The 72089-nt window shown below is 42.0% G+C and overlaps 2 protein-coding genes across 2 annotated transcripts; one reads left to right on the top strand and one right to left on the bottom strand.

Annotated features, from left to right (window-relative positions):
• Positions 1–17999: 17999 nt before the first annotated feature.
• Positions 18000–18515, bottom strand: LOC130484141 (choline kinase alpha-like). The gene has a single exon (XM_056857046.1). It carries the CDS (start codon positions 18513–18515, stop codon positions 18000–18002), a length of 516 nt encoding a protein of 171 aa, XP_056713024.1.
• Positions 18516–19791: 1276 nt separating this feature from the next.
• On the top strand, positions 19792–70241 carry SEPTIN7 (septin 7; the record flags this gene model as incomplete). Its single annotated transcript, XM_056857044.1, has 14 exons — positions 19792–19812; positions 21317–21419; positions 35727–35833; positions 41030–41130; positions 42245–42379; positions 45021–45138; positions 46925–47017; positions 48765–48861; positions 49515–49566; positions 50898–51023; positions 62205–62225; positions 65848–65983; positions 67581–67720; positions 69216–70241. Coding segments are annotated over 14 exons (1290 nt in total), but the record flags the coding sequence as incomplete, so codon positions are not given.
• Positions 70242–72089: the final 1848 nt, after the last annotated feature.

Genomic DNA, 72089 nt, shown 5'->3' with positions numbered 1-72089 from the left:
TCGTGCAAATTTGGAAAAGTATTGAGAACTTGAATATGGTGGAAATCAGGATTTTATTGATGGGAAAAATTATCTCACACAAGCAGCCATGCCAATTAGTAGATTACTAACATTAAACTGCAAATATTCCAAACACCTGGCATGCATTGTGCAATATGTATCATTCGAAGTGAGGAAAAGTGGCTAAAGTAGTAGAACAAGAGAAACAGAGCTGATTACTTATTTGCATAGGTTCCATATAACTGATCAGAAGCCAAAGCAGAGTGCCTGGGCACTTGGGCAGTCAGTAAACCATGAGGATAACTCCAGTGGTAGGGGGTATAAGACCCATGTGAACTTGCAGCAGACAGAAGCTCAAACTCAAGTGGCTTGGAGCAGATCAGAAGCACCAAACAAGCAAATTCAGGTTCTAAATCTTGGATGATTTACAAGTGAGGACCCAGAAGGAACTCACAGAGAAGGGGAAATCCCATTCCACCCTTACTGGTTGCCTCTTCTTTCTGTCCTCCATGTTTGTTCTCCCGTTTGCTCCTCCGGGGAATCTTGCTTTTCTTCCCTTGCTTTCTCTTCCTTTCCATTTCCTTGCCTGTATGCCCGCACCACTGCCAGCTGCCTCCTTCCCTGCTGCCTGTCACTTCCCTGACTCTCCTGGCCTCCTCCTCCGTCTCTCGCTACCTTACTCACCTACTCGCTCCACGCCTGCCTGCCTCGCTTGCTTGGTTGGCTGCCCCCTCCTTCCTTCCTTGCGGTGTTTGTTATTCAGTTGCCTGCCTACTCCATGCTACCACCAGTTCCTCCCTTCCCCCTCTCCAAGCTTGCCTCCCACCCCTAGTTGCTGCTCCCAGCCAACTGATTTGTTATGGCTTGGAGTAGAAAGTGGGGCAGCTTTTCCTGCTACTTTTCTTTTTATTCAGGCACCTTTTTCTAGTGTTTTCTAACCCTTCTGCAGTGGTTATGGGGGGTTGCTAGGCATCTTGCAAAATGGTGGTTACGATCTCACAACATTATGTCATGAGATTGTTTAAGTTGCTCCTGTGCAAGTGCAACGATGCTTCTTTGGTTCATGGCTCTTTAAAAAAATCCCCGATTTTCATTTAAAAGCTTTGGGATTTTTCTGTAACTGTGTTGCTTTGGTAGAAAAATCCCCCTTCTCTGTATGTGGCCCTGTTGTATTGATTTTTTGTTTTGCATTCTAGTCCTATGTTGAGAATAAGATATACCGTATAACTGTTCCATAATAACTAGATGGAATGGCAGGAAATGTTTCTGGGAAGGCATGAAATTGATCTCGGGTCCAGGGGAGATAGCCTTGCTGTCTCACTTCTCCCTCTGGTGCGGTTGAGAGGAATTGCTGCTGAGGGAAGTAGGTTTGTATAGGAAGAGCCAGGTGACCATCATGTCTTTCCCTTCCCTTTGGAGGCAGCCATTCCATTTGTGATCATGGTGTTCTGTGCTTTAGAGTTACTCTGTCTGGAATCTTGCTAGGAGACTTATTTTCTAACTAACTGCTTGATTTGCTCATTTCTTTAATAGAAGCCACCTTAAAGAAACATGTCAGATTAGTGATGTTAATCTTCTGATATTAAAGCCACAATAGGTGGTGGAAGTAGTGTACAAGAGCATTTCTGAATCTGCAGATAAGCAGAATCTTTCAGTCCCTAACCTTTACTTGCTTTGCGTTCCTGAGTACCTAGATCATTTACCTTTGACAATGTCTCCTTAATTGTCAAATTGCTGAAATTTATTTGGGTCCCATATTGTGTGAATATTTATGGACCTCACCAAACATGAACATTTACTTTGCATTTAGTAGGAAATACTGTGTGGTCCAGGAATTACTAGTTCTTCTGAACTAGTGCTGTGGTTTTGGGAATCTTGTTTGGTGTGCTTGTGCATGCTAGCCCACCACTACCTTGACCCTTGCTGCTAAGTTTGATTGCAGGGACCACATATGAACGGAACCCACGTAAAAATATAAAGTTGGGATCCAAGATCCAAGTTTCCTGAATGCATAGGATAAAACATTTCTGTAGATAAATGGGAAATGCAGAATCATGAAATGTATTGCTTGTGCATGCATGGATGTGCATTTGTTTAAACAGAGGGAAAATATGTATGTTTTGAAATAGGTAACATGTTGCTGTCTCAAGTAATTATGCAATTTGCTAGGAAATATCTAGAGTACAAATGGGAAACCTAATTGAACAATTGCAATATTTCAACAGAGGTGCATATATGAAAGCAGTTTATGCACTGATAGTTTCTTCCAGCATAGTAGGTATTCTTCAGTATAGTATCAGTTGTGTGAACTAACTTAACTACAGAATGATACTTACTCTGACCTATGTGTGTGAGTGTTACATGTGATATAGTATTAAGCATGGTGTTTGAGCAGTGATGTAGGTTTTCCAGAAAATCTTCTGGTGTCCAAGAATGTGTTCTGATTTAACAGATATATTTAACTTAGATATAACAAACAATTTTGAAAGTAAACCGCATTGGTTTAATTTCCCAGTAGCACCAAATAATTGGATTGAAATGCTTGATCAGTGGGATAAGTGTGTTTAATTTCGAAGGAGCGATATATAGAAATTGTTTTATTGAAATAATGCTTCTAAAAGTTTAAAGATGGTATAGCATGTACTTTCCTTGTATTGTCTTACTTTAAGAAAAGTCCTAAAGCTACTGAAAACTGGCATACTAATTCCAGCGTATCCAAAGAACTCTGCATCACATGCCATGGGTGTGGTTTTCCGCTCTTCTGTTCTAACAGAATTTAAGTGTTTCTGCTCTGCTTTCCCTTGCAGCAGCTACTCTGAGCACCTTACAAAGAAACACAAAATCAGTTTATTTAGTGAAAATATTTATATCCTGCCTTATTTCCTAACACTAAAGCAACAAGCTGCAAGGACACAAAGAGGTCCTTAAAAATGCAGCCTGAACACTTTACTCTCCACTAAATGCCCTCTGAAAAAGGATGGTACATCCCTTCTGGAAAGTGTCCAGTGAAAATGCCTTCCACGCCCATTCTGGCAGGCCATTCCAGAGGACTGGACCCATGACCGAGAAAGCCTGTGACCTAGCTGTTGAAGTACAGTCACAAGAGAGGGCACCACAAGGGGAAGGCTGTCTGAGGAACATAACTGGCACTTGGGAGTATACCAAGATATGCAGTTCAATAACTATAGGGCCTTAGGCCATGAATATAATTTGGACAAGCAAACACAAATATACAGCTCCAATGTCCTGGGTTGGTCCTGATTCCACCATTCTGGCTCTCTCAAGCCCACGGGCTGTGGGCTAAAGGCCAAGAGCCTTGTTGCTCTTGTGAAATCTTACGCCTTCTGGCAGCACCTTGGTCCAAGTATGTGTAAAAAGGATGGAGACAGAAAGATCCACCCAGATCTCGCATAGCTGGCAGAGATGGTCCCAAGATTCCCTACCTCTACTGTCTTCCACAGAGGTAACTAGGACACCTCACAGCCAAAGCTACAATTCTTGTAAAAATTAGTCATGTGAATTTATGAGTTGACTTTTTATTATAGTATTATATGTATTGCATTTTAGTTCTCTCTCCCCATTTACCATACAAAACATGCATGTGTTCTCTCAAAAATCAGTCACCTGAAAAACATTAATTACAACTTGGAAACTGCCAAACTTGTCTGATATAATATTGGCAATGGCATCCTTTCATTGTTGTTAATTTGATAAAACAATGAATCTTTAGAAATGGAAAATTTACCAACCCCCATCTCTCCTGAGTCTGTAGGTATTGTCTGTTGCATTCATATTGCACTGCAGTAGTTACTATAGATCCTTCCTTCCTTCCTTCCTTCCTTCCTTCCTTCCTTCCTTCCTTCCTTCCTTCCTTCCTTCCTTCCTTCCTTCCTTCCTTCCTTCCTTCCTTCCTTCCTTCCTTCCTTCCTTCCTTCCTTCCTTCCTTCCTTCCTTCCTTCCTTCCTTCCTTCCTTCCTTCCTTCCTTCCTTCCTGTGTAAAAGAGGCTGTCCTGAAGAAGAAAAGAGTATTGTACCACTGTAATCAATATAAACCTTTCGGTTAAGGGATGTGGTTACACCCTAGCAGAGAAGGCACATGTGGAAAGACTGGAACATTAACTAAACCTGTGTCAAGGGCTAATCACCAGGGCTAAGTATTGAGATAGTTAAGCAGTAAATATTTTACATCACTTTAAGTGAGGTTAATATGAATGTAACCTTGCGACTCTGTTACTAGAGCTGTATTGACTGCAACACATTTCCTTGGTGCAAAATTTATGTAGAGCTTGTAAGTTCAAAAGTGTACAACTTACTCTTTCTTGGGCTCTTCGGTACTTTCAATTCCAAACAAAATCTAAATTTTATTTGTTGAACCCATAGCACTTGATTCATGGGCTATTAGCTGTTTTGTATTCATGTTATTCTTGCAAGCAGTGTTCTGAAAATCACTAGCATCCTGTAAAGTTTTATTCAACGATGTGGAAGTTCTCAAACCATTATAAGCAAGTGCCCAGAAGAAGTAAATTGTTAAAAGGGAAATGTTGTTTACTTCAGAACTGGAAGTATTTTGAAGGATGGCTATTTCTGACAAGTGAAATTAGCTTTGAATGTTTATATCTGACAGCAGCTTAATAATTATAGCAGTGGTGCCTTTTCAGGTTGCTAAGCAACTTCAGCCTTATTATGGCACTTACTCGTCTTGCTGCCAAAGCATCTGCTGCGTGTGAAGTTGAGGAAAGAATGAAATTAGAAGATTTGGCCATTCTTCCTTCTAAAAGAGTCAGTAAAGTTTTCTGATGTGCCTAGCACTGTTTCCTGTTCCACTCCTGGTCTGAGCTGCTTACTTCCTGTTCTTGCATAGACTTTATTTGATTTGCATTCTGTGTAGAATGGAAGCATAGTGGCAGTCATGATTGTAGAGCTGGTCTTCTGAAACCAGCCTTCATAAAATCTATGAAATTCCTGTTTCTGGGAGACACCTGTGCAAAAGCTGGAAGAGTTAAACTAGCTTTCATAGACCTGGGAGACCCCAAGCACTGTGGGCATGTACAATGCTTACCTTTAAAAACCGAATTGGCTTAATTTAATCTCTTCAGTTTTCATACCTACATTGGCTTTGTTAGAAATAATGGTGGGAAGCGCTATAAAAGTCTTGCTAGACTCCGCCTGACCATGGGGTGTGTGTGAAAACTATAAGATATCCCCCTCTTCTCCGAACACCTTCATTGTTTCCCCCATGAGGTTCATCTGGGGGTGTAAAAACCAGGGAGCAAAGGCAGGGCATTGCTTCCTAGATTTGATCTAGTCAGCCTCACAGCTTGTTCATTAGCTGACTGGTGGTCAGTTTTGAGCTGGGCCACCCTTCTCCCATGGCATTGCCACTGAAATTTTGGCTTTTGGGGAGCCTTTTGTTCCTTTATGGATTTGTGGGTGTTTGTGAGGTGGGTTGTTGGGGATGGGTGGTAGAGGGTGTAGTCTCTTGTGCATGATTTTTATTGTCATTTATAGACCACTGTGTTGTGGTCATATGTTGCATTTCTTATGGGTATTGTGTTGGTCCATGGGTTAAGAAGGCACAGAGAAGAGAAGATCCAGAAAAATTCAGGACCCACCCTTTTTTTGAGTCTCCCTCCCCCCCTCCAGTTTTTCCAAAGGGAAAAATTGGGGAAGGGGGAGCACTGAACTTAACTGCTGCAAAATATTCTGGGAGTGCATTTTCTAAGAGAAGGTTTTGTTCACTCAAAATTTATTGTATGAAAAGGTTTTCATTTACAAAAAGACAATTTACAGCATTAGATAACAATAATAATGAGCGCTACTGTGGTGTAGTGGTTACAGCAGGGGTGTCAAACTCATTTGTTACTAGGGCTGGATATGACATAAATGTCATTTCGTCGGGCCAGGTCATGTGTAGCATAAAATTTGATGCTAGGGACCAGAGATGCAAACTTTATAGAAGTCACAGGCAAAGCCAATTAAGTATATTATTTTTCATTCATTCATTCATAGACCTTTATTGGCATAAAAATTATTACAATTGTTACAAAAAGGGATCATAAAACATAAAATCAGTAAAATAAATAAAAAAAAAACAATATAATCAAATATCAGCTTGTAAGTTTTTGCACTTTCATCACATCCACTAGAAAATTGGCAACACCCTCAGTAATCTCCGGTACTGAATCATTCAATAAAAATTGACATTTTAATTTATTAGACAGGTGATGTTTTGAATAAAACCAAGTTTTTAACCATTTCCCATGGGATGTTTTCTATATTGAACAGTCAAACAGTATGTGTTCAATTGTATCCAGGGAGTTGGAACCACAATAAAAGTATATTATTTTTAACTTAGGTTACAAACATGCTTAAATAACGCTCTTATAGTATTTACTTTTATTTAACAGTCTTTGAGAATTGACACCTCGGGACTGGGGTGGGGGGATGGCTGTCCCGGCTGGCGAGCCCGCAGCAGACTTGCCAGCCCAGATCGGGACTGGGGGTGGCTAGGACACCTCTGAGTTAGAGTGTTGGAGTAGGTCTTGGAGAGCCAGGTCTGAATCTCCACCCTGCCATGGAAGCTTTCTGGGTGACCTTTGGCTAATCACGAACTGTCAGCCTAAATGACCACACACTGTTGATGTGAAGATAAATAGGAGAAGGGGAGAAATGATGTGGGTCGCTTTGGGTCCCCATTGGGGAGAAAAGTGGGGTATAAATTAAGTAGATAAGTCTGTATACTGCAGACATATATGTTTTCAATTATGTTTGTGGTTTAATCGTGAATAATTTTGGCAACAAATACACTATAATCTATTTAATTATAATAACTTAAGAGTTCAGTTTTTTTCAGCATTAGAAAGTTTTATATCAAGAAATGCTGGGAGTCCTACCAATTATGACTGTATAGCAGTGTAACTGTCCAAATAATACATTTTGTTTTGTTTGCTATATAATTTGTTTTCTACCTTCAACTTTCACTTTTTCCTATGTTTCTGATAGCAAAAATTGAGATTTGTGTGCTTAAGGGTACAGACAGCTCTTTGTAGCTCTTTGTCAAGTTCTTTGTATATTTGCAGTTTTACTTGTAGAAAATAAAGGCATTTATATTTTCATAAGTATGCTAAAGAGTTGATTTTTATCCGCTAAATTATAAATTATGCTTTTAATCTTATTAGAGCAGTAGAATAAGTCTAGGTTTGATAGAAAATTTAAGTATTGTACATTTTTCAATCTCCCCCATGCAAAAATCCCCCCTTCTTTTGGCATGGCTTCAAAATTTCCATGAAGTTTACATCTGTAGGAGATCTCTAGGGAGTGTTGGACCTGGAATAGAAGTGGGGAGAAACACTGGTGTTTGACACTTGTCCAGTCCCCATCCCATTCTTAGTGGTGTAGGTGGGTAGACGCTCTGGATCCTCTGATCTATTTTGATGTTTGTGAAGACCCCCTATACTACATTTTTTTTTTCTTGAAGAAGCAGTAACCTGCCTTGTTTGACTGAAACCTGGCTGGATGAGGCTGATATTATTCTGTCTGAACAGACACCAGTCAGGTATGCAGTCCTTCATCAGTCCTCAAATATGGGAAAGGGAGCCAGCTATAGAGAGAGCCAGCGTGGTGTAGTGGTTAAGAGCAGTGGACTCTAATCTGGAGAACCAGGTTCTATTCTTCAGTCCTCCACATGAAACCTGCTGGGTGATCTTGGGCCAGTCACAGTTCTCTCAGAACTCTCTCAGCCCCACCTACCTCACAAGGTTCCTGTTGTAGGGAGAGGAAGGGATTGTGATTGTAAGCTGCTTTGAGACTCCCAAAGGTAGAGAAAAGTGAGATATAAAAGCCAGCTCTCCTCTTCCTCTCTTTTTTGCAGATTCCTGGTACTGTTTTGATAGCATGCCCTGACCTGGATGGCCCAGACTAGCCTGATCTCGTCAGATCTCAGAAGCTAAGCAGGGTTGGCCCTGGTTAGTATTTGGATGGGAGACCACCAAGGAATACCAGGGTTGCTGTGCAGAGGAAGGCACTGGCAAACCACCTCTGTTAGTCTCTTGCCATGAAAACCCCAAAAAGGGGTCGCCGTAAGTCGGCTGCGACTTGATGGCACTTTACACACACACACACCTACTGTTAGTTGCCAGGGACAGGATTAGGTCTCATTCCTAGCTTGGTAGTGGGCAACTTGGCCAAGTGGTCAGAGGTGGTTGGTTCCATGACTAATTTAGGGGAACTTCAGCGTTCATGCCTTGGCTGACTGAGCTCAGGATTTCATGGCAGAAGTGGGGCTGACCTTTTTTACAGGGTGTTTGTAAGGACAGAATAGACATATATGCTGTTCTGAGCTCCTTGAGGGGAAAGAGGCACTAAGGGTATGAGTATATAGAAATGATGCTCAGAGAATTATGGGCCCAGCACATGAGAGAGGGCAATATTGTTTTCTGTACTAAGTAGGGATCTGGTGAGGGGCTAGATCTAAGGCCCTTGTTATTATAGAATCATTATCCGCTTAAGGCATGGTTAGTCACTCTGTAAGAAGGTAAGGCAATTAGGATGGTCTGCTCACAGAGACTGTTGGACATAATTGTTTTCTGTAGTATTATGGGGGATTATGAACCATAATGGTGATTTGTGGAGGTCCAGGGAAATTGGTAAGTTAAAGGATAGACGGACATCTTAAGTATCTCTGGCTAAACGCTCATGCTCTGTTATGATTTGACACATAGTATCCATTTAAATACTCATGAGGTGTCATTGTGAATGACTTACCTTGGCTACTATTGCATCTGCTGAATGCCATCCGGTGTGGTTGTTTATTTAGAGCTTAACAAAACCTAGCTTCAACTCCCATGTTGAAGCTGGGCAATTAGCTGCTATAGTATTGTTTGATTTTTCGCAGATACACTCTCTCTGATCTGACCTTGACATCAGGTTGAATGCAGGCTGTGTGTTAGAGGAGCTGGAAGCACTATTTGGTCAGTTTTCTGTGGTTAGCTCTGGATCTGTGTCCTTAATCAGTGTAGACAGGTCCTTGGAGTTGGGAATCCCTCCTCCTCTTTGCTAATAAAACCATGCTGGGAGAAATTAAGGATACCCCTTGCCAGGACTAATTTATTCTTCGCTGCAGGACTTTTTTTTTTGAAAGCCTTTGCAGGAATCACTTATTAAATCATTGCTGAAAAAAACCATCTGGATAAAGAGGATATTGCCAATTATAGGCCAGCTTCTAATTTGCCCTTCTGAGGTAAGTGATCATGCTGCTATGTGTGGTCATGGAGACACAATGCACACTAGACATTTCTGAGTGAATGTAGCCCATTTTCCAGTTTGGTTCATACCCGTAGAATAATCTGAATGTAAGGAAGGAATGCTCCTGCTGCTGCCTCTCACTCCTACATTAACAGAGCTGTTGATTTGGGTTACACTCTTGGTTTAAAGAAATGCCCCAATCTGGGCAGTAACACACAAATGGAAGACAGGGATCTTTGACAGAGTGCCAGGGTTTCTGTTCAGTTTTGAAAGGGATGCTGAGCATTTGGATAGGGCAGAAACGGAAGCAATCTTTATTGCTGGGGAATAATACAAGTAGTTGGGCTGGAGAACAGGAAGCTCAAGTAGTCTAAGTAATATTAATCATCAACATACCAAACAGTAGAAGAAGAAGAGTTGGTTTTTATATGCTGACTTTCTCAACCACTTAAGAATCAAACCGGCTTACACTTGCCTTGTCTTCTCCTCCCTACAACAGACACCCTGTGAAGTAGGTGGGGCTGAGAGAGTGTGACTAGCCTAAGGTCACCCAGCTGGCTTCATGTGTAGGAGTGGGGAAACAAATCCAGTTCACCAGATTAGCCTCCGCCACTCATGTGGAGGGGTGGGAAATCAAACCTGGTTCTCCAGATCAGACTCCACCATTCCAAACCACGGCTCTTAACCACTACACCACGCTGTCTTAGTACAGTGACAACTAAAAGGAGCTGACTATCCCAAGCACCTATACACTATGCTGTGCACTTCCCTCAAGTGGGAGGGGAGACAAAACATGAAAGGGATAGTAAGAAGGTAAAGCGTGACCCGTGCTGTGTAATCCACCCATGCAGGTCAGTTAAAGTATCCTAGTCTTTGCATCAAGACAGTACATACCGGTAATCCAAAGGAAAAGGTCACATGATGTAGTAGCATATATAGGAACTTCATCAGTTGTACAAGCACAGGTGGTATGGTGCCAATCAGAAGTATACCTCGGGGACAGTTTCTGACCTCACATACCGAGCAAGAGGCTTGAGTAAAAAAGGAAAAAGATTCTCTTTTTCCACTGTAGGAAAGGGTAGTTTAGGGTCCTAGGAAATATTTACAGACAAGGTGTGAGGGTACTTTGGGTTGGGTAACATAGTTAGGCGCTTGCTTCCGAAGTAAAAGAACAACTCGTTTTTCTTCAGATCCATACGACTGTATTTTTTAATGTTTAACACCACTAACTTGATAACAATAGAAAAATACAGAGCTGGGTACAGGAGAAATGTCGTCTTTGTTCTTATTCTATATTCCAATTTACAATCTTCTTAGGCCTTTTCTGCCAGCATTCTCATGGGAAGGGGAATCTCCTCTTCCTTGGACTTTAATGTAGCAGCTAGCTCCCTTTGTGGACTCTGCCTTAAGACTGGCTGTAGTCAGGCTTCTGGGGCCTAGCTCTCTCCACAGCTATTCTGCCCCCTCTGGTCTACAGCTTCCTCAGCTTTCAGGCTCCTTCCACCTCCTGAGGGAATTCTCTGCAGCAGATATTTGGATTTCAGCTCTGTCCGTTTTCTGAAGTCCTTCAGAGTTCTTCCTCTGTCTCTTGCTGATTAAGCTAGTTCTAATGTTGAAATGTCTAATGTTTGATTGGCTCCCATGGAAGGTTGCTAAAGGGACCAATAAGGTTGTTATGTTCTCCTTGCTGTTTGATTGGCTCTTCTCTTACCAGGCTAAGGACCAATACAACAGCTCTGTTTCCTCTCCTTTTTTCTCTAATTGGTTAGCTTTACAAACTCTGAATTTGTATGACTGCTCAGCGTTCTAATACACATAAATCCTTAAATCCATTCTGATCCATATACTTTTCTGTTAGCAATCATATATATACATGGTTTTTTTTAATTTCTTCACACAAGGGGTTAATTTTTCACCTGAGGTGATTTTGAGAGCAGTCGTGCTTTAATGAGTGACATGTTGCTTTGGTGGGCTGTTAATTAGATAATTGGGATGGTTAGACATACCGTGAGGAATACATTTGCTAGTTTAGTTATTTCATTGGCAAAATGCTGGTTTGGTAGAATCCTTTGAAGGACTGAAGGCACTGACAGGCCTTGATTAATTATCCGATTGCCTGATATTGGGTGCGGCTTCTCTTATCTCTAGAACACCTGTTTTCCTCAGTAAGGGTGATGAGATTAAGGTGTGGTTCCACTCACCCTACTGGCTCTCCTGCTTTGTTGCAGAAACAGTAAGAAGATAGGGAGAGGAGATACTGGTTCCATGTCAAAAAGGAAGGGGGTGAGAGAATTTCAGGTAGCCGGCTCAAGGTTGACTCAGCCTTCCAAGGTCGGTAAAACGAGTACTCAGCTTGCTGGGGGTAAAGTGTAGATGACTGGGGAAGGCAATGGCAAACCACCCCATAAACATAGTCTGCGTAGTAAACGGCGGGATGTGACATCACCCCATGGGTCAGTAATGACCTGGTGCTTGCACAGGGGACTACCTTTACCCACCACCTGCTGGAGTCTTACCAGCAAGCCATCATTTGGATTCATCTGTGTCTTCTGTCGGGATCGAACTCAGGTCGTGAGCAGAACTTTGATTGCAGTACTTCAGCTTACCACTGCACCACGGGACTCTTAGGTGGTGGGTAGAATTGTAAAATTTTCAAAAATTTTGAAGCGATTGATTTTTTTTCCTTGTTTTTTTTTGGGGGGGGAATGGGAAAATATTTTACAGACTTGTCAATGTAAAATGCATAATTTATAATTTACTGTATAAAACCCCAGTATTTGGCACACTTATGGAATTTAAAAATAAAAATGCCTCAGTTTCTATAATTAAAAAATGCACATATACCCAATGTTTGATGGAAATCTGCAAATTGCTGTACCTTGTGCTGCATCTGAGAGGTAGGAATGGTTGATATTGAAAAACAAATGTTGTGGTAAACAAAAGAAAGTATATTTGGATTGAAACAGTCACAGGACTTCCAGCATAAAATTTGGACATCAAGTTAAACTTTATTAGACACCTCATACTATGTTACTAGTTGTCAGCATCATTCACATTTAAACAGTAAAGATTTGTCAGTTCTTGTAGGTTATCCGGGCTGTGTGACCGTGGTCTTGGTATTTTCTTTTCTGACATTTCGCCAGCAGCTGTGGCAGGCTTCTTCAGAGGAGTAACACTGAAGGACTGTCCTTCAGTGTTACTCCTCTGAAGATGCCTGCCACAGCTGCTGGCGAAATGTCAGAAAAGAAAATACCAAGACCACGGTCACAAAGCCCTGATAAACTACAAGAACTGATGAACTCTGACCATGAAAGCCTTTGACAGTAAAGATTTGTTTTCTGCCTTTCTACCCAAAGAGGGTCACCAAGGCAGTATGTGTAGAGTATACACAGGAATTCTCATTATCTAAAGTAGATTTGTACATAAAAAGGTTCATGTTAAACATTTTGATTCAGTAAAACTGTGTCTGTAAGCATTTTGCTCATTCTATAAGAGAAAATGTTTCATAGATGTTTCTAGTTCCGCCCACCCACCCAATGCACCCCACAGGGGGAAAAAATTATTTGGAGAGAAAAGCAAACTTTTTTCCTGAAATTTTTTTTCACCCCCTGCCCCAGCGGTTTCTATCTCTAGTGGTGGTAGAGCAACTTCAGATTTCTTGGATGCTACATCTTTCAGTGACTGAATAGCATTGCTCTTGTAGACAGTTGTGTTGACTAAGTAGCATTCAAATTCCATGTGGGACACTGTGTCATCAGCTTGGAATTTTTCTTGTGGGATGCTGCAGGGTTTCCATTCTTTCACCAGTGCTTACTATCTGCCATGTCATTAAATGAGATTATCTGGGTTTTAGCGGTTGACATTCATTGATATGTTGACAACAACCAGCTAGGTGAGAGAATCTCATACAATGTTGAGCACGCCCAACAGTCTGTTGGAACATCAGGTTTTGCTGATCAGCGTCACACCTGGATTTAAGCTTTAGCTTGTTCTCCCTCAGCCATGACATCACAGCACTGGTTTAGGATGGAAAAATTGAAAGCAGCATTGAATGAAAAGTTGAAAACAAGTAGTTTAACACACATCAGAATTTCTCAGCTGGTTTTAACTAGGAATGAAAGTTTATGGGCCCTGACCTGGATGGTAAAGGGTAACCTGATCTCATTAGATGTTGGAAGCTCAGCAGAGTCAGCCCTGGTTTGTACGTGGATGGTTGACCACCAAGTAGGGTTGTCAGGTCCCTCCTGGCAACTGGCAGGAGGGGATACATACCAGCAGCAGGCCAGTGTCACAGCCACATGGTGACATCCTTTCCAGTTTACATCGGAAGAGATGTTATCACATCACCAGTGACTTTGGAACATAACGTTGCTGTGATGCTGGCCTAGACCTTCCCCTGCTGCTTGTACGTCCCCCTGCTGACCAGCTGGTCACAGTGGGGAGGCTGGACCTGGGGGCAGGGAATTCCTCGCCACAGCGGGGGCTTGGCAACCCTGCCAGCAAGGAAGTCCAGGGTGCTACACACAGGCAGGCAATGGCAAACAACCTCTGTCGGTCTCTTGCCTTGAAAACCCTACTGGGTCGTCATAAGTCAGCTGCAAGTTGATGCCACTTTCCACCCGCCAAAGGTTTATGGAACCAAACCATATAAATCAGCAAGTAGTTGGAGGCTCATAATGAAAAACTGGGTCAGTACCACAGTCTCTCCTCTTCCTGTCTCCCCTGGAGGAATTGTTGCATTGTCACAGGCTCCATTGCACCTCCTTTTATAAAACTTCCTGGTTTGACTACTTGAGAACCAGGCAACATTGCCTGGGGAGGACCAGGTCTGATACAAGGGCTGCCAGTTTCTGATTCATAATCTAAATATGATTGTAAAAACTCTATGCTGTTGTTGAAAACTTCTGTCATCTTGAAGTGGTTGTGGACAGGCAGGAAAATTGTAGATGTCTGGTTAGCAGCGCTTCCAGAAATTTGAAATAGTTTTCTAGTCCCTAGGAGCATTGGTAAATGGGCTTCCTATACAAGAGAGTGTGGCTAGTTTGATTGAAGTCCATATAGCCACTAAGTGCATTTAAATATGGTTTGACATAATTCATCTAGTGACTTTATGGGCCCAAGAGTGGGCAGTTGGCTTGATGCCAAGGCCTTCTATGGGAAAACAAATTGTAGCTTATCTTTATTTAAATAGATGTGGCATATCCTTTCACCATCCAAATGATGTCTCATTCTGGGAGGGATAGAATGGGGTAACGAATTTCAAATATAGCTGAGGCCACCCCATGCTGCGGCATGGTACAAGTCTGTCTAATTGTGGGCAGGGCTTGCTGTTGAAAATATTCTGTGCTTCACAGCATGGCTCCCACCCATATTACATGGTATAATCCTGTTGCTATGTGTTGCTAGGCGTCTGTAGCTCAGTCTTGATAGTGAATTTCTTCTTTTTGCTGAATTTCATACTCATAGTTGCTTCTTACAAGTATTGAGGTGTTTCCTGAAAGAGCATAATTTTTCAAACCACCTCTGAACACCTCTTGCCTTGAAAACCCTTCGGGGTTGCCATAAGTCGGCTGTGACTTGACAGCACTTTCCACCACCACCAGTTATGCTGGAACATGATGAATGTATTAAAGTACTGAATAGGCAGTTGCGTGGGTTTTGGCACATGCCCTAATGCAAGAAGGTGCTCTGAGCTGTTGTATAAGTGGTCATTAGGTGAGATTTAATCTAAGATCTAGTAATTAGAGTTTAACATATTGGCCTGGTTCAGAGTGATGTTTGTGATCTTCCAGTCATGGATTAGATACATGGGAATATGTTTTGGATTTACACATACTTTTTCATTATGCATTTTAATACCCCTCCTTCCCAGTTTGAGAAAAGCTGAGATTGCTGCCATACCAGGGCTTGGCCACAGGGCTTCCAAATGTCAGGTTTCCCCATATTTGTGGCCATTTCCCCTCCACTCTCCCATGCCACCAGGGCCTTTTCAGTTTTTTAAAAATTGGCAATTGAATATTGTTATAACAATCCACAGGTTCCCAGCTTTCAGTTAAAAAAATTATCTGGGTCCTTCAGTTGTGGATATATGTCTTTCCTCCTCATATATCTGTAGCAAAAGGAGCTAAATACTTACTTTAAGGGGGTTACTGCACTTTGTATTCCCAGCAATGTATTAAGAGTTTAAAAAAGTTAAAAAAAACATTGTTTTAAAAGGTTTTTGGATACCACAGCTTATAAATGGTTGGAAGACGTGTTCACAGCTAAAGGGGCCAAACAAAGTGCGAACAGTATTTTTATAACGTTTTCAAACTCTTAATACATTGCTGGGAATACATAGAAAGTGCGAACTGTATTTTTTATAACATTTTCAAACTCGTAATACATCGCTGGGAATACAAGTGTGGTAACCCCTAAAGAAAAAAAAGCTGGGAATTCAGAGAGGATGATTCACAGATCCTTTATCATTGTAATTATATTCATTTTGCAGATTAAAGTGGTGTTTTTTTTTAAGCTTCTGGTGACTTCTGTGTGGTTGGAATTGGGAAAATCTGAACTTTCCCTCCTGCATGGCAACTATCTAGACTTTGCTGTGATCTTCTCCAAAACTTGCCTGTAAAGCAGGTTTGGGAAATGTTTGAGAAAAGCTGGGGAAACCCTGGAAGGTTCACAAATGCAGTACCATACTTTGGGGAAGCAGGAAAAAACTTCCCAGCAGCATCAAACCCAAGGCAAATACCATGCATGGAAGCAGCTATAGTTTGTGCAAGACATAGTTTGCTTGATTAAGATGTCACAGAGAAAGTGTGTGTGGGTTTTCTCTGTGACATCTTAATCAAGCAAACTGTCTTGCACAAACTATAGCTGCTTGTTGTAATAAAGGAGGGAGCATGAAAGTGAAGGGGGAGTATACAAACCTATGGCATGTTCCTACTCCTTCAAACCATGGTTTGGAACATTGGGAATGTGACTTCTGAACTGGGCTGTAGTAGCATTTTTCTGCAGCTTTTTTCAGTTTATCATGCTTATCGAACTGAAGGAACCTAGGAGGTAGGTCAGTTGATTGGCTCTTCAGAAAACTCTCTTTTGTGTGTGGGTTTTTAAATACTTTGAGTGAAGCTTGGCTTATCTATAGCAAACAGGCATGCAAGTTGGGAAGCAAGCCTGCTCCTTCCTTTCACCCTCAATTTGGAGAGCGGGGCCAAGGGTGGGTCCTCTTTCCCCTCCATGGGGATAGGGCCCTTTTCCAGGACCATTTTTTGCTTCCTAATACGCTCTTGTATTCCTAATCATAATATCAAGCATGCAGAAGTAGTTCCAATTACTAGAATGCCCACACTGAGAAACAAGTATTCCAGGTGTTCACACACCCTCTGCAATACTTATGGTTCAAAAAGGGGGAGGTTGGGGACTAGAGAGATGGCACAAAAGAGGAAAGTGCAAACACATGCCTATCAGTGCAGGTCTGCAGGTCCCAGATCAGAGTCTTGCGCATGGGTCACACCATGTGTAGGCAGCTAATGTAAAAGGAGTCTTGGTGACTATAAAACCTGAATGGGTATGAAGCCCGCAAGAGGGGTGCTTGCTGGGGTCAATAGCAGAGACCCAAATAATAATCCTGTTAAAGATCCAGAGAAGCAAGGAGGAAAAAGCAGTGAGATCTTAAACGTGCCAGGAATGGGCAGAATTTTTGTAGCTGCATATGCTGCATGTGAAATCTATTAAAGTTAACGCTTACTGTACATCAGGACTTTTCTGGGTGCAGAGGGTTCTCAGACCCTGGAAATTTGTTCAAACAAGGAAAGTCTTAAGGTGGGAAAGCATGCTAGGAGCAGTCTTGACTATCAACTGTCCAGTCTCAAGTCGTGAGGGAGGGGAACCTTTTGGCTAAAGATGGAGCTATTTGTGAACACTAATCACTGTGCTTTTGACACAGTTGTGATTGTGGAAGGGTCCTGATTAATGATCTAACCACTTAGGGGCCATGCTCTTCTGAGGCTTGCTAGGTTATTTCAGTGATCTGAATTGAGGTGGGTGTATCGCTAACCCCATCTCATCTCATGGCCTGATACTGCATTTTCTGGGAGAGATACAGATGAGCTCATCTGATCAGGAAGCTAAGATGGAGATGAGAAAGAGCTGCCAACACATGTGGGGTTTCCTCCTCTTGCAAGGAAACCAAAGGTCAGAAGCCTCTGCTTTGAAAGAAAATCAAAGTAGATCCCAAATGCAGCTTCTTGTATCCAGTGGTTCCCAACCTTTTTCGAGTCGCGACCCCCTTTTACAATTGCCAAGTAACCTGCGACCCCCGCCACATTTGCATAAAGCCATAAAATGACATTTTCAATAGGATAAAGAAAACACATTAAAAATAGATTTTTCAGAATATAATTCCAACATAACGTAATATTTAATTAACTAATCAAGGCCCATAGGGCCCACTTTCCATAGGGCAAACTCACACCCTGGCCGCAGTGGCGGACTGGCCAGGGTGTTCGCTTGCCTGATGGCAAGTGGGCCCCTTAAACATTAGATAATAAGTTAAAAATGTTAATGGCCTTTTAGTAGCTTGAAAACATAATAGAAGCTCCAATACTATTACAGCATGCATCTAAAATTTTAATTGTACCTTTTTTCCTCTTTTGTATTTTTTGAAATTTTTATTTTTCATAAAAACCAAATGACAGCCTTATAGTTGTGGGTGGGGCCCCTTTGTCTCCTGGCAACCAATATTTTTAGACCCACTCCGCTACTGGCTACGACATCAGGTGCCTGTTCTGGACTAGCACGAGATGGCGGGGGGGGGGGGATGACTCCACGGCGAGGGAAGCGCTCAGAAACCTGTACATGCTCAGAAACCTGCAGCGGTCAGCGCTTCCCCTAGCAGACCACGGCTTCACCACCTCGAGCGGCCCACCCCACCCACCCGGTGCTGACCTGATGGGCGTGATGCGCAGCTGGTCCTCCCGCAGCCCCCGCCACGCCCCCAGCAGGAACTCCTTGCACCACAGATACGCCTTGCGGCGGGTGCGGGGGTCGGTCTGGTTCTCGAGCGGCAGGGAGGGAGGGGTGGGCGGCAGCAGCAGAGCAAGGGGCTGCTGGCCCCGGAGCCCCAGCTCCTTGGCTTCCACCTCGGCGAGGGAGGGAGGCAGCGATGGCGTGGAGGAGGGCGACTGGGCGAGGGCGGGCTCGACAGGGCCCGGCCTGCAGCCCAGCAGGATCCCCAGCGGGGAAGGGTCGGCCTCGCCGCCGTTACAGAACTTGGTCTTCATGGCGGAGGAGCGGGTGAGAAGCAGGAGGAGACAACGGCGGTTGAGGGGAGAGCTGCGCGCACCACCGGAGCTCCGCAGAGGGTCTGAGGCGTGCGTGGCACCTTCGGGGCTCTTATACTATAACGTGGCGACGACCCCCCAGAAAACACACCCCAAGGGGGTCGCGACCCACAGGTTGGGAACCACTGCATTAGAAGCAAATCCTTGTTATCTTGTCCTCAGGGTTAAATGAGTAGATAGGCAAGGCAAACCACAGGTGGGTTAGAAGAAAAAGATGAGTTGGTTTTTATATGCCTAAGCTGCAGTACTGCAGTCAAAAGCTCTGCTCACGACCTGAGTTTGATCCCGACGGAAGTTGGTTTCAGGTAGCCGGCTCAAGGTTGACTCAGCCTTCCATCCTTCCGAGGTCGGTAAAATGATGTGACATCACCCCATGGGTCAGGAATGACCCGGTGCTTGCACAGGGGACCTTTACCTTTACCTTTTTAAAGAAAGAATCTAAACTGGCTTACAATCACCTTCCCTTCCCCTCCCCACAACAGACGCCTTGTGAGGTAGGTGGGGCTGAGGGAGTTCAGAGAACTGTGACTAGCCCAAGTTCACCCAGCTGACTTCATGTGTAGGAGTGGGGAAACCAACCCGGTTCACCATCTTAGCAGCCGCCACTCGTGTGGAGGAGTGGGGAATCAAACCCGGTTTTCCAGATTAGAGTCCATCACTCTTAACCACTGCTCTTAACCACTACACCACACTGGCTCTCTCTGTCTCATTAGAACTGAACTAGTAAACCTTGGGCTGGTTACTGGATGACCGCAGTAGACTTCACGGATGCTGTGTTCTCACCATTTTATTACTGTTTCCATTACTCAATCTTTATCACTCTATATTGGCCTCACCTTCAGAAAAGTTCACCTGAATATGTTCTCTGAGACCTACAACTTAGGGCTAGCGTCACTGAGTTAATAAAATATATAAAATACTCTCTAAATGTTTCGTCGCAACACAATTTCTCATGTGACTGCATGGTGAAGGCTATGTCACATATAAAGTTTTCTTGCTTGTGTTAATCTTGACACATGTCTAGGAGTGTGTAAATAACATTGTTGCTGATAGTATATATATTTTATTGTACAGTTATATTGCATACCACTGTGTAATTTGATCAATGTAAGTAACTTTTTTTTTCTCCCTTTTTTCTTGAAATGCTGGCTTTCCTGAACTGATCGTATTCATCACTTCTGACTTTCTCCTATCTGGATTGTTGCAATGATGGAAACATGTTGTTCACAAAGTAGCTGTAAGTATTATGTCATATAAAAGAATTGCTATTAAAAATCAAAATAATCCTGAGTGTGTTTAGAAATTACTTTCCCCTTGCATACCCAATTGTTACTTGGTTGGTGCATGGCATTGAAACAGCTGTGGCCACGATAGTGCATCTGTTTCAGATCTTCAAAAACATGGTTTTTCTCTTTTCTGCCTCCCTAGTTAGGTTGGTCAGTATTATATTAGTGAATACTATGTAGAATGTAGCTGATACCTAATTTAGTTTAAAACCTTCTCTCCAACCACTCACCCTATAGGGATTCATGTAATGGCTGTTTCCCATTTTCCCATGTCATTGTGAACAAAAGTCCTTAATAGAGCCGCCATAATAACCCCACAAAAGTTACTAGCCAACAATTGTACATTTGACTATGTGAGTCATTGGAAGCCTGGAAAACAGGATCAATTCTTTGCCAATTTGCCAAGCCCTTGTTGCTCAGAGAGCATTCATCCTTAACAAATGACTGTTGAAAAACCTGCCTTAAAAATGAACACTGCCAAGACTACTCCCCTCAACACTGCTACCACTACCATTCCTGTCACTACAGTCTTTCACTTCTAAAAAATTAACTCCTTTTTACTGTTGTACTTCTCCCTTTTGAGCACAAGACATTCCCACGATACTCTTCCTTTGCTTATTTTAAGAGATGAACTGGAGTATCCCTTTCACAGTAATGTTATCCTCCACTTTGTTACATGGGGTGGGACGTCGTGTAGCTGGTGAAGTGTTAGACCTTTTTTTTTTTACATTCTGAAAAGGCTCTTGTGCTGATCCAATTATTCCTGTCTTCAGTACTACAAGCATTAAACATAAGTCTGGATCTGCCATTGTAAAGACTTACGGGGAAGTAAGTTCTTCATTAGCAGATGGAGTTTTAAGAACAAATAGTGAATTTGGAAGATAAGCTCTCTTTAATTGTAACAAGATTGTAAGAAGCCATAACTATGTTGTTCCACCCACTTTGCTTAAAACCATAGCTGTGGCTCTTTTGAAAGCACGAGAGAGCTCGAAATAACCAGTTGTAGCCAATCACCTGGCCTCGGGCAGCCCTTATGCTCTTCTGAAGTATTTTCCTAGAGCCAGTCAAGTGACTGCATTACAAATTCTTTACAGATGGCTGAAGTTCTGTGCCTCATGGATGAAAGCAGGGTGAACACTGCTTTCTGAAAGTGTGCATTTTAGCAGAGAATAACCTTTTAAGCCAATTCTGCTTGTTCTGTTGGGGGGGGTGTCAGTCAGCATTCACATACCATAGGGAGATACTTGGTTTTACACTCTGCAAAGAAGCGAGCACCATTGTATTAAATACTCAGAAATGGGCCATACAGAAGACTTTCTGTTAGGGGTATTAGGTAAAGCATGAGGAAAACAGTGTTCTGTTTGTACCTGATCTAATAGTTGTCCAAGTCTTACTAATATTAAATCATAATTGTTCTATAAATAAGTATTCTGACTTCAGATGCCTTTATCTTAGCAACAGAAGAATCTTGAAGGATACGTGGGGTTTGCAAATCTCCCCAATCAAGTTTACAGAAAGTCCGTGAAGAGAGGGTTTGAATTCACACTCATGGTAGTAGGTAAGTTGTGTATTGTGATTCTTCAGCGAGCCATACAAATGGTGATTTCTCTGCTTTATCTAAAAAGATTGTACAGTAAATTAACTCATGTACTTATTCATAAATTGATTTTTCTTACTCATCACACAATGGCACCTGTAATAAAATCGTAAGTTACAGCCAGACTCTGGCTTGCTCATGTAATGACACTGCTTAATTTCTGCACTGTCATTTTAACAGATGTCATGTAGGGTTATTGAGACTGAATCATTCCTGTTGTATTGTCTGTGTGGTATTTTAGTCTGGCTGGACTACTTTTAAGTTTTGAGAGCTTCAAATCTGGTCTTCAGAGAAAAGTACCATGTAAATATTCTGAATAAATAACTATCAATTCTGATATTTGGTTTGAATGGGCCTTTTTGGATTGTAGCTCTCCCATTGGTGGTGTGGTTGTCATGCAGAGTGTGTATGGTTAGTGACAGCTGTGTGTAGCCACTTTGTTACCCTAGTTGCATGTCACCAATATTGCAGGTAAATTAAATAGGCAAAAGTTTCAGTCGAGAGTTGAAATGTTTTAAGTATAAATGTACGTAAAGCTGCATTGTTCTTCACTTCAGAGCTTTAGGCTGTTTTCTCTTCGCTAAAAATTCACTACCCTGCTGCTTTATGAAGGAAAAAATTTCAAGACGCTAATACTACTTTAATTAAAGGGTGGCTGCATCCAAGCAGTTATAAGTTCCTCTTCACAATACATACTTCTATCAAGCTTTACAACATCATAATTTTACCTTATTCTATTCATATCTTTCCGTTTTATCAGCCTCGGGGCAGGTCCTTCCCATTCATATTTTCAATGTTGTTGCTGGAGTATCGTTTCAGAAATTACGTAATGGTGTACTCTGATGATAAATGTAAACTATGTTTTTTACGTGGTTGGTAAATCTGATATTGAGTTGGAGCTGAAAGCAATCAAGAGTTGCTACATAATGACAGCTCTTCTCTCTCCTATTTAATCTTTGGTAGCTGTATAAACAGTACAACAGTCTGTACTTGGACGGTCCTGGCTGTCAGTCATACTGCTCAATAAGCACTTTGTGCCCTGGGGCATTTTAAAGACTACATGTGACATGAGTGAGCATTATTTCGAGCACCTTAAAGACCCTCTGAACATAATACTGGAACTAAGAAATGGATAGCTCATTTATCCAAAGAGGTGAAGAACTTTTAAGACCATTAAACTTCCGTTGCATGTATCTTGTTATAAACCACAGTAACAAGGGTTTAGTGTTAATGCTACTTTACAGTCAGTTTTATTCTTCCCATGGATATGTTCCCTGACTTACTGGCACTTATCCACGGATGTAGTATTGAGAGCAGAATTGACAAGAATTTCTTTCCTTCTGCCAATTTTACTGTGCTGATTAGTTGCTTTTATGACAGGGTTGCTTTTCTGAAAAACCCATTAATTTACATTCATTCAGAAACTTGAGTGGTTTACTTGGCTCCTGGATTCTCTGGTGAGGGATATGAACTTCCTGTATCTCCATTTGCATAGCTAGAATTTTTAAAGGTGAGTCAATCCAGGCTGTGTGCAAGAGAAATCTGTGAAGGCCTAGAATTAAAGCTGATGTGTCCATAAATTGTTTGTAGCTTTAACTACTGAATTACTACCTTTATTGAACTTTATTTTATGTATGTCGTTTGTGTGATGCTAGATTCGAGTCTACTAACACCTTTGAGATGAACATGATTTCCGGAGTATAAGCTTTCAAGAGTCAAAACTCTCTTTTGTCATATATGCTTGTGTGAAGTGTGGACTCTAGATTACTATCTGATAGTCTTTCACTCTGTAAGCGTTCCTGCCTTATCTTCTTCAGTGACGCTAATTGTTGTGGAACCATGTAATGAAAGTCTTACTGGCCAGGATTCAAAGCATGTTATTCGCAAGTCGAAAGTGCATCCACTGTCATGTAGCATTATCTCCCTCCACACCCTGCATTACTCTAGAGCAGGGGTGGGAAACCTTTTTTCTGCCAAGGGCCATTTGGATATTTATAACACCATTTGGGGGCCATACAAAATTATAGATAGATAGATAGATAGATAGATAGATAGATAGATAGATAGATAGATAGATAGATATTATGTGCGCTATTTGTCGTCCACATTTAACAGTGAAAACAAAAAGTGATCAGCAGTGCAATCTTATGCAGGTCTACTCTAAATCCTACTCAAGTCCAGTCAGTGGGGCTTACTCTTCGGGAAGTGTCAGTAGGTTTGTCCTGCAGATGTCTAGGATCTTAACCTATTGGTGGCCTACCCATTTTGGCTTAGAGAAAATATGAAGTACACTTCATTTATTGAGAAATTTTACATGCTGCCTGGGTCTTGACTTGGATGGCCCAGCCCAGCCCAGCCTGATCAGATCTCAAAAGCTAAGCAAGGTCGGCCCTGGTTAGTACTTGGATAGGAGACCCCCCAAGGAATGCCGTAGTCGTTATGCAGAGAAAGGCAAAGGCAACCCACCTCTGTTCATTTCTTGCCCATCCCGGCAATGCCGTGGATTGAACCTGGGACCTTCTGCATGCCAAGCAGATGCTCTGCCACTGAGCCACAGCCCCTGCCAAGCAGATACTCTATTTCACATCCAAAGTCAGGTCTAGCAGGGGGGAGCGATACGGAGTGCCTCACCTGCTTCAGCTGTTGGCCTTGGGGGAGAGCGATGGGAGGGCCGCACAGGGGCCCACTGAGCCGGCGGAGGGCGCGGTGCGGCCAGTGCTCAGGCCAGCGAGGGAGATGGCGGCGCGGGTTTTGGGTGCCCCAGCAGCTTCAGGCTGTGGCGCGGGGGTGCGGCGGAGGGTGTGGTGCGGCCAGTGCTCAGGCCAGCAAGGGGGGAGATGGCGGTGCGAGTTTTGGGTGCCCCAGCAGCTTCAGGCCATGGCGTAGGGGTGCAGTGGAGGGCGCGATGCGGCCAGCGCACAGGCTGGCGAGGGGGGAGATTGTGGTGCGGCAGAGGGCGTGGTGCAGCCAGCGCGCAGGCCAGCGAAGGGAGAGATGGCTGCACAAGTTTTGGGTGCCCCAGCAGGCCGAGGCGTGGTAGTGCGGCTGCGGGATCACCCTTCCGCACACGCATGGGCAAGCTGTAAGGGGGAGGAAGGTTCAGGGCCGGTGTGGGGAGGAGGACAGGAGAGGTCCTCCAGAGACGGGAGGTCGGGAGGGCCGCCACCCACTCACCTGGAAACAGCCAGTGGGGTGTGGACAAAAAGGAGTGGTCTTGAATTTTGCACGTGTGCGTGCCCACCTGCCAGCAAAGCCTGAAGTGCCGAGGGGAGGGCCTAGCTAGCGAGAGCTGGAGCATCACGAGGAGGAAGTGACGCCCTGGAGCTCCTGGCCTTGGCACGCATGTCCGCGCCGGGTTTCTATGGCGGGGCCCTGGAGCTCCTGGCCTCGGCATGCATTTACGGCCCACAGGCCAGAGGTTCCCCACCCCTGCTCTAGAGGATGTCTTACTCCGGGGGGGGGGGGGGCTTTTGAGCAACTACATTGGGATAGATGTGACTCAGATGGCTGTTACCATGTATCTACAATAATAACAGGATCCGCATGTCCATCTATCTGTCCATTTGTGGCAAGCATAACTCAGAAAATAAAATTGGCCGCCAGCTTCAGGATGATTGTGGGAGTTCCAGGGCCAAAAATGAAAGGAAAGCCGATGGTTTCATTTTTAGAGTAATGACTTTTCGGAGTCGTTTTAGTTATATCAAAAATTATTGATTTGGTTATGGTTATACTATTAGAAATATATAGATAGTTCACCTTGCAATACTTTCACAATTATCTATCTCCGTTTCATTTGGGCCAGCAGGCCTGGCATTTCTTTGTTGCTGTGTTTGCATTTTGCCCGCATGCCTCCTTTACCCATAGATAGAGGAACTTCATTAAAATATTCCCAAACTGGGTCTCTTTTACAACCTGATGCCATTATAGATTTTCTCCTCCAGGGAGAGAATAATATTGATAAACCTCAGGTTATACACACAAAGATCACAAGACTTGTGGAGTATTCTGCTCAAAAGGTTTCACTATAATTTTTACTGCTTGCCCCTCCCTCCTCACACTTAGCTCCTTGTGCAGATCTGTTCCACTCCATTCATTGAACTTAGCACTTAAGGGGTAAGGGGTTGATTCTGTGTACATAGATTTGCAAAGAAACAATGGGATTAAGGTCTTTTTCTCCACTCTATATAATTATAACATTTTTGCTGTGAAGAAGAGGCATGTTATCTCTGCAGACACAAAATAACAGATTTGGGATCTGCAAAACCAAACATCTGTGATTATATCTTCTTGATAGAAAAAAATTGCCCAAGATAATCTTACAGAAACCTCTGGAAGAGTATGGCATCATGAATGGATTAATGGAATTCATTTACCAAAAAAATTTAAACATTGCATGAATATATAGCCTCATGCTACATAACTAAAAATGAATCCTTTTTTCATGATGAAATAATCTTTGGACTATAATGTATCTTAAATAGAAAGCTATAGATTTTTCCTCAAAAAAGCATTTTATTTTAAAAAATCCAATTTAAATAAAAAAAACAATTTGAATTTTAAAAAATCTGTTTTTAAAATGTTTTTTTTTTTAATCATTGGTTTTTATCCACCCTGGGTTAAAATACTTGTCTTCCCCAGTTCTGAATTTGCTATAACTTGTCGTTGCTCGTTTCACACATCAGTGGTCATGACTATCAAATGCAAATTGTGGCCTTACATGTCCCTCAGTGTGAACAAGCCCCCCCCCCCCCATGCAGTGCTGAGAAGAAAAGGCTGTAGGAATAGATGGCAGCCTTAAAGGAATCTTAACGGGTGGAAGTAAGCTGGTATATGTACAGAGTACTGGGAAGGAAACAGCCGAAGCGGTACCTCCCATCTTTTGCTTTTAGTGCCTCCCCACCTGAGACAGTACTAAAAAAAAAAAAAAGGTGTCCCACTCTTAAATAATAAACTCTAAGAAAACAAAGTTTAGGTTTTTTTGTTTTTTTAAAAAAAAATCAGAGTAGTTGATAAATGTTTATCCTGTTCCTTTGGCTTTGTTTGGCTGTTAACAATCACAGTTTTTCTAGATATGTTTCAAATTGGACAATTATCAATATCTGAGGAAGAAATCCACGGGACAGTTGCACAAGAAAATGAAGCCATCATTATAACTAAGGCTCATGGGTAATGGTACAATTCCCAAATTAAGCCCATCTGAGGATTAATGTCTTCCTTACTGCCCATGTATGTACGGGGGGCGGGGGTGTGTGTGCTTTCAGCTATCTTCCCGGAGACTGAAATTGGATAATAACTACGTTGCATTATAGTAACCACAGCTGCTAATTGAATTTCTGCACTTGCTAACAACAGCCTTTTCCCAAATGCAAAGCAGGAAACATGGGGTAGCTGCTTATTATTCTTGCTCCATAACTAAGGAAGCATATGAGTTTAAAACAAAACATTAACAATTTAGATCTGACAATTGAAGCGAGTTTAGACCTTCTGTGCAGCAAACATTTTGTTTACACTAGCCTGGAGATTAGAAGCACAAACTTTCTTTGGAGGTTTGTGCTTGTAGCTGCAAAATAAATCTTCAAATGTAACCATGCTGTGAATCTTTGGCAGAATCTGCTATAGGAAGCCTAACTAACCTGCCCTATCAGTTTCACTAAACAGATACAGTAAACAGAAGCCAAAAGGGCTACTGTGAGAAGACTGCAGGTTTCTCCTGGTAAAGAATTAACATTGTGAAGCCATTTTATGACTAAATGGCACTTGAAATGGGAAGAGAAACAGCTGGAAGCAATTCCTTGGTCCTGCTTCTTGACAAGGCTGGAGTAAGAACTGGAATTTGGCTGCATCCAGTTTGCGCTGCTGTTGGAAAATGTTCAGTACAAATCATGGTGGTTAATTCTGGAGGGTAAATGTGAAAAGACTCTTAAGTGTGATTTCCTCACGCAGTACCAATAACTTCTGATTCTTCTTACCGTAATAGTAAATTGAGGGGGGGCTGTGGAGGAGATACAGTATTAGAATTGGCTGACTAGCAGACTTGGTACTCTGACAGTATGGCCTTGGTCCAGTTGGGTCATGGTTAAGCCCCACTGAAACCAATATCACATGTTAGTAATAACTAATTCCAACAAAATGGAGGCCCGTGTATTCTCTGTGGTGACTGTCCTGTTCCAGGCATTCTGCTTAATAAAATGTGATAGAGAAGTCATTTCTGTTGTCATTTCTTCAGCAATAAATATCATCATCAGTATATCTACTGGAGTGGGTGGGATTCTGCCCTCAACCTGAACCTCCCAGATGCTCCCATTGCCTGCCTAAAGCAAAGGGGCAGATGGAGGGTATCAGATCTCTGCAAAAGGAAATGGGGGGGGGGGAGCTTCAGCATTTGCATTGATCTGAATCATTTTTTTTCATCCTACCTTTCCTCCAAGTAGATCAGGGCCTCCTAGACTTGCCTTGCCCATGTTGTCTTCCCAACAAGGTCTGTGAGCTGGGTGAGTTGACAAGAAGGGGAGAGAGAAACTGTTTGAAGGTCGCCCACTGAATTTCACAGAAATTTCATTTCTGTAAGATATGAAAGGAACAGCCGGAAAGCTTACTAATGGCGTTTGAGCAGTGGGGAGACGTCTCTGACACCACCAGGGTGGGTTGATTTTAAATACCTGAGGGGGAGTGGGGAGGCCAAGTTAAATGAGCTGATTTAAATTGAAAAGTTTCATTTGTCCTTCAGAAAGAAGAGTGTGTGCTAATTGGTTGCTCTAGCCATGAAAACATACAGATTTAAAGCTGAACTGAGCCTTATTCCTCAGAAGGTGTATTGTGTTTTGTGCTGTGCAATCATAGCCATGCTTACTCAGAAATCCACTGTATTCAGTGGGGCTTACTCCCAGATAAGTTTGCATAGGACTGCAATGTTAGGTATTGAATATATAACTATTTCAAGAAATAACATGTATCACTATAGCAATACTGAAAAATAGGCTGATTTCTGGGCTGTTGGCACATTATGCACAGGCAAATCCAAATTTGTTGTTTTGCTTCCCAGAACCTCCTCTACCAGCTCACCCTGTTTCACCTCCATCTTCCTGACCTTGCATCTCATTTTGGGGGTCCTTACGTCCAAGAACCCCTGGTTTTAATCGCCACGCTCCTGCTTTTGAAAATGTGCATCAAGGTGGATCTGGAATTTGACCAGAGAACCTCTGGTGCTTCATGGCTTACCACAAGTAAAATATGACAGTTTCTCCCATTCAGTGGTACAAAAGAAGAAAGGGAACCGTGAGTCACTCATATTGCCTGATTTTGTTCTGAGAAATCCCTTGTCTTGCACTTTTATTTGAGAAGGTTATTCTAGGCAGCAGAAATGGCTTATTGGTTTATTTATTTTTTTTGTGTTTCCCCGAGCTGCATTTATCTGGATTTTGCCCTGAACCATTTTCCACAGCGTTCTAATTGATTTTTTTTCCTGGGGGCCATTCAGAACAGTTACAGAGAAGTCAGAGTGATCAGCAGTGTGCTTTCAACATGTAAGAACCAAAGTGGATCAAACTGACAGTGCTCTGAACATGTCACCTTTCCGGGTGGCTTTGCTTAGAGCAGGCAGTCATTCTCAAAAATTATGGGTGCAGATTACCGTATATGCCTGAAGTGAACCTTGAAGTGCAAACAGTTAATTTTCTAGAATTCCTTGTCTTTCTGTCTATTCTGCAATTTTACTAGCCAATCTACATTGTCTATATTGCATTGTAAGGCGTTTGCTGTGCCTTCATCTGTTAACTTGCCTGTGGTTTCTGTCCTGAAACTTGGTTTTCATTAGAGTTGATGTCAGCGTTTGAGACTTTTAAACTGGCAGCTCCTTTGGGTGCTCACTAGTCAATCCTATCTCTTGAAAATTTACTTTAGGGTAATATCCTGAGTTAGCCTACAAAGGAGACCTCATTTTCCTAGCATGTGTGGTAAAGGTTTCCATTATAGAATTTGAATAGTTCACTATCCTTTCAGAAATAAGTTGTAGCCTCCTCATTATTTCACCATGTAGCATACATTGCAGGACCACAAGCCATTTTTTACTTTTTACTTTTGTGTCCTTGGTTTTGGCTAGATAGCCATCTTTACTGTCCCTTACAGTTTTTCTTTGCGCTACACTTTCTGTGTTCAGGTGCACATGCATATTATGTGTTTGTGAATAGTTTTAAGCCTGAATATCACTGTCAGTAATTTGACTGTCCTGAGGCACATTTCAAAATACTCTCCAGAATTGGTCAACATGAACTGTAAAATAATCAACCAGAAAAACCGTTCCAATCAAAACACCAACTAAGCAAGACAACCAAGACATACTCATAGATCTAACCTGAGACAAATTCAATAAGAAATATAAAGCCGAACACAAATCAAATCAGCAAAATGAGGAAGTCTGCATGGTGTCTAAATGTCAAGGGAGAAGATGCCAGGCAGTCATCAGGAAGGAGGACATTACAAAGGCTGTTACAGCACTTGTATTCCCAGCGATGTATTAAGAGTTTGAAAACGTTATAAAAAATACTGTTCGCACTTTCTATGTATTCCCACCGATGTATCTGCCCTGGATCCTTTTCAAGCTGGGCTACAAGTCAGAGATGGTGCTGGTAGCCTTAGCTGATGATCTCCGCCTGAATGTAGACAAAGGCCTATGCCTCTTCGTTGCTCTTAGTGGATTTATCTGCAGTCTTTTTTTTTTCTTTTTTTTTAATTTTTATAAAAGAGGAGTACAGAAAGGAGAAAAAAAGGGAAGGGGAAAAAATAAGATAAAGGATACGTCATCCTCCAAGCTTCCATATAGTTTTAATTTTAGAGGTAAAGAGAAAGTGTTTCCAAATATTCTATCATTCAAAACATTACTTCATCTCAAGATTCTCTAAAATGAACAGAAATATATTTCATCCATTGAGCCTTTACATCAGCTAAACTTATGAAAATCTAATACCATATCTTCTGTTAAATGTCAACCATTTATATACCTTATATCCCTCTGTAAATTCACTTTTAAAAAATCGGAAAGTTTGTTTTTACTCTTTGATGTCAGGAATTGTATTGGATTTCCAGTATTTGACATATACATTCTGGCTGCTGAAGTTGCATACTGGTAGAGCTCTTTATATGTAGAATTCAATTGGGAGGGGAGTCATACTCAACAACATGAATTTAGGTTCTATTTCAAAATTCACCCGAAGCATTTCCTGTAATTGTTGATGAATCATTCGCCAATATTTTTGGCTTTTTGCCTTTTCGTTGCTCTTACTGGATTTATCTGCAATCTTCAATACAGTGGATCATGCCATTTACTGAGACATTTGGAGGCAGAAATAGGTATCGGGATGGGCTTTGAACTGGTTTAAATCATTTCTTACGGGCCAGTTTCAGAGTGTTGCTATCAGAGACCAGTTGTTATCAGTGTGGTACTTGTCCTATGGGATTCCACGGGGTGCTGTCTTATCTCTTTTTACCATTCAACCTTATTGTAAAGCTGTTATGACCAATCATTCTCATAGCTTTGGAATTGTGTGTCATCAGTATGTTGATGATACCCAGCTCTCCCTCTCTCCAGATCTCCTTGGGATGTGGTCGAGGTCTTGAACTGCTGCCTGACTACTGTGGTTACGTGGCTAAGAGGGATGGCCTGCAGGAGGAGGTTAAGAAGGCTCCCACACTCCTGTAATGCTACAAAATATATAAAACAAGAGTTGTTCAAGAGAGTTTCTGTAAAGGTAATAAGATATAGAATAGTTCAGGAACATGCTTTATGAAGGGAAAGGGACTGTGGATTATTTCACTAAATACAGAACATATTATCAGTTCACTGCATGTACTACCCTGTTGTCATTTCTTTGATTTCTACTGATAGAACACCATTTTTCCTCGTTATATCTTCATTCTGTATCAAGCTTAATATGCTATGCTCGTTCAGATTTCATAGTAATCCGATTCTTAGTACATTGCTCGTTCGCTGTCTCCTCATTGATTGTATTGACTTGCAGTGCACTTATTAGATGTACATTCATATGCACTGTTATCAGTTTACATTGTGCAATCCACTTTGAGACGGGGTGAGAAAGGTGGACTGTAAATAAATCAATATATTAAATAGTATAATGGATTTTTATTACGCTTCATGGAGCCCCCGTAGCATAATTTCAGGCCGCAGAACTGTAGCTTTCTAGCACCGCGTTTGGAATTTGCAGACAGTAGCAGAACCACCAGAGCAGAACCACTGCCGTGTTCCCCCCTTCCCCAATTTCCAGCCTGGATCAGTTGTCCAGAAGATTGCTGCTGTGGGTGATGGAACTGCATGTTGATGAGAGCCGCAGAAGTATCAGCAAGATAGTACTTCCCCCTATTCCTCAGCCAGGGTGGCTGAGAACGACGCTTTTCTAGTGCATAAATTTCTCTCTCATAATACTAAAACGCGGGGTCATCTGCTGAAGCTGGAGGGTGAGAGATTTAAAACAGATGAAAGGAATAGAAAAGAGCAAGAGTCCAGTAGCACCTTAAAGACTAACAAAAATATTTTCTGGCAGGGTATGAGCTTTCGTGAGCCACAGCTCACTTCTTCAGATACAGCTAGAATGACATTCTAGCTGTATCTGAAGAAGTGAGCTGTGGCTCACGAAAGCTCATACCCTGCTAGAAACTATTTTTGTTAGTCTTTAAGGTGCTACTGGACTCTTGCTCTTTTCTATTACTGCAGACAGACTAACATGGCTACCCACTGTAGATTAAAGGAAGTATTTCTTCACACAACGCATAGTTAAATTGTGGAACTCCCTGCCCCAGGATGTGGTGATGGCTGCCAACTTGGAAGGCTTTAAGAAAGGAGTGGACATGTTCATGTAGGAGAGTGCTATCTATGGCTACTAGTCAAAATGGATACTAGTTATGATGCATACCTATTCTCTCCAGGATCAGATGAGCGTGCCTATTATATTAGGTGCTTTGGAACACAGGTGGGACAATGCTGCTGCTGCTGTCTTGTTTGTGGGCTTCCTAGAGGCACCTGGTTGGCCACTGTGTGAACCGACTGCTGGACTTGATGGAGCTTGGTCTGATCCAGCATGGTCTTTCTTATGTTCTTAAGTTTGCTGCTCCATGGCTATGCGCTTATGGATCCAAGCCCTAGAATTGAGCAGTTGAATTTGCACTTCGTTTTTATAGAAACAGCAACAGATTAGGGCACTGTTGAATAAAGTGATCTCAAAAAGTAATGGTGATTTGTGTTGGTTTTTGTAGTCTGTAAAAGTTAGCATTAATCTCAAAGGCACAAATTGTTGCTTTCGATACAGGAATAATAAGAGTTTTGTGGCAAGTCTACCCAAGAAACCGTTTAAATAAGTCCCTTTACACAGTGTAAATTTGAGCGATGAGCAGTAGTCTGCTAGCAACTCACACTGAAATATGTCAGGAGGTTTACTGTTTTGTGTTGCAAATAACTGATAAAGAAGAATTTGAACTATGCTGCCTTTCTGCACCCAAAACCAGACATCTCCTTTTATAAATATGTTGTTTCATGCAACGTTGATTAGAAAAACCTTGCTGATTCATTTTGCTATATTGAGATCTTGCATAATAAGATTACTCCCCCCCCCCAAGTTTTCAAACACTTTCTTGATAGTGTTGAAGTTTATTGGGCCATGTGTTTTTTGCCAAGATGCATGTTAGTGTATTCTGATACTTTTTAAGTATGGCCTTCAACTTGAGAGTGGCTTACTGCATACTGCGGTTAGCTCTCAAAACATTCCATGACTGGCTTGTGTCCCACTGCTACTGGATGACATGCCAATTGGGAAAACTGACACCTATGCGAGGCGGAGTGAATGCCCCTGCCCCTAGCATGACAAGCAAGCAGGCGCTGTCTCCTCCATGTGAGCCAGGTGGTGGCAGCGCAGTGGACCAAGGAGCATGAGCTGGTGCCACATAAACCAATCAGTCAGAGGTGGTAGCACTGCAAGCAGGTCGACTGGCTGGATGGTAGGCAAGTGGCTGGCCAAACAAGCTGGAGGAGGGGAATGAAGTCTCCTCCCCTAAGACTTTTGCCATTCTCTGCTACTAACATTCTTACCCCAATGGAAGGTTTTCCATAGCGAAGGATGTCACATGAAGCTGCCTTATACTGAATCAGACCCTTGGAAGCCTGATCTGGCTTTTTGGGCTAGCCTTTACTTTCCACAGTGCTGAGGACGTCGCCCTATCCCAGTGATGGCGAACCTTTTAGAGACCGAGTGCCCAAACTGCAACCAAAAACCCACTTATTTATCGCCGAGTGCCAATGCGGCAATTTAACCTGAATACCACCCCCAGAGGGGGCCCAGAGGGAGAGGCTAGGGTTGCCAAGTTCCTCTTCGCCATGAGTGGGAGGTTTTTGGGGTGGTGCCTGAGGAGGGCGGGGTTTGGGGAAGGACTTCAGTGCCATAGAGTCCAATTGCCAAAGTGGCAATTTTTTCCAGGGGAACTGATCTCTATTGGTTGGAGATCACCTGTAATAGCAGATCTCCAGCTAGTACCTGGAGATTGGCAACTAGTTCCTTAGTGTTTTCTCTCTACATATCAAGACAAATGGAAAGGTGTTTGGAGGATAGCTTGTGGGCACTTCAAAGGTGGAATAGGACTGCACGCCCCTCCGCCCGCACAGACCCAGAGGGTGCCGGAGAAGCCGCTGGAGGGAAAGAAGGAAGGAAGGAAGGAAAGAAGGGAAGGGAGGGGGAAAGGGAAGGAAGGGAGGGAGAGAAAGAAAGAAAAAGAGAGAGAAAGGGAGAAAGAAATGGAGCAAGGGAGAGAAAGAAAAGGACAGAGGGAGACAGAAAAAGAAAGAGGCCATTTATGCATGGGAGGTTTTGCCTTGGATTTGCCACTCGGTGGGGCGCGGCAGCAGGCTTGTGAGAGGCGAGCAGGGTGGGGCAGAGGGCGCCTCCTTCGCACCCACCGACCAGCCATGCCCCTCCGCCCGCACAGGCCCAGAGGGCACCGGAGAAGCCGCCAGCCATGCCGAGTGTGAGCGCTCGGCTTCTGTTCCCCGCTCTCCCACCCGCCTGGCTGGCCGCGCACGCTCCAGCGGCGGCAATGGCGGCAGCTTCTGTGGGAGAGTCCGGGGGCCACCGCCAATCATGTCGGAGGTTCCCCACCCCTGGGCTACAGCCTCCCCCATCCGGGGTGGGGCAGAGCCGGAAAGACCAGTGGCTTGGAGGAACCGTGCGTGCCGGCAGAAAGGGCTACGCGTGCCAGAAGTGGCACCCGTGCCATAGGTTCGCCAACACGGCCCTATCCCAAACAGTTGCACTGGCTGAAAAAATAGAAGGGTAGTGCTGAATAAGCACCATAGCATTGCTTGGACACATGGCCACATGAAGCTGCCTTATACTGAATCAGACCCTTGATCCGTCAAAGTCAGTTTTGTCTACTCAGACCAGCAGCAGCTCTCCAGGGTCTCAGGCAGAGTACTTTCGTACCACCTACTTCCCTAGTCCCTTTAACTGGAGATGCCGGGGATTGAACCTGGGACCTTCTGCATGACAAGCAGATGCTGTACCACTGAGCCATGGTCTCTCCCAGGGGCCTTAGGCTTGTGTACACCTTCTTTCATGTATAGGGCCTCTAGCATGAATTCAGGCACCAAGATGAGTTATTGCATCCAGTCATTGGTAAAAGCTGCTTGATGTGGTAGTGTGAACCAGTCCCAGGTCTGCCTGTAATCACACTTAAATATGCAGCTTGTGTAATCTTTACAGGAAACTTGGATTTTTATGGAGAACAATTGGAACGTGTATCCTTTGTGGTGGCTCTGAGACTGTAGAGTAGGGTGCAGTTTCATTTGATGTTGTATTTTGTATTATTGTAAAGTGTGTAAGAGGAGCCCCATGGTGCAGAGTGATAAGCTGCAGTACTACAGTCAAAAGCTCTGCTTATAACCCGAGTTCGATCCCGACAGAAGTCGGTTTCAGGTTGACTCAGCCTTCCATCCTTCTGAGGTCGGTAAGCTGAGTACCCAGCTTGCTGGGGGTTAAGCGCAGACGTCTGGGGAAGGCAGTGGCAAACCACCCCGTAAACATAGTCTGCCTAGTAAACGTCGTGATGTGACATCACCCCATGGGTCACTATTGACCTGGTACTTGCACCTTTACCTTTTTAAAGCATGTAACACTCTGTTTAAAATATTGGCCCAATGTACACTGTAAGTCAGTAAACATTTGTGGAATCTTTTAAACTCTAGTAATTTACGTTCACTTTCTCCCTCTTTCATAGGTGAATCTGGATTGGGGAAATCAACACTGATCAACTCGTTATTCCTGACAGACTTGTATTCTCCGGAGTATCCAGGACCTTCACATAGAATTAAAAAGACTGTACAGGTACGCATGGGTAATGTCATTTGGATTATGTTTTAACATAATGCTGATCAGCAAACTGGGAAGTGTCATCAGGAAATATAGCATCCTGCCTGATTATCATACGCAGTCATAGGCATCTGTTGCTGCTGCTATCATGGAGCTGCCTATTACAACTGAAAAGTGAATGCGCTGTTGAGTAATTTGTGGTTGCTGATTACTTAGCTGCTCCATCACATGGTGGGAAGCTGGCTTTTAAAACACTCTGTTTAGATGAGCTTGTCTTCATTTTTCTTTTTTCGAGCCATTTCAGGCTGGAATGTGGAATTTCAGTGATGCTGCCACTTAAGGCTGTGTGGTCAAGCGGGAGGCACCTGGAATGGAGCCTTATGGGAGAAGAGGGAGAGATGAGTCTTTGTGTGATGCTTTTGCAGTGCTAAATCTGGTGCTGTGCAAAATTGTTGCGAAGCAGTGTTACAGAAAGGACCATTGAACAGATTCCTGGAAGATGTTTTGTCTGTTTCAAATAATTGATAGGTTCAAAGCCATAGAAAGAGAATGTCGGACAAAATGGTTGCCATAATCCATACAGTTTACCTGTAGTAGTAATTTTACATCTGACCTTAGAGCAGTGACAACTGATATATGAGAAATATCTTTTACACTTAACAGGAATATTGTGCTTGAGTTTGTAGTGTGTTTTGCCAGATTGGAAACACAATCAGTGTTGCTACTGTTGCAATTTTGCTCATGGTTTCAAAATGCGGTTGCTAGATGATACTGGTATTTGATACCCTTGGAGGCTCCTGAAGAGGTAGATTGCTGCAACTAGAAGAGGGAGAATTTTTCCTTCTCTGTTTACCTTGGACAGCTGACGGTTCTATTTCACTTTCCTGTTCAGCCTGAATTCCTCTTCCTTGCTTAAATCATTCACAACCGTGATGGAGAAGATAGTGACAAGAAAAACTCTACAGCTTTAGCTGGGTTTGCTCCAAATTAAATATTTTAAAATAAAATTCTAGCCAGGCCTTCATGACGAGTTTTGGAGCAGTGTCCAGTTGATCTCTGGAAACCACAAATATTGTACATGCTTGTAAGGGTTTCCCCAGCAGGGGTAAAAGCAGCATGGGAGGGGCAGCTTTTGGCTGGAAAATGAAGGGAGGCGGGGAGAGGTTAAAAATCCCATCTTCCCTTATGTGCGTCCCGCCCTTGCAATTGCAGCAGCTGCATTTGGTAAAGAAGAAAAATAAGTTTTAAAAGGATCGCAAACTGCATGTTGTTTTTCCGCCCTTAGTCCTGCTGCCTTTTAGTACCTGCTTCGAGATACAGAACTCTTCAAGTGCTTGAATTGGAAAGCACTTAAAATATTAGTTCACATCGAGACAGGTTACGTGCAGACATCTTTTAAACTTCACTGAGTTTGCTTTCCTTTGGGTTTCAAGGTTATTTGAATTCCTGAGTTCTGTGGAATTGCATTCAGAGAAGGGAATTAAGCAGCAGCTTCAGTGTAAACCCATCTCTTGTGAAATAGCCATTTGAATTCTTTTAAATGATCACCAAAGAATGTGCTGTGCATTAGGAAATGAGTGAACAGGCAAGCAAACTCTGATTTTCCAGAATCTGGCGTAATAATGTATGACCTCTTCAACATCAGTGCATGAGAAAGTAACCATTTGGAATAGATTTGTTAAGGAAAGTTTTAAATTCCACGATTGGAGCTAAGTTATTTTCCCTGAATCTCTTGGGAGTACATCTAAAACTAGATAGTATTCATTTGGATTCTTAACAGAGATTGACACTGGTTTACAGTGGTTTTCTGGATCTCTTCCAGACGGTGCTGCTTTCTGAGAATTTGACCATGTATGGATACACAAATTCCTTAAAGTTAATAAAGAAAAAAGCTAAATGGAGCAAGAGGAATGTTCTTGATGAACTCTAGTTTGAACTTTATATTGGACATTGCATTAAGATAATGACTGAGTATGTTAGAAGGACAAGGAGAACATTATTATTTCTGACACTTAAAAGTGCTGGTTGTACAAAAGAATGCTTCAGATGGTTCAGTCTAAGAGAACTGTACCGGCTGCAGTTTTTAAAGCAAGCTTTATCTCTGTTTTTGGAAAAATGTAGTACAGTGCATGGCATAGTTATTGGCCCTTCACATACTTTGAAGCCTAGATTGATATTCAGGCCACTGTCTGGCCCATACATAAGGAGGTATGCCTACGGCACTGATGTCATTGGGTTGGATCTAACCAGCTTCTCTGCTGGTGGGAAAGGAAGGAGGAGGCCTCTAAGACTACTCAAAAAGTCTATCCTGAGAATCGAAGGGATCTGCATGTAAAAAAAAAAAAAGCCATGTGAGATGAGGCTTGGAGCATAAAGGAGAATTGGGTGGTATTGTGCTCGTCGTTCTTAAGGCTACTTTATGTGATGAACACATGAAGCTGCCTTATACTGAATCAGACCCTTGGTCCATCAAAGTCAGTATTGTCTACTCAGACCGGCAGTGGCTGTAGGGTCTCAGAGGCCTTTCACATCACCTACTTGTCTAGTCCCTTTAAATGGAGATGCCGGGGATTGAACCTGGGACCTTCTGCATGAGGGAAGTGATGCTCAACATGGCATAAACAGAACATGTGCTGAGGAAAGGGATTTGCAGCCTAGAATTGGCATTGGGATAGTGCACAAACACCTGGTTTCTTTAAATGAAACAAAATCCTCTGGGCCAGATGAATTGCACCCAAGGGTGCTCAAAGAACTTGCAGATGTAATTTCTGAACCTCTGTCCATTATTTTTGAAAAGTCTTGGCAAACAGGTGAGGTACCAGAAGATTGGAGGCGGGCAAATGTCCCCATCTTCAAGAAGGGGAAAAAGGAGGATCCGGGTAACTACCGACCCATCAGCTTGACTTCTATACCAGGAAAAGTGTTCGAACAAATCATCAAACAGTCAGTCCTTGAGCATTTAGAAAGGATGGATCTGATCACTAAGAGCCAACACGGGTTTCTCAAGAATAAGTCATGTCAGACTAATTTTATCTCCTTTTTTGAGAAAGTTACTACCTTGCTGGATCAGGGGAATGCTGTAGACATAGTTTATCTAGATTTCAGTAAGGCTTTTGATAAGGTTCCACATAGTATTCTAGTTGACAAAATTGGGAAAATGTGGGTGGAAATGATTTTGAAAAATTGCTCGTGGACAAGTGAAATGAAGATCTGATCATGTTTTCATGCCATTCAAGTTGTATATGTGGCACACTAAAATTAGTGGAGACCCTCATTTTGGTATTCCTGAAGAATTTGGTAGATCCAAATAATTCCTACACATTGTCAGCTCACTGATTTAGAATGGATTAGTTGTGTAGTAGTATTGTACAAGTGTGTGCCTATGTCAACTAGTGTACTCTCTAGAAAAAACGGTTTGGTTGTTTTTTAAAGCCCTGGTACATGTCTATGTCCCTATTCTGGAACTCATATCAAATAGCTGTTTCATATTTTCTGTGAGGAGAACCTTAATTTAAAACTTTCCCAAATGCCTTAACCTTGATTCTTTGACTACTGGATGAGTTGGGGAAATGGATTGGTATTTTTCCTTTGAGCATGAAGGAGAAGCAGGCTGGAGTTAGGGGCTGTGTGGTACAGTTAAGTCAGAGAGATTTGAGTGGGGGAGAGAGATGACTTCAGTTTTGGTTTACAACAAGAGGCATCCAGTGAAACTGTTAAGCCTGTCTCTGACATTAAAACCATAGTCGCTGTTTACAGAACCTTCAGGGCTGCTTCAGTTTTAGTACTCAGAGCATTAAAAAGGAAGATATGCACTTACTCCATGCTTCATAAAACACAAATATGAAATTCTGCAGCAGGGCAGTCTGAATTGAAGCCTGTACGAACTGTGCAAGTTAAGCAGAATTGCATAGTTCTGGTTTTGCAGGTCTTAGCCAGGAGATATGCAAGCCACACCCCTGGGAATCTTGTTCATCTACCCCTCTGGTTTCTTTCAGCAGGCATTGCCCACATATTCAAGCATACCTTAGCAAATGCTGAAGCTGCCATGAAAGATGAATTCTGAACCCAGTGTCATGTTCTGTGGGCTTTTCTGTACTCCTGAATAAGCATGGCAGGTACACAGACCTGCGTTTGCAGTCCTAACCACACCAGTTTTGTATCAATGACATCATTTGTTTCCTTTATGAAAAATGCTCAAGGCAGAGATTAATGTTCACTCATCTTGTAACTAGGGCTGCCAAGAACTTGGAGGGAAAATGTCCTGCTCCCATACCGTTAAAAGCGTTACCTGCCCATTTCACATGTTCAGTCATATTGTGTTAGAAGTTATTTTAATATATGAATGAATACAACTAATAATAATAAAAGAATTATAAGATTTTAGAGTTTAAAAATTAAGATGTTCATTAACTAGCACTCCATAATATCTTTTTATATTTATATATTGCTGACACATTATTGCTGGCCTCCCCATCCCCCCCCCCCACACTTACTTTACGGGGAGTTTCACTGCCTGACTGGGTCTCCAGTGGCTGTTATTTACTACCGATGTATGCTGTCTTGTTTTATTGTTGTTATACTGTGACTGTGATAGTTTTAACATATGTTTTAATTTATATTTTATGGTTTTAAATGTTGTGACCCACTCTGAGCCTGGCATGCCAGGAATAATGGTGGGCTGTAAATAATAATAAAACCCTTGAAAAAACAAAGTTTCTGTCCTGTGTAGCAGTGAAGATCAGTACGGACCACTGCAAGTAATGAATGTTTTGTGAAATTTTGAAAGCCAGTGATTGGGAGCGAAGCAGGGTATCCACTCTTCCAGGTGCTGAGGTGGTAGTTTCCTGCTCAGGTCTTTGCTTCTTCTGACAAGTAGTGGAAGTAGGTAGAAACAGAACATTGGACCGACTGTTTGAGAACACTGGGGTGGATCCAGTCATCCTCAAATGAGCTTTCTTCCACCTGAAGTAGCTCTTCACTTGGAGGAAAAGCCACTTAACGTTGGAGGAAGGCTTTGCTTGGTGGACTAGTGGGAGAGAGGTAGAATCCACCCTGCTAGATACAAAAGCATTCAATACCACTGGGGAAATAAATCACTGAAATTATTCTGTTCAGGGTCTGGTGCCGTATCGTTTCTGTTCTGTTCCTTAAGTTAAAAAATGGTGTTCATATTCAAGCATGAGAAACATTTTATCTCTTTGAATTTTCCAGGTTGAACAGTCAAAGGTTCTAATTAAAGAAGGGGGTGTTCAGCTGCTACTAACAATAGTTGACACACCAGGATTTGGTGATGCGGTGGATAATAGCAATTGGTAAGCAATTTCTAGTACTGTGACTGCTAAAATAGCTGGGAATGTACAAATTTACTTTTAAAGTTAGGCTGAATTCTGTATTGGTTATTTTTGTCACACTATCCTATTGGCCAGAACTGTCACTTTAAACTTAGCTAAAATTTAGTTTCTCCTTGACGAGCTTTGAAATAAATGTTGTTGGCTGCCCAGAAGGTGGCTCTAATTATACCTATGCAGTGTTTCTCTGGCTACCGTACTTAAAATGTTTTTTTTTAATATTATTACAGTATTCAGATGTGTTGAAGCAACGTTTAGTGAAAGCAGTCTGCCTCATAGTTGTTGATATATTAGCTACTTGTTGTGCTAGAACTTACAAACATCAACCAGTTTATCATGTTAGATTTTTCAGGAGGGTCATAACTCATTGTCCCATGGTCAATAAGGAACAAGGCCCCTCCTCCTCCTGTCCATCTTACCTTTCTCCACATGCACCACTGCTTTTTGCTTGCCACCACAGCTCCTGCATGGCATAGCCGTTACTTAATATTTCAGCCACTGGGCTTGTGTTTCTAGCCACAGGAATATACAGTCCATTTCCTTCTCTTCCTTCAGGCTTTAAAGGGCCAGTGCCTCTTTTAATCTGGGGCAGGAGAAGGGCAGTCTTATTATGCAGCTCTTCAAAATGCAGTCCATTCGTCTGGCTGGAAATCACAGCAGTACCAGTTATAGTACTGATGGGGCACAGTTTTACTTGTGGTAAAGGTGGCAGAAGCAGGCTAGAAGCCTCTGGATTGTGCAGTGCAACAGAGGACTACATTAACAGCATTTTTGGCAACTTGCTGCTAGGCCCCCAGATGAGTGTCTGGTTGTGTGTTGTACCAGCTTCCTACATTTACTCATAGCTTGCCCTAACCCAGTTGAATGCAAATGCACAACTTTAATTTAGCTGTCTTCCGTTTTTAAAGTGTCCATGAGTCCTGCCAGTAACCCACTTATCAAGCTTGTGAACAGTGTATTAGCAGTATTTTTACGCAGACTGTTTAACACTGTGCACAAAAACTTTGATGGAGCAGATGCTAAATGTAAAAGGACTGGTCTTCTAAAAGCTTTTTTTTTTTTTTTTTGCATATTCTAGCTGGCAGCCTGTTATTGACTACATTGACAGTAAGTTTGAAGACTATCTCAATGCAGAGTCGCGCGTGAACAGACGACAGATGCCAGACAACAGAGTGCAGTGTTGCTTATACTTCATTGCTCCTTCAGGTCATGGGTCAGTAGTAAATATAACTTTTTTTTTTCAACCTCCTCTAGCCATTAATACAGGCATTCCTAATGAGCTAGGACTAGGTCCAGTCTAGGACTAGTCCTTGATGAAAGCTTCCTTTTTCTGGAGACTTAACTCATTTGATGTATTCTCAGTGTTACTGTCTCTGGTAAAAACAGATAATAGCCTAATCACAGAATACAACTAGTCACCTATTTATTAATAATTACTGTTTCTTAGTTCTGCATTTTATTATGGTGTGACAGTGTTCAGCTCTTTACCTGACTTGTTTGGCGTTTTTTATAGGCTGTTTCATTTCCCCTTTGCCCTGTTTTTCATGTGTCTAATAAAATAAAATCTTATTTGAACCACTCCACAAGTGTCTCAAGAAATGGGCTTCCATTTCTGAGAAGCTTTCTCCAGTGCTAAGTATCAAATTATCTGCTTGGTGACAGTATTACAGGGGCTGCCCTCCAGTCTTCTTCCCATTGTGATTGTGGTGCTTCTCCAGGTTTGAGATAGGAAGCCTCTCCGTGTCAAAAGGCTATCTAAAGGAATTTGAAGGGGGCCATGATTTCTGAAAGAGAGGAGAAGTGCTTGGAATGGTATCCTTTTGTCACTCACAGTTTCAAGGAAGGCTCTAAGCCTGGGAGATATGGCCCAGCAAACCTTCAGTAGACCCACATACATTGGGAAGAGGAGTTATGATGCAAAGTGGCTTCCCTAAACTCAAGTTTCTTCTTTCACACTATGTTGGTAACAAGTGTAGTGGTCACATTAAAATTAATGTGTGGGAGTGGGAATGCACTTGAAAGATATTGGTTCATACCAGAGAACTGGATAGCTGTGGGGGGGGGGGGTTTCCTGCTTGTACCCTTGAAAAATATTTGTTTCCTGTAAAGGGTGAAACAGCATGTCTCACCTATTCATTTGCAAACCATTAACAGATGCCTCTGTCTCCCAAAAAGATACTGGAAGGGAAGTAGTCTGAATCCAGGTTGTTAAAAATGCAAGGTTGCTTCAGCAGTGGCTGAAAGCAGTATACCTCATACTTTTTGGAGATCAAACTGAATTGGCTTAGACAATCAGCTTTGTTTCAGATCACATTTTGGGAAAGAGCTTGACTTTGTTCCTCTTTTGGATGAATTTTGCCACGGGGGGAAGTACAACCTTGCTGATTCTCTTGAAGCCTTTTTCTCGCTTTTAGTATGATGGACCATGGTATCTGGATGTAGTGGTCAGGATGGTTATGGAGCCACAATACTCTAGTGGTAGCCTTCCTGTCTGTCTGACTAATACCGGGTTGCTGTTTTACATGAACACCGTTTCACTGTGGTTGGAAACTGCATATAATATAGAATGCTGCAGAGCTACTTGTAGAGAGCCAGTGAGGTAGAGTGGTTAGATATCGGACTAGGATCTGGGAAACCCAGGTTCAAATCCCCACTTGTGCCATGGAAGCTTGCTGGGTAACCTTGGGCCAGTCTCACACTCTCAGCCCTGACCCTGGCTAGTATTTGGATGGGAGACCTCCAAGGAATACCAGGTTTGTGATGTGGAGCCAGGCAATGGCAATCCACTTCCAAACGCTTCTTGCCTTGAAAACCCCACCAGGGGTCGCCGTAAGTCAGATGTGACTTGACAGCAAAAAAAAAGCTACTTGTGCAAATAATCCCCCCCCCAACAATTTCCTAACTCAGCTCAAATGCTGGTCCTTACCTCTAAAGTCATAAATAGTCTGTGGCCAGGACTGCCTACTTCCATATTAACTTACCCCACAACTGTGGTCTTTCTTAGAGATCCTGCTGTGAATACCATCCTTACCTTCAGAAGTAAGCTGGGTGATCGAGCTAGTGGCAGGGTGTTGTTCATAGTGCGTCCATTATGGAACAGTCTCCTTGTAGCCCTCTGCCCGAGCACCAAACCTAAGTCTGTCTGACGTCTTCAGGAAAGCAAGTGGCAAATGCTGGTAGAAGGAAGCAATTGTAATTGATCTCTCCCTACCACCCCTGTTGCTGTAGCATCCTGTATCACAGTTCGTTTTCATTATGAGGATTTCCCACCCCTCCAAGAAGATTTTCAGACTTAAGCTGCCTGGTGGAGAAAGATCTACCCTTGCCAACTCTGTCCATGAGCTTTTCGTCTGGACATGCAAAAGAATGTGTAGCTGTGTGTGTGGTGTACCTACAAAATAATAATTCTGTTTTTGCTGCGTGCATTTGGTCACATAGGATTGTTGTTTTTTGGCAGTGTATGTGTTCAGAATAGACTGTGATTTCAGATCCCAGGAGCTACTTTCTGCGCCGTCACTAGCCCAATAAGACATTTGACTTGAGCATCACTCTCACTTTCCCACCATATCACAAGCTGCCTTTTAGATGCCCTCAGACTTGCAACTGACTCGATAGGTAGCCTAGAGGGTTATTCTCTCTTGCTTCCTACTCAGTTGTTGCTGATTTCTGTATTATTAACCACTGTACCTCTTTAAAACCTTTTAGCATTGTGATAGATTGCTTTGTATATGTTTTAAAGACAGTTGGCTTATGTCGTATGTTGAAACTGCAGAAATGCATCTTGTCTGTAGTTGCGTGGTTTGGAAGTCATGTTTGTTGAGTTGCTGTCTTCTTTTTTTCCCCTTTTTAAATAGGCTTAAGCCTTTGGATATTGAGTTTATGAAGCGCCTACATGAAAAAGTAAATATCATTCCTCTTATTGCCAAAGCAGACACACTTACACCTGAAGAATGCCAACAGTTTAAAAAACAGGTAAACTGAAAGCTTAATGTCAGATGTTTAATGTATAGCTACTGAACTTTAAAGATTTAATCCTGAAGTGACTTTTTAAACTTGGGAGATAATTTATAGTTTCTCAGCAAAAGAATACATATTTTTGGTGGTGTTGAACTGACTTCTTCCCCGAGGGCTAGAAGTAAGAACAGCATTAATACAACTTCTGACATGGGAAATGTGTTCACTGATCTTATCTCAAAAACAAAAATGCTAGTTCTTTCCATGTAAGTTAAAAATGACTGATCTTAAGTAGAATAAATATCGCCAGCAATCTACAAAGTGTCTGAAATGTTGCCAGATTTGTGGAGGACTGTTGCAGTTGAAGGCTTGTCAGACATGGGGGTGGGGGTTGTCTTTATAAGTTTGGCCACATAGTAATACTTGCTCATTGCTGTATTGTTTACTTTTTTGAAGGTAGTGATATACTGGGAATGCAATTATGGTAGGAAAACTAGCACTGTGCACTTGATTGTGGTGGTTTCCATGTATAAACCTGTAACAATTCTAGGGCGATTGGAGGCCTTAAGCATAATGAAATCTAATGTAATTAACACAAGCATCTCCCATTATTGCAGTCAGGGATGATGATGGAATTATGACTGTCACTCCAAAAAATGCATCCTGTAAAGCTGCGATATGCCTGCTCTAAAACTCCCAGTGTGTGCCGCAAACAGAATGCATCTACTATGAAGAATTTCATTTAGCATTGGATGTTTGATATAGCGCATTTTGTATTCAGACAATCCATTCCTCTTGTGTGTGTATGTTAAGTGCCGTCAAGTCGCTTCCAACTCGTGGCGACCCTATGAGTCAATGTCCTCCAAAACGTTCTATCAGTAACAGCCTTGCTCAGGTTTTGCAAACTGAGGGCTGTGGCTTCCTTTATAGAGTCAATCCATCTCATGTTAGATCTTCCTCTTTTCCTGCTGCCTTCAACTAGAATTATTGTCTTTTCCAGGGACTCTCATAATGTGACCAAAGCATGATAGCCTCAGAATAGTCATTTTAGCTTCTAGGGACATTTTAGGCTTGATTTGATCTGGAGCCCGCTTATTTGTCTTTTTGGCAGTTCACAGTATCCATAAAACTCCTCCAGCACCGCATTTCAAAGGCATCTACTTTCTTGCTGTCAACTTTCTTCATTGTCCAACTTTCACACTCATACATAGTAATTGGGAAAACCTCTGTACTAATAATACCTTGGGGAAGAGAGCACAAGAATTGCGTGTTAACAAGTTTTATAGAACGTATTAAAACCACTCTGAGAAGTGTTTAGTTAACACATATGAATGCTACATACCCGGTTTCTGTATGCGCGTGTTTGGTTTGCACATTTGCGTTTGGATAATATGAATGCAGTATTGCATGAAATTGTTAGCGGTTTAAGTTTAAAAATAAATCTTGAAACAAGGTCAGTGCTTCCAAGGTATGTTTGAACTGGGAACAGATCCTTCTGAAGCAGAATGAAAAGTTCATCAAAATAATGGGAATAATGAATGAATGAGGACATTTCACTGAAAAATGTATGGCTGTCTGAGGAATGACTTGTGTAACCAAGGTTTTCTAAAGACCTTCTGGAGCGGTGATTGAAAAGGAAAGGAGAAATTGTTTGTATCCATGCTCTGGCATGGGCTTATAGCACCTAGTTTCCAAATACCATGGGTGTAACTCATGAATGAAAGAAGGAAGTACACCACCTGTTCCATAAGCATGTCCCATCATTGCTTCAGTCTTGTAATAACAAATATTTTTTAAATTACAGATAATGAAAGAAATTCAAGAGCACAAAATTAAAATATATGAATTCCCAGAAACGGATGATGAAGAAGAAAATAAGCTGGTTAAAAAGATAAAGGTACAAAAACCTTTTTGAAATTTAAACAAATTAATTCAGAGCTCTGTGGGCATTTTCTGTACATAGAATTCTGTGTGTAAACCTAGAAGAATGCTTTAGATTTGTAAGTGCTATAGAGAGCCTATGACACCCCCTTGTGGCCGGTATGCTGAAATTTCAACATGCAGGTGAATGGTAGTTAATTGAAATCCCTGACCCCTGGGGGTATGCAGAGTGCTTTACAACCCAGATTTATCTGTTGACCCAAGCAAGGGTCTGAAACCCTTTTAAAGCTGTTATCTGCCTCTGTATGAGATTTCAGGTACTTAAAACACATCTGAAAAATGTAGAAGGTAACCAGAACATCTGTTTTATAATCTTTCTATATAAGGAAGAAAAGAAACCCTAGTATTATCTTGACATTCTTAATGTAAGTAGGCAAAGTATTATCCCATATGCAAAATCTTGTATTGAAAAATTAAAAGCTATTTGTTAAAGAAGGGAAATCAGAAAATTACACAGAATTTTTCTAAAAATATTCAAAGCAGAAAGCAACTTTTAAAATGTATTACCTGAAACTTCTGCCAAGTGTTTCCAAATTGTCTGGTGTCTGATATAAATTCAGGCAGAATTCTGAAGCTCATATATGTTGGAGGTTGTTGGTTCAAGACATAGTTCAAAAATGAAATCCAGTCCTGCAGCTTTCAAATACAGAAGAAACAGGAAGTTGATCTGGATTCTCTTAATAGGTCCAGGATCTCAGATAACAGCTCTCCTTCTAATAGCAGCAACCAGTTAACTTTTTCCTCTTTTCCAGACGATATGAGCAATGGGATTTAGCAAACTGACACTTCAGTTAAGATTGTCTGACAAGTATGTTCTTTTACTTGGTGTGTGTGAGAAAAGGAGATAGAGGCAATTGCAAAGAAAAATGTAAAGGCAACTAACTTTAATAGAGCACTGATTAGAATTGGAGGCTGTTTGGATCTAGGAATTGTCCAGCAATGATGAAAAACTATTCCAGCGACTCTTAACACCTAAACATTGGCCATGTTGCTTAAACCAAGAAGAAATACTAGATTGCATTTGTGTCTGACAATCCAACTGCAATGTTATACGCATATACCAGGAACCACACTTTCTGACAAAGGGGAAGTGGGGTAGGCTTTGATCTTCAGAAAAATAGAGTTGAATCAACCTGAATAACTTAAAATGGCAGCTAATAAGGGCAGATAGGGATTGTTACCTCGGATAATGGTAATAAATTCTTTCCATTCTCTTTCAGAGGCAGATGTGTGGGTGGGTGGTGGGAGGGGTTATATGAAGAACTTATAAACCATAAAATAAAGAAATTGGCAGGTCATATGAAGTTGTGTTAGATGGAATTGGACCATTAGCCCATCCTTTCCGCACCCAGCATAGTGCTGAAAAATGCACTTTCAATTCACTTCGCAGCTGGATTTAACTGTGTGAAATGGCAAAATCCAGTAACAAAACAATCATGAAAGTGGATTGAAAGTGCATTATTCAGCATGAAAGAGCCCATAGTCTAGTTTTTAGCAGTGGCTCTCCTCATCTCAAGTAGTGGTCCTTTCCACTACTGAGACCCCCCCCCCCTTTTTAAAGGGATGCAAGGAATAAAATTTGAGATCTTACTGAGCTATGGCGCCCCTTGATAATCTTACAGAAATGCCTTTTGTTTATGTCCATAGTGCAATACAAGCAATAAAACGATAAATATTGAGCTGTAACTTTTTCTGTCTTGTAGGACCGTTTACCTCTTGCTGTAGTAGGTAGCAATACTATCATTGAAGTCAACGGCAAGAGAGTTAGAGGAAGGCAGTATCCTTGGGGAGTTGCAGAAGGTAAGAATGGATATTTAATCGCAAGAAGCATAACTACATGACGCTTGTGAATTGCAGCAAAACAAACTACATGGAACCTAGTGAATATTTTATGTGCCCTTTGCTTTAAACTATAGATTTTTTAATAAGTTGCTTCCTTTTAGGCTTGATTTGTACAATTTTTTGTGTGTGTGTGTGTGAATGTGGAGCTAGGTATTGTTGAACTTCCAATCCCAGTTGATTAAAGTTGCATCTTATCACAAAGTGACATTTTTGTGCTCAGCCAAAAAATGGGAATAATCATTCCTGGGATTTCAGATATGCTGTTAACTTTCTGGCGGATGTGCCTCAAAATGTGAATAGATTTTATTTTTATTCTGTTCTTCTGTTTTACATTAATTTTCTTGCTTTGTTGCAGTAGCTCTATGTGATATTAATTTTTAACATATGCAAGATAAATAAGAATTTATTGTGACATTTGAATGCAGTGTGAAAACTGGTGGGGTTGTTGCCCTCTTCTCTTGTGGTGTTGATTTTCTTCCAATCCAGCAGCAGCAATGGCAAATGGAAGCTGGCTGGCTTCCCTGTGTGATTGTGTGTGTCTCTTCCCCCCCGGACAATTTCTAGTTTGTTTAGCAGAGCACAACTTAAAATGCAACATTTTTCTTTTGCAGTTGAAAATGGTGAACACTGTGACTTCACAATTCTCAGGAACATGTTGATAAGGCAAGTAAGCTGTGTGCAAAAGTTTTGAAAATAGATTGTTGTTGTTTTTTAATGGGAGGGAGCCTTGCAGTTAAAATAAATACACATCGTGTTCCACTGTGGTTGTTCCAAATAATGGATGCCTCCCTTTCCTTACTTCATAAGAGGATATTTAATATACTTCACAAGGTCAGTGTGGTGCTTTCATGGTGCTTTTTTATTTTTGTCATCATGAAGTACAGGTGGCGGCTGAAGATGTCGCAACAAGTCTTCTACATCAGCTGACAGTGTGAATATCTTTAAAACTGCCAGAGCTTTTCAGAAGACTAGTTACCTGTGTGCTAGTAGGCCTCATGAATATGACCAAAAATGTCTAATTCCTTTGCTGAGTTTCCAGAAGTCAGGATATTGTAACCGTCTTCCGTTAACACAACAAAACTGGAAAGGAACTAGAAGACTTGGCAGACGGTGTAATTTTAGTAAATCTGCATATGCACTTGGTGGGTTTCTGAACTGTGTGTAACTGTAATAGGTTTTTCAGTGGATAAGTAACAAATTCTAATTTTAATTTCCCCCCCTGTGATTTTGAGCTGTAAAGTAAGAGTTCAAATACAAAAGTGTGAGCAAAGGAAAAGTAACTCTTGAATGATTTGGTATTCAAATCAATGACATTTAGGGAATGTGTCGTCCTGACCTGGGTAGCCCAGGCATGCCTGATCTCATCAGATCTCAGGAGCTAAGCAGGGTTGACCCTGGCAAGTATATGGATGGGAGACCTCCAAGGAATACTAGAGTCGTGACACGGAAGCCGGCAATGGCAAACTACCTCCAAACGCCTCTTGCCTTGAAAACCCTGTGGGGTCGCCATAAATCAAATATGACTTGAGGGCAAAAAAAAAGATGTGTTGTAAACTGGACCTGCTCAATTTTAACTTAAGCACCTGATAACCTGAAAGCCATAACCTTACGCCAAGTCTGACATCACAATTTGCAAGTTCCAATGAGTGAGACGATGTTTTCTTCAATGAAGTGTTTTTAGGATTCAGCTACAAACTTTGGAAGTATTTCATTATCGGGTAGGAATTTAAATTAAGAGATACTGGATCCATGCAACCTTAAGCACATCAGAAAAATACCACTGTATCCTGCTCATTCGGGATAGTTGTTAATATGTCAAATTTGCTTGCTTTTTCTGTAAGTTGCTGTATTTACACACTTGGCCATTTTTATATTTCAGAACCCTAAAACACCCATGTCAAGGGTTTTTGTTGTTTAAAGTTAATGATGTTTAGCTGATACTTAATCATTCCAGGAAGGAAAGTTGCTGACAACCTCCCTTTTTAAAAAAATAGAACTCACATGCAGGACTTGAAGGATGTCACTAATAATGTCCACTATGAGAATTACAGAAGCAGGAAACTGGCAGCTGTTACATACAATGGAGTGGACAACAACAAAAACAAAGGGCAGTTAACAAAGTAAGTGCCAACTGTGGTGGTTCTGTGTATTTTGCCATTGAATTGGATCTCTAAAGGGACCCTGCAACGCCGAAATGATCTCTTCTGATGCATAGTTTGGTGTGGGATTTAAATGTTTAACAAGTCAGCTGCAGCTGGGCTATCGGTCATTTGCTTACTCGGAATTTGGTGAGTTTGTACTAATTGATTATTGCCTATGGTTTCAGTGATGCACATGTCTTTGAAAATGCATTTCCTTCAACCTTTGGACACTGAGTCACTTTGGGCATTTGTTGAGGATGTTTGAAGGCCAGCAGGGAGAGTGGAAGTTGCTTACCTGATAAGCCTGTCAGTCAGTTGATTATCTCACTGTTTTCGGAGAACAGTGGTGTAGCACTTTGCTTAAACTGGTATGACTGAAATAGTCCGTGCCAAGGTTATATTCCATTCCATATGCAGATCTTATATTCTCCTTTAGAGCTCTGTGTGTTACCTGAGGAATGTGGGTTTTTAAAATTATTTTAATAATTGTCTTTTACATTTCTGTTGGGTTATATGACTTGCATGCTTAGAGATGTGTGTCAGCCAAGTATGGTTTTAACCAAAACTGAGTAATGCTCCTCTGTCAGGCCTGGCAACGCAAAATACAGTTGGTTCCTAGCAGGAGGCCTGATCTGGCTTATTGGGCTAGCCTTTACTTTCCACTGTGCTGAGGACTCAGCCTTATCCTGAACAGTTGCACTGGCTGGAAAAATAGAAGGGTAGTGCTGAATAAGCACCATAGCATTGCATGAACACATGAAGCTGCCTTATGCTGAATCAGACCCTTAGTCCATCAAAGTCAGCATTGTCTACTCAGACGGGCAGCGGCTCGCCAGGATCTCAGGCTGAGGTCTTTCATATCACCTACTTGCCTAGTCCCTTTAACTGGAGATGCCGGGATTGAACCTGGGACCTTCTGCATGCCAAGCAGATGCTCTACCACTGAGCCACAGCCCCTTCGTCCCTCCCTTTCCTTGTTTATCCTGTGTATATTTGAAGCATGAGGACACAGGACTCCTTCCCCAGGTGTGAGTTGCAACATACTGTAATTTATGGTTAAGGTTTCTTCCCTCCAATATTGCTAGCATAAGAATTTAAAGGTAGACTATGTGAATAAAATAAACAACTGAAATCAGAATAAAACCAGTTAATAACCTCCTGCAGTAATGACCATTTTGGGACTTCAGTGGAGTAGCTGTGTTAATCTGCTGTAGCAAAACAAAACAAATCCCGTGGCACCTTAAAGACTAGCAACATTTATTCCAGTGTGTGCTTTTGTGAGACAGAGTTCACTGCTTCAGATACAGTGGGGAAAATATGAACATTCTTCCCATTGGATCTAAAGAAGTGAGCGCTGTCTCACAAAACGTCAAACTGGAATAAATGTTAGTCTTGAAGGTGCCGCTGGATTTCTGTTCTTTTGTTGTATCTTGCTTGAATCCGCTCATTTGCCTTCATCCTTGGGCTGCTGACAGAATGAAATGAGAGCAACCATATGTTTCTTAGATCGGTTGTCTTCATGGAAACAATGCCAAAAAAGCTCTGGCTCTGGTTGATGACAGCCGGACAGTTTTTGGCCCATGCTTGACCAGATCAAGGCCCATCAAGTCCAGCAGTCTGTTCACACAGTGGCCAACCAGGTGCTTCTAGGAAGCCCACAAGCAAGTTGACTGCAGCAGCATTATTCTGCCTGTGTTCCACAGCACCTCATATAATAGGCATCCTCCTCTGATCCTGGAGAGAATAGATATGCATCATGACTAGTATCCATTTTGACTAGTAGCCATTTTGACTAGTAGCCATGGATAGCCCTAACCTCCATGAATATGTCCACTCCTCTCTTAAGGCCTTTCAGGTTGGTGGCCATCACCACATCCTGGGCCAGGGAGTTCCACAATTTAACTATGCTTTGTGTGAAAACAATGACAAGAAGTATTTCTCTGTTGATCTTATTGGGTCTTTCGGTGGCTTTTGATATCTCTGAGCACATACAAGATGCTGCTATGAATGGATGTATTTCAGCGTCATAGGAATTCTCCTGTGTTGTGCGACTTTGTGCCCCTTGATCTTCAGTATTATTAAGGGGCTGCTGGTCAAATGGTGTTTAGACATATGAAATAAGATATCATCAGTATATTATGTTTGCAGCTTTATTTTGCTTGGTTTTGTTTTGAACAAGTAAATGAGGGGAGGGAGTGAATTATCTCAAGCTGAAGCCAGGCAAAATGAAGGGAATGTTTACACTTACCATTGATACTACGTAGCCACCTCTGGCTCATGATAATTCTTATGGATGGTTGGATATCTATGGTGACAAAGTTTGTGTTATATAGTTGCTGTTGCTTTATTGGCAGACTAAATTGTATCATCTACTCCTTTATCAGTACATTCAATAGGTTAGATTTTCTCAGAGATAGAAAACTATTTTTAAAATTATGCCAAGGGTTAATATAGAATGGAATCCAAAATTGTGCATCATTTTGTTTTTATATCAGAGTGCTGTTGGACTCTGTTCTTTTGAGGAGGAGGCATTTAAAATTTATTTTGAGGAGCTAGTTTGAATAATGCTTAGACTTATATTTGCAAGTTAGATATCTGGCTAGTGCATTCCATTGGGTTGACTTGGAAAGCATGTAATTAATGTGTCACAGCTGTTTACTGAAAAGATGGTAACCAGATTTGCAGGATAATTCCTCTTCCATTACTAAAGTCTGAGACATTCTCATGGGAATTTATCCAGTCACTATCCAAGATGTGGGAAAGCAGCTGGCTGCCACGCATGTGCAAAAGAGGAGGAATGCAAAAATCTGTACCCCTCTAAGATCTTTCACTTTATTTTTCTGTAACTTCAAAACGTTGACTTTGAAAGAACTTTGAACTTCTCCCACATTGGACCAAAGTTGGTGTGACAGCGTCCGTGGATCCAACCTGTGGAGGCCACCACCATTTTAAAGAGGCTAAAAAATGCTGTGAGGGCCTGTGTGCCCACAGTGGACTGAGGTGCTCCTGTCTCTCCACCCCCCCAGCCTTTTCAAGTGCCAAAATGCCCCCTGCCGTTGCCAAGTTTTTAAATCACTTTGAAATGGTGCTGGCATCCACTAATCTGACATGTGGATACCGTCATTCCTATCTTGGCCCATAGAGAGCTGGTCTCTTGGGTTATTTGCTGCAGGAGGGGATCTCCCTCACATAGAGCCTACCAACTAAGGACCTAGCTAGTCAAAATGCTGGGAGATCAGCATTTACAGGAATTGGTGACTTGAATACTGATCATGGATACTCGCCTTTCTTCCTTTTGGCAGCTTATTCCATCGTCTCTTTTCCATTTACTTCATAAATGCTAGTTATGGCTCATGCCTCAGTGTCATAAGATGTTGCTTAATTTTCATAGAAACGTGTTGCATGGTTTGGGGGAGGGGGTTGCTCCAGACAAATGTCATTATCTAGTATAGGAGGATTATCTTTATTTCACGTTCACAAAAAACCATAGTTATGGGCCCATGCTCTGGATTGATTAATGTAAGTGTAGCCGTCCTTCAACATGTCTTAACCAATCAAGGTATAACTTGTAGGTGGCTTTTGTCCTACTCTTTCAACTAATCTAAAGTTACTGGGGTTTGTTTTTGACATCCCCAGGTTTACACAATTTTCTTGGAAGTTGAATAATTAGCCAGTTGAGCAGGTGTCTCAGTTTTTCTACTGAGGCATTCTTTTCCATGCTTCCCTCTCATGGAGGGCCCATAGAGCATGAGTCCTCATCTCTTCAGCTGTCTCCTCTGTGGTGATATGTCATTTTTTTCTTCTTCTGGGGCCAGCTTATTTCTGCAGCAAGTCCAGTCGTTATGGCTAAAGTCATGACTTCTATGACAGGCGGCTGTTTGGGTTATTGGAGTTGATAGTTTTGATAGTTCTGTTGATCAACCTTTGGTGATGACTTTCCTTTGGAAAATTAATGGAGTTCCCCATTGTGTTGCCTCTGTAGTTCTCTGATTGGAAATTGGTCTTGGATCAGTGGAATGCCATTATTGGAAGCTGGCTTTCCATCCTTACTTGAAGGTTTTGTTTTCTAGGGATGCTTCTGGTTTTCTTTCATTTTCTGACTGTTTCACAATGGAGATTTAATCTTGAATATATATGCTATATTTTAGGGCTGCCCCATGCATTTCTTTTGTTCATTGGCACTCAGGCTGCTAGATGTTTCCTGATAGAGTGTTGGAGGCCGCAGATCGCTATTGCTAGGGCTCGTAGAGTGTGTTCTGTTATTTTTTGGCATTGTGCCTCTATCCTCTTTCTATCGATGGATGGTTCCCAAGTATTGGGAGGGCTTTTCTCTTGGCTAGGTTAAATGCTTTTCCCTCCTCTGTTTAGCTGGGTAGATTCCAAGCAGTAACCTACTTGGACAGATTGTGTGCCATGGATCCAGCACAATTGAAACTTTATCTAACATTCTTTAAGATTGAGTATTGGTGGAGCCTCTAAAAATGTCTGGATTTGTCTGATCATTTCTGATGATTTTTTCTCTTCTCTGGCTTACTTGCTAGCTGATACCAATTTTATTATACTGATCGCAACAAAATTTTTGGTTGCAGTGGCTGCTATACAAGGATGGAAATAGAGGGTAGAGGGATTTGTGTTGTCCAAAACTATGGGACCATCAGATTATAATTTAAAATAAAGTAAAACAAATGATTTTGAGTGATGTGAAGACTCTGATCTGTACTAGCAACTGTAGAACTGGACAGTATGGCTTGAGTTCATTTCTGTCTGAGATAAGAAATATTTTGGTTCATTGCCGTGGCTTCTGTGCAGTCCTGCATGAGAACTGCACATGCGCAGGCCATCCACACTTGCTCCTGACACTGTGAGGTGCGCTCCCACTTTTTTCATTGTGTTTTTCCACCTACTGCATGTATAAGAGGGGGAGAGTGCGTCCCTCAGTTCTTCTTTTGCCACCACTGAAGGACATTGGATTATTTGGCTCCAGTTCTCGAAGAATTTCAAAGACACCATCAGTTCAGAAGATCTTGTTATCGACAGTACTTTTCTATTCGGAAGAATTGGGCTCGGCCATATGTCTTCTAAGGTCTTCTAAGTAGTAATAATGGGAGACTTCAACTTCCTTCATATTGATTGGATAAATGTATGCTCCAGTCAAGCCAAAGAGATAAAAATTTTAGACATCCTAAATGACTGTGCCCTCGAACAGTTGGTCATAGACCCAACCAGAGGGGAGGCGATTCTGGATTTAATACTCTGTGGTGCTGCCAGTGATTTAGTGCGGGATGTGGATGTAGTTGAGCCAGTTGGCAATAGTGATCACAATGGCATCAAATTTAATTTATATGTAAGTGGGAAAGTGACTGGGAAATCTCACACAATTACCTTTGACTTTAAAAGAGGGAACTTCTCTAAAAAGAGAAAACTGGTAAAGAGGAAGTTGAAAGGAACAGTTAGGAGGGTTAAATCTCTTGAAAAGGCTTGGGGGTTACTCAAGTCCACATTACTAGAGGCTCAGCTAGCTTGTATACCGCAGGTCAGGAAAGGTAGTAATAAGTCCAAGAGGTCACCACCATGGCTAATGGGTAAGGTGAAGGAAGCAATTAGAGAAAAAAAGTCTTCCTTCAGAGACTGGAAGGTTTGCCCAAACGAGGCAAACAGAAGCAAACACAAACTTGCACAAACACAAACTTGCAAGCAGATAATTAGAGATGCAAAAAAAGATTTTGAGGGACATATTGCTAAACACATCAAAACAAACAATAAGAAATTCTTTAAGTATATTAGGAGTAGGAAGCCAGCTAGGGAAGCGGTTGGACCATTGGATGACAATGGGAGTAAAGGAACACTAAGGGAGGATAAAGTGATTGCTGAAAAACTAAATGAATTCTTCTCATCTGTCTTCACTGTTGAAGATGCAGGGCAGATTCCTTCTCCTAAACAGAGATTTGGAGAGGGGGAAATGAGGAACTGAGGCAAATAGTGGTAACAAGGCAGGAAGTCTTAGAACGTCTAGACAAACTGCAAACTAACAAGTCACAGGGACCAGACGGTATTCATTCTAGAGTTCTTCAAGAACTCAAATGGGAAATTGTTGAACTTCTAACAAAGATATGTAATATGTCCCTTCGATCAGCCTCTGTACCAGAGGACTGGAGAATGGCCAATGTAACACCCATTTATAAAAAAGGTTCCAGGGGGGACCCAGGAAATTACAGGCCAGTTAGCTTAACGTCTGTTGCGGGTAAATTAGTGGAAAGCATTATTAAAGATAGAATTGTCAAGCATATAGAAGGGCAAGGTCTGCTGGCCAAAACCCAACATGGCTTCTGTAAGGGTAGGTCCTGTCTCACTAACCTATTAGAGTTTTTTGAAAGCGTCAATAAGCATGTGGACAGGAATGAACCTGTGGATATTGTGTATTTGGATTTCCAAAAAGCTTTTGATAAAGTCCCCCACCAAAGACTACTAGGCAAACTTCATAGTCACGGGGGCTGGCTGAAAAATAGGAAGCAGAGAGTAGGAATCAATGGTCAGTTCTCACAATGGCGGGATGTGAGCAGTGGGGTGCCTCAGGGATCTGTGTTGGGACCGGTGCTTTTCAACCTGTTCATCAATGACCTGGAGTTGGGGTTAAACAGTGAAGTAGCCAAGTTTGCAGATGACACCAAATTATTTAGGGTGGTTAAAACAAAATCGGACTGTGAAGAGCTCCAGAAGGATCTCTGCATACTGGAAGAATGGGTATTAAAATGGCAAATGAGATTCAATGTGAGTAAGTGTAAAGTGATGCATATTGGGACAAAAAATCCCAACTTCACATATACACTGATGGGATCTGTGGTGGCAGCGACAGACCAAGAAAGGGATCTTGGGGTGGTAGCTCAATGAAGATGTCAATCCAGTGTGCGGCTGCTGTAAAAAAAGGCAAATTCCATGCTGGCTATAATTAGATGAGGAATAGAGAATAAAACTGCTGATATCATACTGCCCTTGTACAAATCTATGGTGAGACCACACTTGGAATACTGTGTACAGTTCTGGTCACCACACCCAAAAAAGGATATTACAGAGCTTGAGAAGGTTCAGAAAAGAGCAACCAAAATGATTAGGGGACTAGAGCAACTGTCCTATGGGGAGCGGTTAAGACACTTAGGGCTGTTTAGCTTGGAAAGAAGGCGGCTGAGGGGAGACATGATAGAGGTCTATAAAATTATGCATGGTTTGGAGAGAGTGGACAGGGAGAAGTTTTCCTCCCTCTCCCATAATACTAAAACACGGGGTCATCTGCTAAAGCTGGAGGGTGAGAGATTCAAAACAGATAAAAGGAAGTATTTTTTCTCACAACGCATAGTTAAATTGTGGAACTCCCTGCCCCAGGATGTGGTGATGGCTGCCAGCTTGGAGGGCTTTAAGAGGGGAGTGGACATATTCATGGAGGAGAGGGGTATTCATGGCTGTTAGTTAGAATGGATATTAGTCATGCTGCATACCTGTTCTCTCTAGTATCAGAGGAGCATGCCTATTATTTTGGGTGCGGTGGAACACTGGCAGGATGGTGCTGCTGCACTCATCTTGTTAGTGGCTTCCTAGAGGCACCTGGTTGGCCACTGTGTGAACAGACTGCTGGACTTGATGGGCCCTGGTCTGATCCAGCAGGGCCTTTCTTATGTTCTTACATTCTTATGTCTTATTTAAGAAGTGTTCCCGATGTAGAACCAAGATGGCCAAGTTGGACGCATATGTCTTGTGCCTCCTATGCCTCGGCAAGAGACACAACACCTTAAGGTGCTCAGTCTGTAAGCTATTTATGCTGAAGGCCTGGAACAAATGAGCCAGCTAAAAGCTGCATTATGGGAAACTGCCTTCAAAGGTTCAGCCCCATCAACAGCTCAGAAAAAAAAATTGGAAAAGGCTCAGAGAGCCCTGAAAGAGTATTCTCGGTGCCACCAGCTCCAGTTGCAAACCCAGACTCAATGCCACCTTTGACCTTGGTTCCCTAAAGTCACACTCCACCTAAAACTCAGCCGGAACCACTGCTAAGAAAGCAAAGATAAAGACAAAGCATATCGAGAAGAGGAGCTCTCTCTCCTCAGCTAAGTTCAGGTTACACAAGAAGAAGTCTATCTTATAGGTTCAGTGCCTCCAGCCGACACCTCAGTTCCACTGCTGGTTTCAAAGACCCCATCACTCCTCAATGGGGAAACCACTCCTTGGTCTTACTGTTGGAAGGAAGAAGTTCCAAAATACTTCCATGATGGCCTTCCCTTTGCCTCCTTCACCGGGGTTTAGTCTAGTTGCACACCCAAAGTCGATAATTGCTATCATCTCATCCTTGGGGCAAGACCATTCCTGTCACTATGACTGTCATTGTTGGTTTCATTACTCTTTGTACGGATCCCCTTGTCACCAGTGTTTCTACCACCATGACTACGGTTGCTGTCCCAACTCCCACTCAGAACAAAGCATAGACATCAGCCTCCATCTCCATGGCAGAGTAAGCCAAATTAACCTCAGGGTGATCAGGGCTCGTCCTTGGAACCATGCTTAGAACATCAGTTCTAGCCCCTTACCGTAGGGATAGGATAGAAGGTTTTGCTTTTCAAAAGCCTTGACCTTTTTTCTTCTTTGAATAGATTTCAGTGATTGACTCCTAATGACAGAAGTAATGATACACTATAAAAATCACTCAATGTTTATAAACGAGTGAATCACAGTGAGTCAGCTGCGGCTGCAAACTTCTGTCCTTAATTGTTTTGGATGTGTCAACTAAAAAGACCCAGCACAATGGTTTAGGTCTGGGTTAATGCTACAGATATCTTGAAGAAAACAGATTTCCAAGAATGAGTATTAGCTTTTTACAGCTATCTTGGAAGGATTTATAAACAATTAAATACAGCTACGATACAGATCATCCTATATTGAGTGCCCCCCTTGCAATTATAGGGGGTAGGGCTCTCATCGTCTTCTTCACTGTTATTATGTGACTCTGCTACTGAGGCCAACTTTTGGCAAAAACAGTGCTTGCAAGCTGGCTACGGCTATGACCATTCCTTCTGAGGCTGGAGATTTTTTTTCTGTGCATGCCATGGATAATGGGAGCTATCCTCTAAGGTAGCAGGTAGGAGGCAGAACCAGGAAAAAAGGCTCCCATCATTCTTGAGATTTAGAAAACAGCCATTGACAGTTGAGATATTTCACAAACCATCCACTTTATCCCATTGGTTCAGTCGTGCTTACAGTTTTACAGCAAAACGCACACGCACAAACCCTGTTTTCTGTGGCCAGCATTATGTCAGTGCATAATGGGTGGGTTTTCTGGGAAAATTTGATTTGGAAAAGCTTCCAATTAAAGCAAATTTTAAATGTTAGTAAAATTTAAAGCTAGCACAAGAAGACAGACATACCATGTAGAAGAAGAAGAGTTGGTTTTTATATGCCGACTTTCTCTTACCACATAAGGAAGAATCAAGCCGGCTTACAATCACCTTCCCTTCCCCTCCCCACAACAGACACCCTGTGAGGTAGGTGGGGCTGAAAGGGCTCTAAGAGCTGTGACTAGCCCAAGGTCACCCAGCTGGCTTCATGTGTTGGAGTGGGGAAACCAACTCAGTTCACCAGGTTAGCCTTCGCCGCTCATGTGGAGGAGTGGGGAATCAAACCCGGTTCTCCAGATCAGAGTCCACCGCTCCAAGCACTGTTGGTTGTCCACACATGCATATACTGCACATTTAGTCCACCTAACATGTCTGATCTGCAGCACAACAACCCTGACAACTGTAGATGAGCTATATTTACATATGTGGGGCAAAAAATCTTCTGCAAAAAGCAAAAAAAAAGTGAAATTTGGAGAAATGTTCTGCCCTGCATCCCTGGCTGTACAAGGGCTGCCAGCTAAGCCTGTTGCCCCTCCTCCCACACCTTTTCTGTTGCTGTGTACAAGCATCAGCACAAGGGCGGCCAGGTCCCATCCTGCAGGTGTCGCTTGTGACAGAGGGTAGGGCCATGATGCTAACCTTCGTTTTTTACTAGCCTTGGAGGCATCTGTTGGAACTGGCAGGGGAAAACTGAACCTTTTAATGCAGGGGTGTCAAACACAAGGCCCAGGGGTCGGATCTGGCCCCTTGAGAGCTTTTATCCTGCCCATAAGCCAGCCGAGGCGGCCACCACCCCCCATCCCAGTTTGGGCTGGCAAGCTCTCTGTGGGCACACCAACTTGGGCACCCACCCCTTGCTCCCAATCTTAACACTGTAAGAGTGTTATTGTTTTAAGCACATTTGTATTTTACGTTAAAAAAAATAAAGTAAAAATAATATAATTAATTATGGTACACATGGTCCGGCCCGACCAAGTGGCATTTATGTCATATCCGGCCCTCATAACAGATCAGTTCAACACCCGTTTTAATGGAAGCACACGTTTTAGGTCTTTCCCAGGAGAGTGTTGGCTTCTAATGAGTTCTGGTTGTGCTGTTTCTTACAATGATCCAAAAGGGTTTTCTGTTCTTTTTTTAGTTAAACAATTTCCAGAGTGCAGTTATAGTAGCAAAGTCAAATAATTTGAATGGTTTTATAATGTTGGAAGAATCTGTGAAATGCAGAAAAACTGTTGCCATTGTGATCATCTGAGCTTAATTCATTGTGATCATCTGAGCTTAATTCATTGTGATCATCTGAGCTTAATTATATATACTGAGTGCTACATTTTTTTTAATGAACAGTTTCTTGTGAGACCTCTGCTGGCCAGTTAGATGGTGCTCATTTTGTATATACAGACTAGCGTAGGCGTAGAAACAGTTTGGAATCACATGTTTGGAGAAAAGTAGTAAAGTGAATGTCACTAAAATATTTAAATTCCAGTTTAAAGAGCATGCGTTACTACTTGCATACTTTTGCAGTACAGGTAAATTGTTCTTGGAAGCTTTGCACATCAGGTCTGCATTAATTGTGTAGCACTTGACTAACTGAACATTGAAAATAAACCTTAACTAGCTTAAACTAACAGTCTGTCACTTTACAGTGAAAATTTTGTTTCTGTGGGAGCATCCAAGCCTTAAGTAGCTTCAGATCCATAATGAATTTGCTTTTTTTAAATTACTGCTTTTTAATTTTTTTGGTGGTTTTATTTAAGCATGCTAAGCATTTGCATTTTTTGTTTTTTAGATTTGACACAGTTGAAGGCATGTAAGTGGTCATTTAACATTTTTCAACAGACGTAAGACAAAAAAAGCTTTAAACAAATAAGGCTTTTGATGTTAAGTGTAATTTTTACATTTTATTTCCAGCTCTTGCATTTGTTTTGCTTTAATGTTTTTATTCTAAAAACTTATCTAACATTAAATATTTTTAGTGACAAATACAGAAAGCAGTTTGAGTCGCAAAGAGGACAGAAGGTCACTTTAGCGGTTATCAGATACAAAATCTACAGTTTTCTGCCTTTCAGTAAATATAATTACACTGATTATGTATGAAATGCTCTTCAGGAAGTTGTCGTTTTCCTTTCTTGTCCCTAAAGTTGCAGGTGGTTGCAAGAACACTTGAAAGCACTGGGACTATCATGTCAAAGTGCTGATAAAGAAGGCAAAAATGTAGATATGATGGTGTGCTTTCATATAAATGGCTTGCAGAGGCTTATTTTCCAGTCTGATCAGGTGCTGCATTCCAGAGAGAAATGTCAGCCTGGCATGGCTGTTAGCTGTGCACGCATGCCCCTCCCTCACATCACAGGGAGAACGGAATGATATTATTGGGTGGCACTGTGTTTTGTTTGACTCTGGTATCTCCCAGCCACCCCATTTAAACCCCATTTGTTCTGAGCACAGGTTGGGTAATCTGGGAGATGCTGCACTGTATCCAATCATATACAGACTTTGCGGAGCAGGATTTTCACGCATCCCTTTCCTGCTGGATTCCCCCCCAATTTGTTCCTTTGAGGTTAATAGACTCTCAAGAACAGCACTGGGGGCAAATTAAGGACTTCTGGTGTTGGGGGGGGGGGTTTCAGGAGAAGTTGTCACCCCTTCTTCAGCAAGTAGAAATTCGGTTCTGTTGGAACAACGTAGGCCACTATATTTTAGCAAACATCCAGTAAGATCTGTGAGTGTGAAGTTCCATAATGCTTCCTTGAGCTTTCCTTTCATGGAGAAGTAACAGCTTTGAAGAATTTTGAGTGGTGCTGAAATTCGCTGTTTTGAAATCTATGGGATTCTGCATATTTGCATTCCCTGAAAAGACCCTTCTTTGTAGTATACTTTCTGGGTTCTACTGGGTTCTAATGGCTCTAACAGCAATGCTCCCAGTGGGGGAAGGGGTTTCTTTACTCACTGAAACAAATTACAGTGAAGATTGCCCATCTCCACATACCTACTAGTTGTTTGGAACAAGACCAAATTTAATTAGTGCTGTAGATTTTGTTCCCTAAAACTTTACAAAATATACTTGGGCTTGGATTAAATACTGTTATTACAACAGAGCCTCAGGCCTATCAGCTCACATACAGAACTCTCAAACTCCAACTACTCACCTGTTCTTCCGGGCTGGCTTCCCTTGTGAATCTTTTGGCTCAGTCTGCCGTTCCTTCTCCCATCCTCCTTTCAGCTCTCTCTCCTCATGTCTCTAGCTTCCTGGACAGGGTTCCTTGTTTTGTGATCTATGCCAACTAGATGAAGAACTTAGACGGTTGTGTATTTTTCTGTGAGCCATTAAGAGGACAGCTGTCTCAAATACCTGTTGGCAGGGGTGGAGGAGTATATTTCTTAGCTCTGACACCGAGAAGCTGTGGTACTTTTCCTCCAGTGTCTTCACTGCAGTCGAGAATGCTGTTTTCATGCAGTTGAAGAAGTGTCATATGTCTCTTTTAGTATTGCCTGTAGCGTTACAGTAAGACATTCTTCCTCCTCTTTATGCCTGCGTAATTTTGAAATTGGTTACATGGGACCATACAGCTGCCTGAGATTCTACAGTAACACCAGCTTTTAGAGTAATACTGTAAAAAATGTTAGCATCTGTTTAGCACAATCTTAGGTGGTAAAGTGAAGGTTGGTTCTGCTAGTTTTATCTTGTTCACTGATACGTCTCCCCCCTCCTCCTATTTTCATTGCATGAATGTCCAGGCAAGTGGTGGTAAACATGTCTGCAATGCACTCGTCTTGTTGGGCACTTCACTAGTTATTCCCTTCTCAGACTGTATTGATGTGATCAGGTTGCGGCATGTGTAGACTGTAACTTTTTCATTTATGATGTTGAAGACTGGTGTTCATTGGGAATTCTTTAGCTATAGGGAAAGGAATCTGACTAATGTATTAAACAGGTGATTTTGAATTCAACAAGTCACTTAGACTACCGATCTGTCCTATATTCAAACATTACTATCATACAGTTAGAGCTGCAAGAAGGATTCCAAACACTCTTTCGCCATGATTTACGAGTTCCCAATTCTCATTTTTTTTGGGTGGGGGGAAGTGTCTGTAGCCCTTTTCGTTGTGGAACTTTAAGGAGAAAGGCACAGGTTCCTCATTTACATTACAACAAAAAGGGCTAGACGCTTTAAAAAAGAAATTCTGGTAACTAGAACATTATTGCAAGGTTATAATGCTATACTGAAGGGGGAACATGGGGACTGTTGGGGGCTGAGGCAAGGAAAGGTCGCATGGATGCTCTTTTGCCTGTGCTAGTGCCCCAGCACAGTGACAAGAGCTACACAGAGCATTGTATTCATGTGGGACCTCTGCAGTAGGGTGATTCTACTAGACAGTTGGTTGTTCAGTGCATATCAGCGTGGAATTCAGCTCCCTTCGCTGTTTGTTGGTTCTCATTGCTCCATTCGGCTCAGGGTTGCCAGGTACTAGCGCAGCAGAGACAGTAGAAACTGCCAGAATTTCTGTGCCGTGGCCTAGATCACAACGTAGCAACACTGTGCTCTTGGCTCCCTGGTCCACGTTCCCCCAGTCCTACCTTGGCTGCCCACGTTCTTCCCACCAATAGTGCACAACCCCAGTTCCTCTGGCCTTCCTTCTCAGTACATTGTCTTCTCTGCGTCATTCCTTCGGCCTCCTTTCCTCTGGGTTTGCTGTCACGTAGCTCCTCTGCATTCCCAGGACCTGCTCCTAGTTCTTCACCTGTCCCATATGAGGATTTATCTCCGCCAAAATAACTTTTCACATCACTCCTGGAAACTGGACTACAAAATGCTTTGTTCCCCAGAGGAACCCGGCCATCAGAAAGCCACCCCCCCTTCACTTTCCTGTATCCCTAAAAAACCATAAATAAATATATAAAATAAAAAAGACAAAAGCGCAGCACATTACAGAAGTCAATTAAAATGGGGTTTAATAAATCAGAGTGCAAAAACAAAAATAAAGGCAATCTAATTTAAGCCTCTCTTACACAGATATTCTGTAGACTAACGTTCTTGCCATGTTAGCTCATAGTATATTGTTGCCTGAGCTCGTCCGTCACATGTGCACCAAATCTGTGGTATTAAAAGCTCACTGTGGATTCTTCCCTCTTTCACAATGTGCCCTTTCCTGGAAATCGTAGTGTTGCAGGTGGAGCACAGTTCCCCCCCCCCATCTCTTTGTAAACTAGATGTTCACATTAGCTTTAATGTACAAGACATGACCATGATGGGGGAAGCATTTGATCACTCATTAATTTTTTAAGCACCTCTTACTTATATGGGTACTTTACCTTTAGATTGTTGCTTGCTTCCTTTCAGTGTTTCCCTGTTGCCTTTTCACTGATCATGCATTAGCAAAAGGAAATTTTCTCCATGGAATAACTGACTACCCGCTCTGGTTTGTGGCAGGAGCCCTCTGGCGCAGATGGAAGAAGAACGGAGAGAGCACGTGGCCAAGATGAAGAAAATGGAGATGGAAATGGAGCAGGTCTTTGAAATGAAGGTCAAAGAAAAAGTTCAGAAACTGAAGGACTCTGAAGCTGAGGTAGGTACAGCTACAGATAAGCCTTTGGGGTGAAGCACAGATTGTAAATAAAAATATCACCCAACCGTTAACTTGCACACTGAGCCGTACCACTCAGGAGATGATTAGGTGTAAATAAATTCCCAGAGGAAACAGATTGGGTCTTGTAAGTGTACATAAAGACTGGTAACATGACCGTGTGCTTGTGTGGCCAATGCTCTGTAGATGCACTATTCACATTGACCTCTCACATTGGGAGTGTAGGTTTCATGGTTATGGCTTTGACCTTTGTTAAATTGACGTGACTTATGCTCAGGGGCAGGGATTGGCCATTATGACCGCCAGGACTTTTCCTCCCTCCTCCCCCTCCCCGGGGTGGGCCAGCCCTGTGGTGAGGACCACAACACCCAGATACGTTGTGGTGGAGTGGGCCTGGCTAGACAGGCAAGGAGGCTTTTTTCTCCCTCCTTCCCTTGGGGGTGTGTGCTGAAGGGCGGGGCTCTTTTTCTTTCCAGTTCCCTTCCCCCTGCTTGTGCTAAATGGAGTTCATTAGGCTGGCATTGTTAAATCACAGACAATTTGGATCACAACACAAGGGAAATAATGTGACTGGCACTGTATTAAGAGACCTTCTCCCATTCATAAGGCCATTCATTTTTGCAATTTCTCCCTTTCGAAAGGACTTTGTCTCATAGCTTCTGTTGGCTACTTTACTTTGTTGCATGGAATCAGACTTGATTTATGAAGATAAGTTTCTCATTCATGCAGTAGTTAATTTCACTTCCACACAGGGCAATGTAATGCTTTGGAATGAACATTAACTACTAATAGTACTGTGTTCATTTCAGCCTCAACTTTAAAAAGTAGTGGCAGTATTATCTGTGGTTATAATACTTGGCTGGTTGACGTGTTGGAACAAGGAGTTGCAACTCTTCAGTATACTTTCATATTCTTCTAGCTGATACCTGTTAGATCAGTCATAGCAAAATAGTCTTATGTGAATTATCAAATCACCAAATCAACGTGAGGTAACCGATTTAGTTTAGATCAAATATCTCTTTTTTCCCCATTTACTAAAGTGATCCAAATAAACTGAATCTGTTAACTTGGTTTGTTTGGAGTCTGTAACTTGCAGCTTATTCCAATTGTCGTTGAAAGCATGAGACCAAATGAATGCCAGTTGATAGCATTGTTCTGGCCAGCTCAATAGAGTGCTTTTGAAAAATCATCCCCCGTGTTTTAGGAAAGCTCAACACTGGCTGGGCAGAGTAATGCATGTGTGAAGTAAGAAAACTGACCCTGAAGTCAGTCTAGGCCATGAAGATGAAATGGTAAGAATAAGGCACTGCTGAGTACCAAATCTGAATGCAATTATGCTAAACATGCTGATAGGAATGCTTCTATAATGTTCTTCAGATAATTGACTGTTGTGCTTGTCAGGTGCAAGTTTCCTTCTCTGGTAAAATATTACCTAACTATTGATTTCATACAAATAAGCAGGTTTCATTTGTACAATGTAAACTTTATGGAGCAGCTAGTCCAGAAGTGAAAATTATGTTTGAATCGGCAAGATGGCACGGATGAGGAGATGGTTACCTTTTGCATTCTTGTTTCTCAGCTTCAGCGGCGCCATGAGCAAATGAAAAAGAACCTGGAGGCCCAGCACAAAGAACTGGAAGAAAAACGCCGCCAGTTCGAGGATGAGAAAGCAAACTGGGAAGCCCAGCAACGTATTTTGGAACAACAGAATTCTTCCAGGTATTTATGATTCTGTGCAGTTCTTTTCTGGTGCTGTTCTGATTTAGAGACTTTAAGAGGTGGTGTTGATTGTGGATATTGCTTGGTGCTGAGGGGTTTTGTCTGAATGGCAAACTTTCAGTTCTTCTTGTGTTGCTTTCTAAGCTGTTGCATGTCAGGATCTGCTACCTTTTCCCTGTTGTCAAGTCACTTCAGTCTTGCAATCTCTCCTGGCATCTCAAGCTCAATATTTTTGGGCCACCGCTGCCAGCAAGCTTCCTCCACTGTTAACACGGCTCTTGCACAACAGTCCCTTTTCTCTTACATCTCCCAACCCTGTGTAACTAATGCAGCTTATATAATTCTGGGCAAGGACCACAACATTTATCTCCTGTGTCCTGACACATAATATTTGCTAAATGCATTCACTAAAGTGAATAAAGGTAGTTATGAAATTAACAAGTGGGAAGCCCGCGAGACTCACAGGGAGGGATCTCATCCCCCCATTGTGGCTCCAGCCCCCTCCCCCTACCTTAAGCCCAGCAAAGGTGCCTGGGAGCTGCTCTGAGCCCAGAGCCGCTCCAGGCCTCTGCCACCACAGAGGCCCCGGGCCCGGAGCAGCTCTTTGCAGCAGCCAATGCCAGCTGAAAAGAAAAGTTGATTTTTTAATCAAAGAAATTTAAACCCTCTGTGTGTGTGTGTGTGTGTGTGTGTGCGTGCGTGCGTGCGTGTACTCAGATTTTTCTGCAAACTTAGGGAGTAAGTGGTCCTGGCCCGTGAATTTAGGTGTCCGTAAATGGGGGGGGGGGGGGAGGTCACATGTCAGTATTGACTATATAGATGCATTGGCTAGGAAATCCCTGTGTTCATTTGGTATAATAATGTATTAGTACCTGGAAGTTGTATTATCCAGTTTTCGCCATTAGATTTTTAAATTCCCCATGTCAGTAGATCTTAGATTCCTATGTACATATTAAGCAAACCCCTTATCAGCTGTCTAGTCCAATAACATAGGGGTACAAGTTGTAAAACTGGTACCTATCAAGGGAAGTAGGTTGGCTTATGGAACTCTAGCTGTAATGATCAGAGCTTAAGCAAGGAAGCCCGTATGTATTGAAAGTCTTATCTTTTAACTCTCAGAATTTAAAACTTACCTGAGCGCTCTGCAGATAAAAGCCTCTTGGGTTTTTCTGAACTTCGGAGTAACTGAATACACGGATGTGTCATTGTCCCCAGCCCCATAGCCTGTTTGAATCAAAGTCTGTGTCATGGCTGAATAGTCAGCCTTGCTATCAACAGACTAGTTGGTCTTTGTAAACAGATCATCGTGAAAGATGACCAATATGACCGTTATGCATATATATATTTTATATCCCATGTTGAATATGAGAGCCAAAATATCATTTTTTTCACTGTTCCCCAAAATGTGCATGCTAATCAAAAAGAGTGTGCTGGTTAAAACGTTTGTGCTTTCAAATTATATATGAATGACGTTCTCTCTCTTTGTTTGAAACAGAACTTTGGAAAAGAACAAGAAGAAAGGGAAGATATTTTAAATATACTTACTGACCACCGGTTATGTATTAGTTGCCAATATTCCAGCCTGGACATCAGTGTGTGTTGGATCCGTTTGACCAATCTTGCACCAGTTGTATCCATAGCTATGGATTTAACAGCATGACAAATTTTTTTGTTTGTTTGTTTTAATTTCGATGGCAATTGAGATGCCTTGAATTGTTTAGGGTGTTGTATACTTAGGAAAACAAAACAGTTCTAAGTACCCTTTTTGAAAAACAAAGTCATCTTAATGCAAAAAGAACATTTTACTGTTGTACAATCATGTTCTGGTGGTTTGAATTGTTTACAGGATATTCCAGTATACAAGGACGTGGGAAGGTTTTCCATAAGGATACATTGCCATAATATAATATGAACTATGCTTCTATTATTAAAAAAAATTCCATTCAGTGCAGCATATATAATAATGTAATTTAGTCTAACACAGTGGACCCTATTTTTGACACTTCCATTGTTTAAATATACACATGGAAAGACAAACTTATAGGCTTATGGTGCACCTAAAAGCTTTTTATAACAACCCTTTTTTTTGGGGGGGGGAATCTTTAAATATATGCTATTCTCATTTAGTAACTCCATTAGCCAGAAGAATTTCATTACTGCTTCATTTTTTGTAATAACATATAATTTAGATATTGTTTCCATATATTGGCCCTGCTAAATAGATTGTAGTTTCTTTCATATGGTAGGAACCAGTGAATTAAATTTTTCCTTTAACTCCCTTTTTACATTTTATGGTAAGTAGCAGGAAAATGCATTTATAGGTCATTTCTAGGGGGAAAATGTGGAGTTAACTACCAACATGTTTCTACCTGTGTGCAGTCTGTCTTCTACTAGAAATGAGAATCATGGCCTCTTCAGAAAAGTCACCATTTTGCATTTAGCTGTATTCATATACTGCATTTCTGTATTTTTGTTTGTATTGTAAAAAGTCACATAATAAACAATGTTGTGATGTAACATATTTGAAGTCTGGGTTCCCTCCTCCTTGGATAAAGCTATACATGGGATTTCAGCCATGTTTTGGGGGCTTTAAATGTTAACTTTTATGCTTCACAATTTATCTGTGGAGCATTGGCTGTCATTAATACACATTTAACAAGATTTTGCATGAGAGTGATTTAGTATAGTCATATAACCTCTTTGATGCCAAGAGTAGGAAGGTACTTGCAGTGGGGAAAAGCGTGCGTGGGAGAGATGATGTGGGCAATTTTGCCTCACAAAGGATGAGATATATTATGCAATGTATAGGACATCTACAAAAAACCATATGATCCAGCATTTAAAGTGTTCCAGAATGGGAGCAAGAAAATGGATGTAGGTGTTCAGCTACCTTATTGAAACCACTATAGCTTTGTAGAAGCAACAAATCAAAAGATAATTCTCAAAATAGCAGAATAGATACAGAGGAGCTGATCCCTACATTAATCTTTACAAAGGATTTTAATAGATGGCCTTTGAAAAGTGTATTTTTAAGGACAGGAAAATCTCATAGCCAACTTTCAAATGTCTGTCACTTAATGTGGACAATTTTCTCCCTTTCAATATTTTATCCACCTGCAACCCAGAAATTGAATTAATCTAATTTGTCAGGATGGCGCAATGTGGTAAGCTGCAGTACTGCAGTCAAAAGCTCTGCTCACGACCTGAGTTCGATCTTGACGGAAGTTGGTTGCAGGTAGCCGGCTCAAGGTTGACTCAGCCTTCCATCCTTCCGAGATTGGTAAAATGAGTACCCAGCTTGCTGGGGGTAAAGGGAAGATGACTGGGGAAGGCAATGGCAAACCATCCTGTAAACATGGTCTGCCTAGAAAACGTCGGGAATGACCCGGTGCTTGCACAGGGGACTACCTTTACCTTACTAACATGCAACCAGTTATGAAATCTTCAGAACAAGTAACTTTTTTCCATTTGCATTTTTTCCTGTGTGAATCTTTGTCCTTTTCTGCTTAATGGAAATGCTGAGTACTTATTGATGGATTTATTCCCCGTTCAGCCACCACTCCAGAAACAGTACCTAAGCAGCCTCTCAAATGAAAAATGTATTGACAATTCTAAAAATAAGACCAGACATATTTCCTGCTGTGATCTTGCAGTTCTGGCACTATCCAAATGATTACTTTCATTTTGTAGCATTTTAAAGGTCTTCCAAAGTCATAGTAGTATTTTGAAGCATGTGAGATTTTTAAATTGTTGGAAGTATGCTAGGAACTTGAGATTCTTGGGAATGGAAAAGCCCATCTAAACACTTTGGGGCAGGGTTGGTCCAACTGATAACCCACTGGCTTCCCGATCAGCTGCATTTGCTGACGCTCTCTCAACAGCCTCCCACAGGCCTTCTCGTTTCAAGTATTGCTCAAACCTCACCGACCACACACTGTAGTTCTCCGAGTTGAGCTTGTCCACGGGGATGAGCGTCTGTGCCATTTTCCTCGCTCAATTCCTGCACCAGTAGCCTCTGGAAGTTTTGGACACTGGCTGCCACCACACTTAATCTTGCGGTACAGCGGTCCAATCTGGGCCCATAACCCTATCGCGGAAGCCAGCGGGTTATCAGTTGGTCCAAAATACGCCACCAGACTCCAGCTACTAAAAAGTGCTTAGTTTATTTTTACAGTGTATAATACAACACTCCCGGCAATAGCTTCTGAACAATGTGCTTCACATTCTTTAGTTTTATACATTTCTACCCCCAGATATCAATTAGGCCACCTGCTGTTACACCCACAGCGTTACATCAGCCTACTAGCCATATCTGGTTTAATCTAGTTCATTCTGCTGCTTCCAGGCCCTTTCAGCCTCTTGCATCAGA

Source organism: Euleptes europaea, chromosome 11 (genome assembly GCF_029931775.1).
Source record: "Euleptes europaea isolate rEulEur1 chromosome 11, rEulEur1.hap1, whole genome shotgun sequence".
In the NCBI taxonomy this organism is placed as follows: Eukaryota; Metazoa; Chordata; class Lepidosauria; order Squamata; family Sphaerodactylidae; genus Euleptes; species Euleptes europaea.
Note: the sequence above shows the minus strand (reverse complement) of the source record. Positions and strands in the feature narration are given on the sequence as shown.

What these genes read in the sequence shown, in the direction of transcription:
- LOC130484141 (XM_056857046.1), bottom strand. Translation starts at nt 18,515, where the DNA reads ATGAAGACCAAGTTCTGTAACGGCGGCGAGGCCGACCCTTCCCCGCTG.